The 72,089-nt window shown below is 32.1% G+C and overlaps 3 protein-coding genes across 3 annotated transcripts; 2 read left to right on the top strand and 1 right to left on the bottom strand.

Moving 5' to 3' along the window:
* Positions 1-32,329: 32,329 nt before the first annotated feature.
* LOC134697904 (uncharacterized) lies at positions 32,330-33,157 on the top strand. The gene has a single exon (XM_063560191.1). It carries the CDS (start codon positions 32,330-32,332, stop codon positions 33,155-33,157), a length of 828 nt encoding a protein of 275 aa, XP_063416261.1.
* A 6,126-nt stretch (positions 33,158-39,283) lies between these two features.
* On the top strand, positions 39,284-39,895 carry LOC134697903 (uncharacterized). The gene has a single exon (XM_063560190.1). The coding sequence runs from the start codon at positions 39,284-39,286 to the stop codon at positions 39,893-39,895; it is 612 nt and encodes a 203-aa protein (XP_063416260.1).
* A 2,492-nt stretch (positions 39,896-42,387) lies between these two features.
* Positions 42,388-46,805, bottom strand: LOC134696495 (uncharacterized). Its single transcript, XM_063558326.1, has 4 exons — positions 46,657-46,805; positions 45,146-45,212; positions 44,458-44,528; positions 42,388-43,354 (listed from the first exon to the last, which is right to left on the bottom strand). Exon 4 carries the CDS (start codon positions 43,340-43,342, stop codon positions 42,902-42,904), a length of 441 nt encoding a protein of 146 aa, XP_063414396.1. The 5' UTR covers positions 43,343-43,354; positions 44,458-44,528; positions 45,146-45,212; positions 46,657-46,805; the 3' UTR covers positions 42,388-42,901.
* Between the last annotated feature and the right edge of the window lie 25,284 nt (positions 46,806-72,089).

Here is a 72,089-nt window from a genome sequence, read left to right as displayed (position 1 = left end):
GACAAGTTGACACCATCAAATCATTTAGGGAAGTTGCCAGAGTACAAATTCTATATTTACAGATTTCACCTCTTATAATAGGGTAGAAAGAGTTGACAAATCTTAAAAAATTTGGTATGAACAAAGCTTAATGTATTATAACACTGCTTACAAAGTTTCATGACAATAGAATGTATATTATAGACATTAAGTTAAGTTCTATACTCATCTTTGCGTGTAAAATTTTGATGTTAAAATTGAAAAAAATCAACTATCAACATTTGGGGCTTTAAAAATTAAAATATTGCAAAAAAATACTTTTTAAATGCCTTAATATATAACTTATCATGTACTTAAAGCAATAGAGTACTCATTTGATTTATCAGACTTTGCATAATTATTCAAAGTCAAATTTATATGAGCCTGCGCCTAAAAATTTAGGTTTTTCAATGAAGGGGGGCCTTACATGAAGATGTAATATTTTCCAGCAATTTTAAATTTGTGAAGCTTTTTGGTTATAAATAATCCTTACATATGTATTCAAAGTACTTTAAATGGAAAGAAAAGTTTCAAATAACATATCATATTAGTTTAAAAGGGTCTGAGGCCAAGTAAGACAGGAAAAAATTTAGGGTCAATTTAGGCTGTGCCACATATTTACATTAAAAAATGCATATTGAGGCTATAAGAAATAAAAAATTGTGTCTTTTTTATCATTTCTATACTCATGTGACATGATACAACAAATCTTAGCACAAAAAGCCTCTTGCAATTAACCTTTCTTACAAGCAGTATAGGCTGAAACAAAGATTTTTGCCTTTTTAGGGAAAAACTTGCATGCAATTTATTCTCAACAGTCTTATATTTAAACCACTTGCTATCCTACAGAAGAAAAGAAATATATTATGTGAAATGGAACAGGTACAATAGACATTGTAAAGTGCATTTGATACAAATTTAGTGAGGTCTCTAATATGGACATCAAATTTTATATACCAAGCTGCCCACTATTGACTTTATCCAAACAAGGCGTTAGACAAGGGTCATTTATACAACACATTTTGCACATTTTATCTGAGATAAACTTCTTTTCTGTAGATTCAGAGTTCATAAATAAGTTAAAGAAGCAGATAAAGGCATAGAAAGACAAATATTGACACATAAAAACCTGTCAGATAGAGAGTCAGGATGCCATATATGCATCAATATTGAAAAAGTTATAAAATGCCTATTTTGACCATAAAATGCCAAAATTGGTCGTTTTTGCAGAAATTCTATAAAATAAAAGTTTAAATCCTTTAGTTTCATGCTATTTGACAAGTTGACACCATCAAATCATTTAGGGAAGTTGCCAGAGTACAAATTCTATATTTACAGATTTCACCTCTTATAATAGGGTAGAAAGAGTTGACAAATCTTAAAAAAACTTGGTATGAACAAAGCTTAATGTATTATAACACTGCTTACAAAGTTTCATGACAATAGAATGTATATTATAGACATTAAGTTAAGTTCTATACTCATCTTTGCGTGTAAAATTTTGACGTTAAAATTGAAAAATTTCAACTATCAACATTTGGGGCTTTAAAAATTAAAATATTGCAAAAAAATACTTTTTAAATGCCTTAATATATAACTTATCATGTACTAAAAGCAATAGAGTACTCATTTGATTTATCAGACTTTGCATAATTATTCAAAAGTCAAATTTATATGAGCCTGCGCCTAAAAATTTAGGTTTTTCAATGAAGGGGGGCCTTACATGAAGATGTAATATTTTCCAGCAATTTTAAATTTGTGAAGCTTTTTGGTTATAAATAATCCTTACATATGTATTCAAAGTACTTTAAATGGAAAGAAAAGTTACAAATAACATATCATATTAGTTTAAAAGGGTCTGAGGCCAAGTAAGACAGGAAAAAATTTAGGGTCAATTTAGGCTGTGCCACATATTTACATTAAAAAATGCATATTGAGGCTATAAGAAATAAAAAATTGTGTCTTTTTTATCATTTCTATACTCATGTGACATGATACAACAAATCTGAGCACAAAAAGCCTCTTGCAATTAACCTTTCTTACAAGCAGTATGGGCTGAAACAAAGATTTTTGCCTTTTTAGGGAAAAACTTGCATGCAATTTATTCTCAACAGTCTTATATTTAAACCACTTGCTATCCTACAGAAGAAAAGAAATATATTATGTGAAATGGAACAGGTACAATTGACATTGTAAAGTGCATTTGATACAAATTTAGTGAGGTCTCTAATATGGACATCAAATTTTATATACCAAGCTGCCCACTATTGACTTTATCCAAACAAGGCGTTAGACAAGGGTCATTTATACAACACATTTTGCACATTTTGTCTGAGATAAACTTCTTTTCTGTAGATTCAGAGTTCATAAATAAGTTAAAGAAGCAGATAAAGGCATAGAAAGACAAATATTGACACATAAAAACCTGTCAGATAGAGAGTCAGGATGCCATATATGCATCAATATTGAAAAAGTTATAAAATGCCTATTTTGACCATAAAATGCCAAAATTGGTCGTTTTTGCAGAAATTCTATAAAATAAAAGTTTAAATCCTTTAGTTTCATGCTATTTGACAAGTTGACACCATCAAATCATTTAGGGAAGTTGCCAGAGTACAAATTCTATATTTACAGATTTCACCTCTTATAATAGGCTAGAAAGAGTTGACAAATCTTAAAAAAACTTGGTATGAACAAAGCTTAATGTATTATAACACTGCTTACAAAGTTTCATGACAATAGAATGTATATTATAGACATTAAGTTAAGTTCTATACTCATCTTTGTGTGTAAAATTTTGACGTTAAAATTGAAAGTTCAACTATCAACATTTGGGGCTTTAAAAATTAAAATATTGCAAAAAAATACTTTTTAAATGCCTTAATATATAACTTATCATGTACTAAAAGCAATAGAGTACTCATTTGATTTATCAGACTTTGCATAATTATTCAAAAGTCAAATTTATATGAGCCTGCGCCTAAAAATTTAGGTTTTTCAATGAAGGGGGGCCTTACATGAAGATGTAATATTTTCCAGCAATTTTAAATTTGTGAAGCTTTTTGGTTATAAATAATCCTTACATATGTATTCAAAGTACTTTAAATGGAAAGAAAAGTTACAAATAACATATCATATTAGTTTAAAAGGGTCTGAGGCCAAGTAAGACCCGAAAAAATTTAGGGTCAATTTAGGCTGTGCCACATATTTACATTAAAAAATGCATATTGAGGCTATAGGAAATAAAAAAATGTGTCTTTTTTATCATTTCTATACTCATGTGACATGATACAACAAATCTGAGCACAAAAAGCCTCTTGCAATTAACTTTTCTTACAAGCAGTATGGGCTGAAACAAAGATTTTTGCCTTTTTAGGGAAAAACTTGCATGCAATTTATTCTCAACAGTCTTATATTTAAACCACTTGCTATCCTACAGAAGAAAAGAAATATATTATGTGAAATGGAACAGGTACAATAGACATTGTAAAGTGCATTTGATACAAATTTAGTGAGGTCTCTAATATGGACATCAAATTTTATATACCAAGCTGCCCACTATTGACTTTATCCAAACAAGGCGTTAGACAAGGGTCATTTATACAACACATTTTGCACATTTTATCTGAGATAAACTTCTTTTCTATAGATTCAGAGTTCATAAATAAGTTAAAGAAGCAGATAAAGGCATAGAAAGACAAATATTGACACATAAAAACCTGTCAGATAGAGAGTCAGGATGCCATATATGCATCAATATTGAAAAAGTTATAAAATGCCTATTTTGACCATAAAATGCCAAAATTGGTCGTTTTTGCAGAAATTCTATAAAATAAAAGTTTAAATCCTTTAGTTTCATGCTATTTGACAAGTTGACACCATCAAATCATTTAGGGAAGTTGCCAGAGTACAAATTCTATATTTACAGATTTCACCTCTTATAATAGGGTAGAAAGAGTTGACAAATCTTAAAAAAACTTGGTATGAACAAAGCTTAATGTATTATAACACTGCTTACAAAGTTTCATGACAATAGAATGTATATTATAGACATTAAGTTAAGTTCTATACTCATCTTTGTGTGTAAAATTTTGACGTTAAAATTGAAATTTCAACTATCAACATTTGGGGCTTTAAAAATTAAAATATTGCAAAAAAATACTTTTTAAATGCCTTAATATATAACTTATCATGTACTAAAAGCAATAGAGTACTCATTTGATTTATCAGACTTTGCATAATTATTCAAAAGTCAAATTTATATGAGCCTGCGCCTAAAAATTTAGGTTTTTCAATGAAGGGGGGCCTTACATGAAGATGTAATATTTTCCAGCAATTTTAAATTTGTGAAGCTTTTTGGTTATAAATAATCCTTACATATGTATTCAAAGTACTTTAAATGGAAAGAAAAGTTACAAATAACATATCATATTAGTTTAAAAGGGTCTGAGGCCAAGTAAGACAGGAAAAAATTTAGGGTCAATTTAGGCTGTGCCACATATTTACATTACAAAATGCATATTGAGGCTATAAGAAATAAAAAAATTGTGTCTTTTTTATCATTTCTATAGTCATCTGACATGATACAACAAATCTGAGCACAAAAAGCCTCTTGCAATTAACCTTTCTTACAAGCAGTATGGGCTGAAACAAAGATTTTTGCCTTTTTAGGGAAAAACTTGCATGCAATTTATTCTCAACAGTCTTATATTTAAACCACTTGCTATCCTACAGAAGAAAAGAAATATATTATGTGAAATGGAACAGGTACAATAGACATTGTAAAGTGCATTTGATACAAATTTAGTGAGGTCTCTAATATGGACATCAAATTTTATATACCAAGCTGCCCACTATTGACTTTATCCAAACAAGGCGTTAGACAAGGGTCATTTATACAACACATTTTGCACATTTTATCTGAGATAAACTTCTTTTCTGTAGATTCAGAGTTCATAAATAAGTTAAAGAAGCAGATAAAGGCATAGAAAGACAAATATTGACACATAAAAACCTGTCAGATAGAGAGTCAGGATGCCATATATGCATCAATATTGAAAAAGTTATAAAATGCCTATTTTGACCATAAAATGCCAAAATTGGTCGTTTTTGCAGAAATTCTATAAAATAAAAGTTTAAATCCTTTAGTTTCATGCTATTTGACAAGTTGACACCATCAAATCATTTAGGGAAGTTGCCAGAGTACAAATTCTATATTTACAGATTTCACCTAATAGGGTAGAAAGAGTTGACAAATCTTAAAAAAACTTGGTATGAACAAAGCTTAATGTATTATAACACTGCTTACAAAGTTTCATGACAATAGAATGTATATTATAGACATTAAGTTAAGTTCTATACTCATCTTTGCGTGTAAAATTTTGACGTTAAAATTGAAAATTTTTAACTATCAACATTTGGGGCTTTAAAAATTAAAATATTGCAAAAAAATACTTTTTAAATGCCTTAATATATAACTTATCATGTACTAAAAGCAATGGAGTACTCATTTGATTTATCAGACTTTGCATAATTATTCAAAAGTCAAATTTATATGAGCCTGCGCCTAAAAATTTAGGTTTTTCAATGAAGGGGGGCCTTACATGAAGATGTAATATTTTCCAGCAATTTTAAATTTGTGAAGCTTTTTGGTTATAAATAATCCTTACATATGTATTCAAAGTACTTTAAATGGAAAGAAAAGTTACAAATAACATATCATATTAGTTTAAAAGGGTCTGAGGCCAAGTAAGACAGGAACAAATTTAGGGTCAATTTAGGCTGTGCCACATATTTACATTAAAAAATGCATATTGAGGCTATAAGAAATAAAAAATTGTGTCTTTTTTATCATTTCTATACTCATGTGACATGATACAACAAATCTGAGCACAAAAAGCCTCTTGCAATTAACTTTTCTTACAAGCAGTATGGGCTGAAACAAAGATTTTTGCCTTTTTAGGGAAAAACTTGCATGCAATTTATTCTCAACAGTCTTATATTTAAACCACTTGCTATCCTACAGAAGAAAAGAAATATATTATGTGAAATGGAACAGGTACAATAGACATTGTAAAGTGCATTTGATACAAATTTAGTGAGGTCTCTAATATGGACATCAAATTTTATATACCAAGCTGCCCACTATTGACTTTATCCAAACAAGGCGTTAGACAAGGGTCATTTATACAACACATTTTGCACATTTTATCTGAGATAAACTTCTTTTCTGTAGATTCAGAGTTCATAAATAAGTTAAAGAAGCAGATAAAGGCATAGAAAGACAAATATTGACACATAAAAACCTGTCAGATAGAGAGTCAGGATGCCATATATGAAAAATATTGAAAAAGTTATAAAATGCCTATTTTGACCATAAAATGCCAAAATTGGTCGTTTTTGCAGAAATTCTATAAAATAAAAGTTTAAATCCTTTAGTTTCATGCTATTTGACAAGTTGACACCATCAAATCATTTAGGGAAGTTGCCAGAGTACAAATTCTATATTTACAGATTTCACCTAATAGGGTAGAAAGAGTTGACAAATCTTAAAAAAACTTGGTATGAACAAAGCTTAATGTAATATAACACTGCTTACAAAGTTTCATGACAATAGAATGTATATTATAGACATTAAGTTAAGTTCTATACTCATCTTTGTGTGTAAAATTTTGACGTTAAAATTGAAATTTCAACTATCAACATTTGGGGCTTTAAAAATTAAAATATTGCAAAAAAATACTTTTTAAATGCCTTAATATATAACTTATCATGTACTAAAAGCAATAGAGTACTCATTTGATTTATCAGACTTTGCATAATTATTCAAAAGTCAAATTTATATGAGCCTGCGCCTAAAAATTTAGGTTTTTCAATGAAGGGGGGCCTTACATGAAGATGTAATATTTTCCAGCAATTTTAAATTTGTGAAGCTTTTTGGTTATAAATAATCCTTACATATGTATTCAAAGTACTTTAAATGGAAAGAAAAGTTACAAATAACATATCATATTAGTTTAAAAGGGTCTGAGGCCAAGTAAGACAGGAAAAAAATTAGGGTCAATTTAGGCTGTGCCACATATTTACATTAAAAAATGCATATTGAGGCTATAAGAAATAAAAAAATGTGTCTTTTTTATCATTTCTATAGTCATCTGACATGATACAACAAATCTGAGCACAAAAAGCCTCTTGCAATTAACCTTTCTTACAAGCAGTATGGGCTGAAACAAAGATTTTTGCCTTTTTAGGGAAAAACTTGCATGCAATTTATTCTCAACAGTCTTATATTTAAACCACTTGCTATCCTACAGAAGAAAAGAAATATATTATGTGAAATGGAACAGGTACAATAGACATTGTAAAGTGCATTTGATACAAATTTAGTGAGGTCTCTAATATGGACATCAAATTTTATATACCAAGCTGCCCACTATTGACTTTATCCAAACAAGGCGTTAGACAAGGGTCATTTATACAACACATTTTGCACATTTTATCTGAGATAAACTTCTTTTCTGTAGATTCAGAGTTCATAAATAAGTTAAAGAAGCAGATAAAGGCATAGAAAGACAAATATTGACACATAAAAACCTGTCAGATAGAGAGTCAGGATGCCATATATGCATCAATATTGAAAAAGTTATAAAATGCCTATTTTGACCATAAAATGCCAAAATTGGTCGTTTTTGCAGAAATTCTATAAATAAAAGTTTAAATCCTTTAGTTTCATGCTATTTGACAAGTTGACACCATCAAATCATTTAGGGAAGTTGCCAGAGTACAAATTCTATATTTACAGATTTCACCTCTTATAATAGGGTAGAAAGAGTTGACAAATCTTAAAAAAAACTTGGTATGAACAAAGCTTAATGTATTATAACACTGCTTACAAAGTTTCATGACAATAGAATGTATATTATAGACATTAAGTTAAGTTCTATACTCATCTTTGCGTGTAAAATTTTGACGTTAAAATTGAAAAATTTCAACTATCAACATTTGGGGCTTTAAAAATTAAAATATTGCAAAAAAATACTTTTTAAATGCCTTAATATATAACTTATCATGTACTAAAAGCAATAGAGTACTCATTTGATTTATCAGACTTTGCATAATTATTCAAAAGTCAAATTTATATGAGCCTGCGCCTAAAAATTTTGGTTTTTCAATGAAGGGGGGCCTTACATGAAGATGTAATATTTTCCAGCAATTTTAAATTTGTGAAGCTTTTTGGTTATAAATAATCCTTACATAGGTATTCAAAGTACTTTAAATGGAAAGAAAAGTTACAAATAACATATCATATTAGTTTAAAAGGGTCTGAGGCCAAGTAAGACAGGAAAAAATTTAGGGTCAATTTAGGCTGTGCCACATATTTACATTAAAAAATGCATATTGAGGCTATAAGAAATAAAAAATTGTGTCTTTTATATCATTTCTATACTCATGTGACATGATACAACAAATCTGAGCACAAAAAGCCTCTTGCAATTAACTTTTCTTTCAAGCAGTATGGGCTGAAACAAAGATTTTTGCATTTTTAGGGAAAAACTTGCATGCAATTTATTCTCAACAGTCTTATATTTAAACCACTTGCTATCCTACAGAAGAAAAGAAATATATTATGTGAAATGGAACAGGTACAATAGACATTGTAAAGTGCATTTGATACAAATTTAGTGAGGTCTCTAATATGGACATCAAATTTTATATACCAAGCTGCCCACTATTGACTTTATCCAAACAAGGCGTTAGACAAGGGTCATTTATACAACACATTTTGCACATTTTATCTGAGATAAACTTCTTTTCTGTAGATTCAGAGTTCATAAATAAGTTAAAGAAGCAGATAAAGGCATAGAAAGACAAATATTGACACATAAAAACCTGTCAGATAGAGAGTCAGGATGCCATATATGCATCAATATTGAAAAAGTTATAAAATGCCTATTTTGACCATAAAATGCCAAAATTGGTCGTTTTTGCAGAAATTCTATAAAATAAAAGTTTAAATCCTTTAGTTTCATGCTATTTGACAAGTTGACACCATCAAATCATTTAGGGAAGTTGCCAGAGTACAAATTCTATATTTACAGATTTCACCTCTTATAATAGGGTAGAAAGAGTTGACAAATCTTAAAAAAACTTGGTATGAACAAAGCTTAATGTATTATAACACTGCTTACAAAGTTTCATGACAATAGAATGTATATTATAGACATTAAGTTAAGTTCTATACTCATCTTTGCGTGTAAAATTTTGACGTTAAAATTGAAAAATTTCAACTATCAACATTTGGGGCTTTAAAAATTAAAATATTGCAAAAAAATACTTTTTAAATGCCTTAATATATAACTTATCATGTACTAAAAGCAATAGAGTACTCATTTGATTTATCAGACTTTGCATAATTATTCAAAAGTCAAATTTATATGAGCCTGCGCCTAAAAATTTAGGTTTTTCAATGATGGGGGCCTTACATGAAGATGTAATATTTTCCAGCAATTTTAAATTTGTGAAGCTTTTTTGTTATAAATAATCCTTACATATGTATTCAAAGTACTTTAAATGGAAAGAAAAGTTACAAATAACATATCATATTAGTTTAAAAGGGTCTAAGGCCAAGAAAGACAGGAAAAAATTTAGGGTCAATTTAGGCTGTGCCACATATTTACATTAAAAAATGCATATTGAGGCTATAAGAAATAAAAAATTGTGTCTTTTTTATCATTTCTATACTCATGTGACATGATACAACAAATCAGAGCACAAAAAGCCTCTTGCAATTAACCTTTCTTACAAGCAGTATGGGCTGAAACAAAGATTTTTGCTTTTTTAGGGAAAAACTTGCATGCAATTTATTTTCAACAGTCTTATATTTAAACCACTTGCTATCCTACAGAAGAAAAGAAATATATTATGTGAAATAGAACAGGTACAATAGACATTGTAAAGTGCATTTGATACAAATTTAGTGAGGTCTCTAATATGGACATCAAATTTTATATACCAAGCTGCCCACTATTGACTTTATCCAAACAAGGCGTTAGACAAGGGTCATTTATACAACACATTTTGCACATTTTATCTGAGATAAACTTCTTTTCTGTAGATTCAGAGTTCATAAATAAGTTAAAGAAGCAGATAAAGGCATAGAAAGACAAATATTGACACATAAAAACCTGTCAGATAGAGAGTCAGGATGCCATATATGCATCAATATTGAAAAAGTTATAAAATGCCTATTTTGACCATAAAATGCCAAAATTGGTCGTTTTTGCAGAAATTCTATAAAATAAAAGTTTAAATCCTTTAGTTTCATGCTATTTGACAAGTTGACACCATCAAATCATTTAGGGAAGTTGCCAGAGTACAAATTCTATATTTACAGATTTCACCTCTTATAATAGGGTAGAAAGAGTTGACAAATCTTAAAAAAACTTGGTATGAACAAAGCTTAATGTATTATAACACTGCTTACAAAGTTTCATGACAATAGAATGTATATTATAGACATTAAGTTAAGTTCTATACTCATCTTTGCGTGTAAAATTTTGACGTTAAAATTGAAAAATTTCAACTATCAACATTTGGGGCTTTAAAAATTAAAATATTGCAAAAAAATACTTTTTAAATGCCTTAATATATAACTTATCATGTACTAAAAGCAATAGAGTACTCATTTGATTTATCAGACTTTGCATAATTATTCAAAAGTCAAATTTATATGAGCCTGCGCCTAAAAATTTAGGTTTTTCAATGATGGGGGCCTTACATGAAGATGTAATATTTTCCAGCAATTTTAAATTTGTGAAGCTTTTTTGTTATAAATAATCCTTACATATGTATTCAAAGTACTTTAAATGGAAAGAAAAGTTACAAATAACATATCATATTAGTTTAAAAGGGTCTAAGGCCAAGAAAGACAGGAAAAAATTTAGGGTCAATTTAGGCTGTGCCACATATTTACATTAAAAAATGCATATTGAGGCTATAAGAAATAAAAAATTGTGTCTTTTTTATCATTTCTATACTCATGTGACATGATACAACAAATCAGAGCACAAAAAGCCTCTTGCAATTAACCTTTCTTACAAGCAGTATGGGCTGAAACAAAGATTTTTGCTTTTTTAGGGAAAAACTTGCATGCAATTTATTTTCAACAGTCTTATATTTAAACCACTTGCTATCCTACAGAAGAAAAGAAATATATTATGTGAAATAGAACAGGTACAATAGACATTGTAAAGTGCATTTGATACAAATTTAGTGAGGTCTCTAATATGGACATCAAATTTTATATACCAAGCTGCCCACTATTGACTTTATCCAAACAAGGCGTTAGACAAGGGTCATTTATACAACACATTTTGCACATTTTATCTGAGATAAACTTCTTTTCTGTAGATTCAGAGTTCATAAATAAGTTAAAGAAGCAGATAAGGCATAGAAAGACAAATATTGACACATAAAAACCTGTCAGATAGAGAGTCAGGATGCCATATATGCATCAATATTGAAAAAGTTATAAAATGCCTATTTTGACCATAAAATGCCAAAATTGGTCGTTTTTGCAGAAATTCTATAAAATAAAAGTTTAAATCCTTTAGTTTCATGCTATTTGACAAGTTGACACCATCAAATCATTTAGGGAAGTTGCCAGAGTACAAATTCTATATTTACAGATTTCACCTCTTAGGGTAGAAAGAGTTGACAAATCTTAAAAAAACTTGGTATGAACAAAGCTTAATGTATTATAACACTGCTCACAAAGTTTCATGACAATAGAATGTATATTATAGACATTACGTTAAGTTCTATACTCATCTTTGCGTGTAAAATTTTGACGTTAAAATTGAAAAATTTCAACTATCAACATTTGGGGCTTTAAAAATTAAAATATTGCAAAAAAATACTTTTTAAATGCCTTAATATATAACTTATCATGTACTAAAAGCAATAGAGTACTCATTTGATTTATCAGACTTTGCATAATTATTCAAAAGTCAAATTTATATGAGCCTGCGCCTAAAAATTTAGGTTTTTCAATGAAGGGGGGCCTTACATGAAGATGTAATATTTTCCAGCAATTTTAAATTTGTGAAGCTTTTTGGTTATAAATAATCCTTACATATGTATTCAAAGTACTTTAAATGGAAAGAAAAGTTACAAATAACATATCATATTAGTTTAAAAGGGTCTGAGGCCAAGTAAGACAGGAAAAAATTTAGGGTCAATTTAGGCGCTGTGCCACATATTTACATTAAAAAATGCATATTGAGGCTATAAGAAATAAAAAATTGTGTCTTTTTTATCATTTATATACTCATGTGACATGATACAACAAATCTGAGCACAAAAAGCCTCTTGCAATTAACTTTTCTTACAAGCAGTATGGGCTGAAACAAAGATTTTTGCCTTTTTAGGGAAAAACTTGCATGCAATTTATTCTCAACAGTCTTATATTTAAACCACTTGCTATCCTACAGAAGAAAAGAAATATATTATGTGAAATGGAACAGGTACAATAGACATTGTAAAGTGCATTTGATACAAATTTAGTGAGGTCTCTAATATGGACATCAAATTTTATATACCAAGCTGCCCACTATTGACTTTATCCAAACAAGGCGTTAGACAAGGGTCATTTATACAACACATTTTGCACATTTTATCTGAGATAAACTTCTTTTCTGTAGATTCAGAGTTCATAAATAAGTTAAAGAAGCAGATAAAGGCATAGAAAGACAAATATTGACACATAAAAACCTGTCAGATAGAGAGTCAGGATGCCATATATGCATCAATATTGAAAAAGTTATAAAATGCCTATTTTGACCATAAAATGCCAAAATTGGTCGTTTTTGCAGAAATTCTATAAAATAAAAGTTTAAATCCTTTAGTTTCATGCTATTTGACAAGTTGACACCATCAAATCATTTAGGGAAGTTGCCAGAGTACAAATTCTATAATTACAGATTTCACCTCTTATAATAGGGTAGAAAGAGTTGACAAATCTTAAAAAAACTTGGTATGAACAAAGCTTAATGTATTATAACACTGCTTACAAAGTTTCATGACAATAGAATGTATATTATAGACATTAAGTTAAGTTCTATACTCATCTTTGCGTGTAAAATTTTGACGTGAAAATTGAAAAATTTCAACTATCAACATTTGGGGCTTTAAAAATTAAAATATTGCAAAAAAATACTTTTTAAATGCCTTAATATATAACTTATCATGTACTTAAAGCAATAGAGTACTCATTTGATTTATCAGACTTTGCATAATTATTCAAAAGTCAAATTTATATGAGCCTGCGCCTAAAAATTTAGGTTTTTCAATGAAGGGGGGCCTTACATGAAGATGTAATATTTTCCAGCAATTTTAAATTTGTGAAGCTTTTTGGTTATAAATAATCCTTACATATGTATTCAAAGTACTTTAAATGGAAAGAAAAGTTACAAATAACATATCATATTAGTTTAAAAGGGTCTGAGGCCAAGTAAGACAGGAAAAAATTTAGGGTCAATTTAGGCTGTGCCACATATTTACATTAAAAAATGCATATTGAGGCTATAAGAAATAAAAAATTGTGTCTTTTTTATCATTTCTATACTCATGTCACATGATACAACAAATCTGAGCACAAAAAGCCTCTTGCAATTAACTTTTCTTACAAGCAGTATGGGCTGAAACAAAGATTTTTGCCTTTTTAGGGAAAAACTTGCATGCAATTTATTCTCAACAGTCTTATATTTAAACCACTTGCTATCCTACAGAAGAAAAGAAATATATTATGTGAAATGGAACAGGTACAATAGACATTGTAAAGTGCATTTGATACAAATTTAGTGAGGTCTCTAATATGGACATCAAATTTTATATACCAAGCTGCCCACTATTGACTTTATCCAAACAAGGCGTTAGACAAGGGTCATTTATACAACACATTTTGCACATTTTATCTGAGATAAACTTCTTTTCTGTAGATTCAGAGTTCATAAATAAGTTAAAGAAGCAGATAAAGGCATAGAAAGACAAATATTGACACATAAAAACCTGTCAGATAGAGAGTCAGGATGCCATATATGCATCAATATTGAAAAAGTTATAAAATGCCTATTTTGACCATAAAATGCCAAAATTGGTCGTTTTTGCAGAAATTCTATAAAATAAAAGTTTAAATCCTTTAGTTTCATGCTATTTGACAAGTTGACACCATCAAATCATTTAGGGAAGTTGCCAGAGTACAAATTCTATATTTACAGATTTCACCTAATTGGGTAGAAAGAGTTGACAAATCTTAAAAAAACTTGGTATGAACAAAGCTTAATGTATTATAACACTGCTTACAAAGTTTCATGACAATAGAATGTATATTATAGACATTAAGTTAAGTTCTATACTCATCTTTGCGTGTAAAATTTTGACGTTAAAATTGAAAAATTTCAACTATCAACATTTGGGGCTTTAAAAATTAAAATATTGCAAAAAAATACTTTTTAAATGCCTTAATATATAACTTATCATGTACTAAAAGCAATAGAGTACTCATTTGATTTATCAGACTTTGCATAATTATTCAAAAGTCAAATTTATATGAGCCTGCGCCTAAAAATTTAGGTTTTTCAATGAAGGGGAGCCTTACATGAAGATGTAATATTTTCCAGAAATTTTAAATTTGTGAAGCTTTTTGGTTATAAATAATCCTTACATATGTATTCAAAGTACTTTAAATGGAAAGAAAAGTTACAAATAACATATCATATTAGTTTAAAAGGGTCTGAGGCCAAGTAAGACAGGAACAAATTTAGGGTCAATTTAGGCTGTGCCACATATTTACATTAAAAAATGCATATTGAGGCTATAAGAAATAAAAAATTGTGTCTTTTTTATCATTTCTATACTCATGTGACATGATACAACAAATCTGAGCACAAAAAGCCTCTTGCAATTAACTTTTCTTACAAGCAGTATGGGCTGAAACAAAGATTTTTGCCTTTTTAGGGAAAAACTTGCATGCAATTTATTCTCAACAGTCTTATATTTAAACCACTTGCTATCCTACAGAAGAAAAGAAATATATTATGTGAAATGGAACAGGTACAATAGACATTGTTAAGTGCATTTGATACAAATTTAGTGAGGTCTCTAATATGGACATCAAATTTTATATACCAAGCTGCCCACTATTGACTTTATCCAAACAAGGCGTTAGACAAGGGTCATTTATACAACACATTTTGCACATTTTATTTGAGATAAACTTCTTTTCTGTAGATTCAGAGTTCATAAATAAGTTAAAGAAGCAGATAAAGGCATAGAAAGACAAATATTGACACATAAAAACCTGTCAGATAGAGAGTCAGGATGCCATATATGCATCAATATTGAAAAAGTTATAAAATGCCTATTTTGACCATAAAATGCCAAAATTGGTCGTTTTTGCAGAAATTCTATAAAATAAAAGTTTAAATCCTTTAGTTTCATGCTATTTGACAAGTTGACACCATCAAATCATTTAGGGAAGTTGCCAGAGTACAAATTCTATATTTACAGATTTCACCTCTTAGGGTAGAAAGAGTTGACAAATCTTAAAAAACTTGGTATGAACAAAGCTTAATGTATTATAACACTGCTCACAAAGTTTCATGACAATAGAATGTATATTATAGACATTACGTTAAGTTCTATACTCATCTTTGCGTGTAAAATTTTGACGTTAAAATTGAAAAATTTCAACTATCAACATTTGGGGCTTTAAAAATTAAAATATTGCAAAAAAATACTTTTTAAATGCCTCAATATATAACTTATCATGTACTAAAAGCAATAGAGTACTCATTTGATTTATCAGACTTTGCATAATTATTCAAAAGTCAAATTTATATGAGCCTGCGCCTAAAAATTTAGGTTTTTCAATGAAGGGGGGCCTTACATGAAGATGTAATATTTTCCAGCAATTTTAAATTTGTGAAGCTTTTTGGTTATAAATAATCCTTACATATGTATTCAAAGTACTTTAAATGGAAAGAAAAGTTACAAATAACATATCATATTAGTTTAAAAGGGTCTGAGGCCAAGTAAGACAGGAAAAAATTTAGGGTCAATTTAGGCTGTGCCACATATTTACATTAAAAAGGCATATTGAGGCTATAAGAAATAAAAAATTGTGTCTTTTATATCATTTCTATACTCATGTGACATGATACAACAAATCTGAGCACAAAAAGCCTCTTGCAATTAACTTTTCTTACAAGCAGTATGGGCTGAAACAAAGATTTTTGCCTTTTTAGGGAAAAACTTGCATGCAATTTATTCTCAACAGTCTTATATTTAAACCACTTGCTATCCTACAGAAGAAAAGAAATATATTATGTGAAATGGAACAGGTACAATAGACATTGTAAAGTGCATTTGATACAAATTTAGTGAGGTCTCTAATATGGACATCAAATTTTATATACCAAGCTGCCCACTATTGACTTTATCCAAACAAGGCGTTAGACAAGGGTCATTTATACAACACATTTTGCACATTTTATCTGAGATAAACTTCTTTTCTGTAGATTCAGAGTTCATAAATAAGTTAAAGAAGCAGATAAAGGCATAGAAAGACAAATATTGACACATAAAAACCTGTCAGATAGAGAGTCAGGATGCCATATATGCATCAATATTGAAAAAGTTATAAAATGCCTATTTTGACCATAAAATGCCAAAATTGGTCGTTTTTGCAGAAATTCTATAAAATAAAAGTTTAAATCCTTTAGTTTCATGCTATTTGACAAGTTGACACCATCAAATCATTTAGGGAAGTTGCCAGAGTACAAATTCTATATTTACAGATTTCACCTCTTAGGGTAGAAAGAGTTGACAAATCTTAAAAAACTTGGTATGAACAAAGCTTAATGTATTATAACACTGCTCACAAAGTTTCATGACAATAGAATGTATATTATAGACATTACGTTAAGTTCTATACTCATCTTTGCGTGTAAAATTTTGACGTTAAAATTGAAAAATTTCAACTATCAACATTTGGGGCTTTAAAAATTAAAATATTGCAAAAAAATACTTTTTAAATGCCTCAATATATAACTTATCATGTACTAAAAGCAATAGAGTACTCATTTGATTTATCAGACTTTGCATAATTATTCAAAAGTCAAATTTATATGAGCCTGCGCCTAAAAATTTAGGTTTTTCAATGAAGGGGGGCCTTACATGAAGATGTAATATTTTCCAGCAATTTTAAATTTGTGAAGCTTTTTGGTTATAAATAATCCTTACATATGTATTCAAAGTACTTTAAATGGAAAGAAAAGTTACAAATAACATATCATATTAGTTTAAAAGGGTCTGAGGCCAAGTAAGACAGGAAAAAATTTAGGGTCAATTTAGGCTGTGCCACATATTTACATTAAAAAGGCATATTGAGGCTATAAGAAATAAAAAATTGTGTCTTTTATATCATTTCTATACTCATGTGACATGATACAACAAATCTGAGCACAAAAAGCCTCTTGCAATTAACTTTTCTTACAAGCAGTATGGGCTGAAACAAAGATTTTTGCCTTTTTAGGGAAAAACTTGCATGCAATTTATTCTCAACAGTCTTATATTTAAACCACTTGCTATCCTACAGAAGAAAAGAAATATATTATGTGAAATGGAACAGGTACAATAGACATTGTAAAGTGCATTTGATACAAATTTAGTGAGGTCTCTAATATGGACATCAAATTTTATATACCAAGCTGCCCACTATTGACTTTATCCAAACAAGGCGTTAGACAAGGGTCATTTATACAACACATTTTGCACATTTTATCTGAGATAAACTTCTTTTCTGTAGATTCAGAGTTCATAAATAAGTTAAAGAAGCAGATAAAGGCATAGAAAGACAAATATTGACACATAAAAACCTGTCAGATAGAGAGTCAGGATGCCATATATGCATCAATATTGAAAAAGTTATAAAATGCCTATTTTGACCATAAAATGCCAAAATTGGTCGTTTTTGCAGAAATTCTATAAAATAAAAGTTTAAATCCTTTAGTTTCATGCTATTTGACAAGTTGACACCATCAAATCATTTAGGGAAGTTGCCAGAGTACAAATTCTATATTTACAGATTTCACCTCTTAGGGTAGAAAGAGTTGACAAATCTTAAAAAAACTTGGTATGAACAAAGCTTAATGTATTATAACACTGCTTACAAAGTTTCATGACAATAGAATGTATATTATAGACATTACGTTAAGTTCTATACTCATCTTTGCGTGTAAAATTTTGACGTTAAAATTGAAAAATTTCAACTATCAACATTTGGGGCTTTAAAAATTAAAATATTGCAAAAAAATACTTTTTAAATGCCTTAATATATAACTTATCATGTACTAAAAGCAATAGAGTACTCATTTGATTTATCAGACTTTGCATAATTATTCAAAAGTCAAATTTATATGAGCCTGCGCCTAAAAATTTAGGTTTTTCAATGAAGGGGGGCCTTACATGAAGATGTAATATTTTCCAGCAATTTTAAATTTGTGAAGCTTTTTGGTTATAAATAATCCTTACATATGTATTCAAAGTACTTTAAATGGAAAGAAAAGTTACAAATAACATATCATATTAGTTTAAAAGGGTCTGAGGCCAAGTAAGACAGGAAAAAATTTAGGGTCAATTTAGGCGCTGTGTCACATATTTACATTAAAAAATGCATATTGAGGCTATAAGAAATAAAAAATTGTGTCTTTTTTATCATTTATATACTCATGTGACATGATACAACAAATCTGAGCACAAAAAGCCTCTTGCAATTAACTTTTCTTACAAGCAGTATGGGCTGAAACAAAGATTTTTGCCTTTTTAGGGAAAAACTTGCATGCAATTTATTCTCAACAGTCTTATATTTAAACCACTTGCTATCCTACAGAAGAAAAGAAATATATTATGTGAAATGGAACAGGTACAATAGACATTGTAAAGTGCATTTGATACAAATTTAGTGAGGTCTCTAATATGGACATCAAATTTTATATACCAAGCTGCCCACTATTGACTTTATCCAAACAAGGCGTTAGACAAGGGTCATTTATACAACACATTTTCCACATTTTATCTGAGATAAACTTCTTTTCTGTAGATTCAGAGTTCATAGATAAGTTAAAGAAGCAGATAAAGGCATAGAAAGACAAATATTGACACATAAAAACCTGTCAGATAGAGAGTCAGGATGCCATATATGCATCAATATTGAAAAAGTTATAAAATGCCTATTTTGACCATAAAATGCCAAAATTGGTCGTTTTTGCAGAAATTCTATAAAATAAAAGTTTAAATCCTTTAGTTTCATGCTATTTGACAAGTTGACACCATCAAATCATTTAGGGAAGTTGCCAGAGTACAAATTCTATAATTACAGATTTCACCTCTTATAATAGGGTAGAAAGAGTTGACAAATCTTAAAAAAACTTGGTATGAACAAAGCTTAATGTATTATAACACTGCTTACAAAGTTTCATGACAATAGAATGTATATTATAGACATTAAGTTAAGTTCTATACTCATCTTTGCGTGTAAAATTTTGACGTGAAAATTGAAAAATTTCAACTATCAACATTTGGGGCTTTAAAAATTAAAATATTGCAAAAAAATACTTTTTAAATGCCTTAATATATAACTTATCATGTACTAAAAGCAATAGAGTACTCATTTGATTTATCAGACTTTGCATAATTATTCAAAAGTCAAATTTATATGAGCCTGCGCCTAAAAATTTAGGTTTTTCAATGAAGGGGGGCCTTACATGAAGATGTAATATTTTCCAGCAATTTTAAATTTGTGAAGCTTTTTGGTTATAAATAATCCTTACATATGTATTCAAAGTACTTTAAATGGAAAGAAAAGTTACAAATAACATATCATATTAGTTTAAAAGGGTCTGAGGCCAAGTAAGACAGGAAAAAATTTAGGGTCAATTTAGGCTGTGCCACATATTTACATTAAAAAGGCATATTGAGGCTATAAGAAATAAAAAATTGTGTCTTTTATATCATTTCTATACTCATGTGACATGATACAACAAATCTGAGCACAAAAAGCCTCTTGCAATTAACTTTTCTTACAAGCAGTATGGGCTGAAACAAAGATTTTTGCCTTTTTAGGGAAAAACTTGCATGCAATTTATTCTCAACAGTCTTATATTTAAACCACTTGCTATCCTACAGAAGAAAAGAAATATATTATGTGAAATGGAACAGGTACAATAGACATTGTAAAGTGCATTTGATACAAATTTAGTGAGGTCTCTAATATGGACATCAAATTTTATATACCAAGCTGCCCACTATTGACTTTATCCAAACAAGGCGTTAGACAAGGGTCATTTATACAACACATTTTGCACATTTTATCTGAGATAAACTTCTTTTCTGTAGATTCAGAGTTCATAAATAAGTTAAAGAAGCAGATAAAGGCATAGAAAGACAAATATTGACACATAAAAACCTGTCAGATAGAGAGTCAGGATGCCATATATGCATCAATATTGAAAAAGTTATAAAATGCCTATTTTGACCATAAAATGCCAAAATTGGTCGTTTTTGCAGAAATTCTATAAAATAAAAGTTTAAATCCTTTAGTTTCATGCTATTTGACAAGTTGACACCATCAAATCATTTAGGGAAGTTGCCAGAGTACAAATTCTATATTTACAGATTTCACCTCTTAGGGTAGAAAGAGTTGACAAATCTTAAAAAAACTTGGTATGAACAAAGCTTAATGTATTATAACACTGCTTACAAAGTTTCATGACAATAGAATGTATATTATAGACATTACGTTAAGTTCTATACTCATCTTTGCGTGTAAAATTTTGACGTTAAAATTGAAAAATTTCAACTATCAACATTTGGGGCTTTAAAAATTAAAATATTGCAAAAAAATACTTTTTAAATGCCTTAATATATAACTTATCATGTACTAAAAGCAATAGAGTACTCATTTGATTTATCAGACTTTGCATAATTATTCAAAAGTCAAATTTATATGAGCCTGCGCCTAAAAATTTAGGTTTTTCAATGAAGGGGGGCCTTACATGAAGATGTAATATTTTCCAGCAATTTTAAATTTGTGAAGCTTTTTGGTTATAAATAATCCTTACATATGTATTCAAAGTACTTTAAATGGAAAGAAAAGTTACAAATAACATATCATATTAGTTTAAAAGGGTCTGAGGCCAAGTAAGACAGGAAAAAATTTAGGGTCAATTTAGGCGCTGTGTCACATATTTACATTAAAAAATGCATATTGAGGCTATAAGAAATAAAAAATTGTGTCTTTTTTATCATTTATATACTCATGTGACATGATACAACAAATCTGAGCACAAAAAGCCTCTTGCAATTAACTTTTCTTACAAGCAGTATGGGCTGAAACAAAGATTTTTGCCTTTTTAGGGAAAAACTTGCATGCAATTTATTCTCAACAGTCTTATATTTAAACCACTTGCTATCCTACAGAAGAAAAGAAATATATTATGTGAAATGGAACAGGTACAATAGACATTGTAAAGTGCATTTGATACAAATTTAGTGAGGTCTCTAATATGGACATCAAATTTTATATACCAAGCTGCCCACTATTGACTTTATCCAAACAAGGCGTTAGACAAGGGTCATTTATACAACACATTTTCCACATTTTATCTGAGATAAACTTCTTTTCTGTAGATTCAGAGTTCATAAATAAGTTAAAGAAGCAGATAAAGGCATAGAAAGACAAATATTGACACATAAAAACCTGTCAGATAGAGAGTCAGGATGCCATATATGCATCAATATTGAAAAAGTTATAAAATGCCTATTTTGACCATAAAATGCCAAAATTGGTCGTTTTTGCAGAAATTCTATAAAATAAAAGTTTAAATCCTTTAGTTTCATGCTATTTGACAAGTTGACACCATCAAATCATTTAGGGAAGTTGCCAGAGTACAAATTCTATAATTACAGATTTCACCTCTTATAATAGGGTAGAAAGAGTTGACAAATCTTAAAAAAACTTGGTATGAACAAAGCTTAATGTATTATAACACTGCTTACAAAGTTTCATGACAATAGAATGTATATTATAGACATTAAGTTAAGTTCTATACTCATCTTTGCGTGTAAAATTTTGACGTGAAAATTGAAAAATTTCAACTATCAACATTTGGGGCTTTAAAAATTAAAATATTGCAAAAAAATACTTTTTAAATGCCTTAATATATAACTTATCATGTACTAAAAGCAATAGAGTACTCATTTGATTTATCAGACTTTGCATAATTATTCAAAAGTCAAATTTATATGAGCCTGCGCCTAAAAATTTAGGTTTTTCAATGAAGGGGGGCCTTACATGAAGATGTAATATTTTCCAGCAATTTTAAATTTGTGAAGCTTTTTGGTTATAAATAATCCTTACATATGTATTCAAAGTACTTTAAATGGAAAGAAAAGTTACAAATAACATATCATATTAGTTTAAAAGGGTCTGAGGCCAAGTAAGACAGGAAAAAATTTAGGGTCAATTTAGGCTGTGCCACATATTTACATTAAAAAGGCATATTGAGGCTATAAGAAATAAAAAATTGTGTCTTTTATATCATTTCTATACTCATGTGACATGATACAACAAATCTGAGCACAAAAAGCCTCTTGCAATTAACTTTTCTTACAAGCAGTATGGGCTGAAACAAAGATTTTTGCCTTTTTAGGGAAAAACTTGCATGCAATTTATTCTCAACAGTCTTATATTTAAACCACTTGCTATCCTACAGAAGAAAAGAAATATATTATGTGAAATGGAACAGGTACAATAGACATTGTAAAGTGCATTTGATACAAATTTAGCGAGGTCTCTAATATGGACATCAAATTTTATATACCAAGCTGCCCACTATTGACTTTATCCAAACAAGGCGTTAGACAAGGGTCATTTATACAACACATTTTCCACATTTTATCTGAGATAAACTTCTTTTCTGTAGATTCAGAGTTCATAAATAAGTTAAAGAAGCAGATAAAGGCATAGAAAGACAAATATTGACACATAAAAACCTGTCAGATAGAGAGTCAGGATGCCATATATGCATCAATATTGAAAAAGTTATAAAATGCCTATTTTGACCATAAAATGCCAAAATTGGTCGTTTTTGCAGAAATTCTATAAAATAAAAGTTTAAATCCTTTAGTTTCATGCTATTTGACAAGTTGACACCATCAAATCATTTAGGGAAGTTGCCAGAGTACAAATTCTATAATTACAGATTTCACCTCTTATAATAGGGTAGAAAGAGTTGACAAATCTTAAAAAAACTTGGTATGAACAAAGCTTAATGTATTATAACACTGCTTACAAAGTTTCATGACAATAGAATGTATATTATAGACATTAAGTTAAGTTCTATACTCATCTTTGCGTGTAAAATTTTGACGTGAAAATTGAAAAATTTCAACTATCAACATTTGGGGCTTTAAAAATTAAAATATTGCAAAAAAATACTTTTTAAATGCCTTAATATATAACTTATCATGTACTAAAAGCAATAGAGTACTCATTTGATTTATCAGACTTTGCATAATTATTCAAAAGTCAAATTTATATGAGCCTGCGCCTAAAAATTTAGGTTTTTCAATGAAGGGGGGCCTTACATGAAGATGTAATATTTTCCAGCAATTTTAAATTTGTGAAGCTTTTTGGTTATAAATAATCCTTACATATGTATTCAAAGTACTTTAAATGGAAAGAAAAGTTACAAATAACATATCATATTAGTTTAAAAGGGTCTGAGGCCAAGTAAGACAGGAAAAAATTTAGGGTCAATTTAGGCTGTGCCACATATTTACATTAAAAAGGCATATTGAGGCTATAAGAAATAAAAAATTGTGTCTTTTATATCATTTCTATACTCATGTGACATGATACAACAAATCTGAGCACAAAAAGCCTCTTGCAATTAACTTTTCTTACAAGCAGTATGGGCTGAAACAAAGATTTTTGCCTTTTTAGGGAAAAACTTGCATGCAATTTATTCTCAACAGTCTTATATTTAAACCACTTGCTATCCTACAGAAGAAAAGAAATATATTATGTGAAATGGAACAGGTACAATAGACATTGTAAAGTGCATTTGATACAAATTTAGTGAGGTCTCTAATATGGACATCAAATTTTATATACCAAGCTGCCCACTATTGACTTTATCCAAACAAGGCGTTAGACAAGGGTCATTTATACAACACATTTTGCACATTTTATCTGAGATAAACTTCTTTTCTGTAGATTCAGAGTTCATAAATAAGTTAAAGAAGCAGATAAAGGCATAGAAAGACAAATATTGACACATAAAAACCTGTCAGATAGAGAGTCAGGATGCCATATATGCATCAATATTGAAAAAGTTATAAAATGCCTATTTTGACCATAAAATGCCAAAATTGGTCGTTTTTGCAGAAATTCTATAAAATAAAAGTTTAAATCCTTTAGTTTCATGCTATTTGACAAGTTGACACCATCAAATCATTTAGGGAAGTTGCCAGAGTACAAATTCTATAATTACAGATTTCACCTCTTATAATAGGGTAGAAAGAGTTGACAAATCTTAAAAAAACTTGGTATGAACAAAGCTTAATGTATTATAACACTGCTTACAAAGTTTCATGACAATAGAATGTATATTATAGACATTAAGTTAAGTTCTATACTCATCTTTGCGTGTAAAATTTTGACGTGAAAATTGAAAAATTTCAACTATCAACATTTGGGGCTTTAAAAATTAAAATATTGCAAAAAAATACTTTTTAAATGCCTTAATATATAACTTATCATGTACTAAAAGCAATAGAGTACTCATTTGATTTATCAGACTTTGCATAATTATTCAAAAGTCAAATTTATATGAGCCTGCGCCTAAAAATTTAGGTTTTTCAATGAAGGGGGGCCTTACATGAAGATGTAATATTTTCCAGCAATTTTAAATTTGTGAAGCTTTTTGGTTATAAATAATCCTTACATATGTATTCAAAGTACTTTAAATGGAAAGAAAAGTTACAAATAACATATCATATTAGTTTAAAAGGGTCTGAGGCCAAGTAAGACAGGAAAAAATTTAGGGTCAATTTAGGCTGTGCCACATATTTACATTAAAAAATGCATATTGAGGCTATAAGAAATAAAAAATTGTGTCTTTTTTTATCATTTCTATACTCATGTGACATGATACAACAAATCTGAGCACAAAAAGCCTCTTGCAATTAACTTTTCTTCCAAGCAGTATGGGCTGAAACAAAGATTTTTGCCTTTTTAGGGAAAAACTTGCATGCAATTTATTCTCAACAGTCTTATATTTAAACCACTTGCTATCCTACAGAAGAAAAGAAATATATTATGTGAAATGGAACAGGTACAATAGACATTGTAAAGTGCATTTGATACAAATTTAGTGAGGTCTCTAATATGGACATCAAATTTTATATACCAAGCTGCCCACTATTGACTTTATCCAAACAAGGCGTTAGACAAGGGTCATTTATACAACACATTTTCCACATTTTATCTGAGATAAACTTCTTTTCTGTAGATTCAGAGTTCATAAATAAGTTAAAGAAGCAGATAAAGGCATAGAAAGACAAATATTGACACATAAAAACCTGTCAGATAGAGAGTCAGGATGCCATATATGCATCAATATTGAAAAAGTTATAAAATGCCTATTTTGACCATAAAATGCCAAAATTGGTCGTTTTTGCAGAAATTCTATAAAATAAAAGTTTAAATCCTTTAGTTTCATGCTATTTGACAAGTTGACACCATCAAATCATTTAGGGAAGTTGCCAGAGTACAAATTCTATATTTACAGATTTCATCTCTTAGGGTAGAAAGAGTTGACAAATCTTAAAAAAAACTTGGTATGAACAAAGCTTAATGTATTATAACACTGCTTACAAAGTTTCATGACAAAATAATGTATATTATAGACATTACGTTAAGTTCTATACTCATCTTTGCGTGTAAAATTTTGACGTTAAAATTGAAAAATTTCAACTATCAACATTTGGGGCTTTAAAAATTAAAATATTGCAAAAAAATACTTTTTAAATGCCTTAATATATAACTTATCATGCACTAAAAGCAATAGAGTACTCATTTGATTTATCAGACTTTGCATAATTATTCAAAAGTCAAATTTATATGAGCATGCGCCTAAAAATTTAGGTTTTTCAATGAAGGGGAACCTTACATGAAGATGTAATATTTTCCAGCAATTTTAAATTTGTGAAGCTTTTTGGTTATAAATAATCCTTACATATGTATTCAAAGTACTTTAAATGGAAAGAAAAGTTACAAATAACAACGGTGGTCTCGGACCTACTGGTCCGTATGTTATTTTATGTTTATTATTGCCATTTGCGTAGTTTCTTCTGTAACCTATTTCTACAACTGACTCTGGCTTCTTTTAAATCGAGTTTTCTCATTGTGGTTATTTATTCCTCATTTGCTAAAGGAATAGGGGCCGGTTGAGATATCAAAAGTCATGAGTATACATCCATCGCCTGTCTCAAAGCAGAAACCTTTATCCTTTGGTAATCTCATGTGCTTTTTTTCAATTTAAGTTCAAAAGTGCATTTTAGTGTTTAGTGTAGCAACCATTTCACTGAACTATTATACATTATTGTTTAGTGACCAAAAGAGGCCCGCCTCTATGTGCGGAATTTTCTTTCTGCATAGAGGACTCATCATTTTGGATTCATCAGGGTTCCTGTACTCAACCGACTTGTTAGGTACTGAGACATGACTGTGACACCATCTGAACAAAAACTGTGAATAAAATCAGAAGCAATTTTAAAACAACACATGGTGTTGGGGCTAAGAATACCACCAGCTTTTCATTTAAAGTAATGACAAGACAGAAACATGCGTCCAACGGGTATATCCAATACACTACAATTACTTAAACAACTTTGAAAATCGTACATATTAAGTGTTTTTTATTTTTTTATTTAGTATAGCTTGCTATCCGTAAAGATATTTTTATTGTGGAGATGCCTGGATAGATTTGCCAGTAACCATACTTCTTCGATTGTGTCCTCAATATGCATGTAGTATTTGCAACTGAACATTTACATTAAAAGAGGGACGAAAGACACCAAAGGGACAGTCAAACTCGTAAATCTAAAACAAACTGACAACGCCATGGCTAAAAATGAAAAAGACAAACAGAAAAACAATAGTACACATGACACAACATGGAAAACCAAAGAATAAACAACACGAACCCCACCAAAAACTAGGGGTGATCTCAGGTGCTCCGGAAGGGTAAGCAGATCCTGCTCCACATGCGGCACCCGTCGTGTTGCTTATGTGATTACAAATCCGGTAAATAGTCTAATTCGGTAGGTCAAATTCATGAAAGGGAAGGGGATTGTAGTTACGACGTAAGGAACATATCCGATATCATTTGTGAAACGGTTATTCCATAACGGTCAACCAACTCGTGATGGCGTCCGTAAAATTTACGAAGGGATGATTTCAACTTCACCATTTGGAACTCTTGGTTTAATAGCTTCCTTGTGAGCAGTAACCCTCTATCAAGAAAATCATGATAGGAAATGCAAGCACGGGAATATCGTATCAATTGGGAGATATATACCCCGTATGCAGGTGCTGCTGGAATGTTGCTACTTAGAAATGGAAAGTTCACAATGGGAAAGCTGAAATCATCTCTTTTGTCGTAAAGTTTTGTCTTCAACCGACCCTCTTTGTCAATTTCTAGATGTAAGTCAAGATATGAAGCCGACATTAACTTTCACCAATAAATTCTTCAACAAAATTTGATAATAACTGAAATTTTATGGAACTAAACACTAGATGTAACTAGATGTAACTAAAGACAGTATTGTTCACCTAGGTCTATGTGCATCTCTGACAACAGACACATCAACACGTTAGGCTAGAATATCATTCGTAACTAAAACTTAAAAAAAAAATCATTATTGCTGATAATTTTAGAGATTAAAAGGACAAATCATTTTGCTTTTGTTTTATTTCTCTTCCTATAAATATTTTCGTGTGCATGGCTTTGATGGGCGCCAACTCTTAAATTAGAATATGGTGAGCTTGTTAAAATGTTTATACATGTATTAAAAAGTTTTATCAAGAAAATGTAATAGAAATGTCGACAATAACAATAATAGAGATATTCTATGCTGAAAATAGATATAAATATAATTAGTGGTATGAGTGCTAATATTACAGTTGATTTGGCAATGGAGAAAAAATGTTCCTATCCATCAAAAATTTTAAAACTTTACACACTCTGTGTTCTCTTTGATTTTTTATTTATAAAAAACTATCTCCATTTCCAAGTTGTGGTCCCTTACGCGGAATTTTGTTGAAATTTGAAGACTATTAAAAATTTAATAGGTCAAAGAATAGCCTTCAGGGACATTAGTTTCTGACAAAAAGTCTTTCATGATAATCCTATAGGATAAAAAAATCCTATCGGATTTAACACTTTGTTTGAAAATCCTACAGGATTTTCTTTCTCCATAGAGGACTCATCATTTTGGACTCATCAGGGTTCCTGTACTCAACCGCTTTACAAATTGCTCCAGTTGCAGAACCGGGCGAGCCATATCAAATTATTTTTGTATTGTGTTATTTATCCCCAGAGGTACATTTTTGCCAAATTTGATGATTCTACGACAAAAATAAGTGTGGTTCCAATTTGCACTTATAAGAAGTGCAAATTAATCCAAGAACATGTTATTAGCAATTTTTAGGTTATCATTTAGTTCAATTGTGCATTGTCTAGCATATTCAGTTTCATTTCCGATTACTGAATCTTCTGCTAAATTTGCCGAACAATGTCCCGCATGATTTGGACACAATACCTCAATGCCTTTATTTCTTAACTTTGATGCAACTTGGCAATACCTATTACCAGTATATACACTAACAATTTGTTTTAATTTAGTGTTATTCTCAACCATTGTTTGTACAACTTGGGTTCCAGCTTGGAACGCAGTGACATCACTATTATATATTGGGTTGTTGTATCGCCCATCTGTTTCAACATTTACTAAGAAAGGGTTAGCATAACCGACCATTTCATTTTCAGCGACAAGACTTTCCCTTATATCTTTCATGTCTTGTCGGTTAACATTTTCAATAACTAATCCAACTTTATTGTCCAGCTTTTGCATACCTGATAACTTTGCGGGAATAACATTACATTTGAGAGTGATATCTCGAAAACTCTTGTTTGAAATAGTTGTAGTCATTAAGCCTGCCTGTATGCCCATATTAATGGTTGCAGCCTTTCTACCAGGTGCAGGGGAATTAACCTCATAAAAACGTTTGTGAAATTGACCAACAAAACCACATTTTACACATTTTAATCTGTCAAAATCTAGGTCACCATCACAACTATTATACTCAAATGCATGTTTTTTAATTGCAGAATTCCACATGACACTCACTAGAGATGGAACATAGTGTTTATATGTATGATTATCAGGATCGGGGACTGTTGGATCCAAATATTCATCAATCTGTTTAGGAAATTTGGGACGCGGCCGCAGCAGCATAGGAGGACAGGCAGATTGCTCAACATCATGAACTTCAAGGACTTTAGAACTTTTATGTGAAACTCTAGACTGAAAACAGTATATGGGAGCCGAATAAAAGGTTCAGGTTCAATTTTAGGTTCAAACTTTAATTTCTTACCCTTGGCAGGTGGGATGTGTCCTTTCTGAAAGCCAAATTTTTTAGATAGAGCCTTCCTCTTTCGAGCCATTTTCTTGCAACAGATTTGCCTAAACTACACTTAAAGCTTAGATTTTTAGCTATGAAAGCTATTAAAATACATTATTATAATTTGATATGCATTTGGAAACAGGAAATTGGATACATTTGACTATTTATAGCTATTTTTGACACCCCCTGTGAAAGTTGTAAATCCAAAGATATTATACCTGCTGATAAAGATGTGACCTGGGGACATAAATCAATAAGATTTCTACAATATGTTGAATAAAATTACTGTTAAGATGTTGAATTTTGTTTTTTGTTGCCTTTTGCCAAAGTTTAGAGTCTGAACACCTATTTATTTCATTAAAAAAGACAAATTTCAATTTTTTTTCTCAAAAAATTCAAATTTAACTTGAAATAAAATTCAATTGATATTTTGTTTGGCATAAGTAATTAGAGGTTTAAGAACTGCAACAAATGCTTAGAGACTTTGTGTGAAGAAATTTTAGATTTAAAGTCTTTTATTACTTCAAGAAATGGTTTTCCTTTGCACTACACAAACCAAGAATTAAGATAAAAATTTACTGTAACAGTTGTGGCTAAGGGATGATACTATGACTATTTTTCAAAAATTTCAATAACCGCTCATCGAAATAAAAAAAAATCTTGGAATTTTACTCATAACTCCTATATAAAGATAAAAACAGAGTTTAATCAATTTTGAAGGGAAAAAAATGTCTCTTTAGGTGTCATACCACCAATTACTCCCTCAAATTTAGAACGTATGGGATAATAGGTCTACTCGGACAAAAAATAGTGCATTTGATGTCATCGTTCACCTAAACTAACCAACAAATTTGCAGAAATGAAACTTTTGTTAAAAGAGAAATATATTAAGACAATTTTGAGCTAAAATTTACCTGTCTATGAGTTTGCATTAAAAATTGAGGATAAATGCGCTCCATAGTATACTAATTTAAGATTTCCAGAAAACCAGGGGTTATTTTAGTGGTACCTCCTTTGGAAACCTCTCTTCTTTCTTATATGATTTTGAATGTATGCTGAAAATTGGCATGCAGAAAGGTGACATCTGTACGATTCAGGATATACCTAGTTTATATGAAGTTAAACTTAAGGTAAAATATTTAGAGAGCTATGAAATTTGCAAAATTTGGTTGAACAGATAGGGACTTTTAATTGGTGGTATGACACCTTTTTTGTCGTTTTTCTCCAAAAATAACTAAACCTGAATAATCATAAGAAAGGATGACAAATGCGACTATGCATGTTACCTATAGAACACAGAGGCATGATGATTAATTTATCGTGGAGGGAAGAGAAGCGACAAACAAAATGAGGTCTTCTCGTTTAATAGTATAGATGAAGGAATATCATGTTTTTTTTTTTTTTTACCTCAAATAGTGTCTCAGATTCACTTGTTTCTATGGTAACCATTATTTAACTGCCAAAAACGTATTTTTTCCTCTCAAATGATCATTATTGTTTGTCGTATGATCTTTTAAGACTAGAATGTTTATTTTAAAAGGAAAATTCGCGATTTTTTACTTATGGTTTAAATATGTTCATTATGACATAATATATATATTCACAAAGTTTTATCGATATATATGCAGTAATAAAGGAGAAATTCAATAATTAATGAAAACATATTAACTACTTCCTGTAGGTCGTGACGTTTTCTCCTGGTTTTTGCATGCCGGGATTTAAAATATAATCATTAAAAGTCTTGTTTATTAATCATATTTTAACGTAAACGTAAGCGCGCCAATAACTTATGCTTGATCTAATAACCATCCGATAATAAGAAGATAAAACGCACAGACGTGTAATTGTACACATTCATGAGATAAATTTCCTATGTTAAACTTATATATTCGATTTATTTTTGTAGACAACACAAAAAATTATAAATTTATTTTTAATTAATGCATTTTCGGACTGATAAGGTGAACAAATTTAAGTATAATAATCTGTAAAAACAATATTTTGGTGTACTATTATTCACCTTTTTCTATCTCTTCTCTGACGAGGTTTATACGATGTGTGTATTCACGGTTCTGTGGCAAAACTCGTAGATGGCTTGGTGAAAGGTAAATTGTTATTTGCGCTTAATCGGTATTAACCACGCCTCTAGGGCACACCTTGCCAGGTGTGACTGTTGATAAACGTATGTAGAGGTAACCAAGCAGCTGCGAAAAATTTGCTCTCCCGAAAATTACGAAAATAAGTATTAAAACTGCTAAGCGAAGATCCAGAAAAGTGGCAGAAGGAACTTAAAGTAAGTATTTATCAATTGGATTGTTTTTGTGACATTTATTCCTATTCCTATCGAGATAAATTGAAATTATTTTTTAATCCAACAACGTCGCCATCGAACGCCGCCATTTTCCTATTGTTCTATCGAGTTTTCTTAGCAACGTAAGACAATTTGCTTTAATTTTGAAAAAAATCCCGCAATATCTAGAGTTATAACGTCAAAACAAAATGATGGAGTCCAATGCTGGTAATCAGAATATGGAAGAAGATATTGTTGAACTTCTTACTAAAATTGACCATCGATTAAGTGTTATTGAAGGAAGAACAGATAAAATAGAAAGCATTGATAGAAAACTTAGCGAGCTTACAAGAAAAGTAACAAGCATTGAAAAAGAAGTTGATAATGTAAAAAAACGAACCAATACATTAGAAAAAGATGCAGGGGAATTTAAAAAAGAACTAACGGAGGCTAAGAGAGATATCTATGAAATTAAAGATGCCTGTAACGCCGCTAACAAAGTAAATGTGTCCGATTTGCAGGAGAAAATTATAGACCTGCAATGCAGGTCAATGCAAAATAACCTTGTTTTTAGTGGGATTGAGGAGAAACCCGAGGAAGATACCAAAATCGTCATTCAGAACTTCATTTCGAACGAACTTTCAATTAAAAAAGATATACAGTTTGGAAATATCCATAGGTTTGGTAGAGCAGACAAAAATAAGGGAAAACCAAGGCTTATTGTAGCAAAATTCGTATATTTTGCTGACCTACGAAAAGTTTTAGAAGCAGGGCCAAAGTTAAAAGAAAAACCTCAGTTTGGGATGAACTTACAATTTCCAATCGAAATTGAAGAACGGAGAAGAAAATTATATCCTGTCATGAAAGAAGCGAAAAGAAATGGGAAAAGAGTTAGTTTGATACGGGACAAATTAATTATTGAAGGTAAAGTTTATAATTCCAAAACCATAACAGAGGAAAGCCAGACATCCCCAAAGGAAAATAATGATACTGAAAGTAGGCCGAACAAGAGATTTAGAACTGGCTCATCGTCATAGGAAATCGCCGGAGGTACAAATTTTAATACAAAAACTTTGAATCATAAACAGTGTATGCTAAATTGCAGTGAATTTAAAATTAGAAATTTAAAAATATTATGTTTAAATGTATGTGGAATTAAGACAAGAATGAAATATCCCGAATTTATTGACCTTATAACCAAATACGATATTATATGTTTTCAAGAAACCAAAACCGACAACTGCGACCACCTATCCCTACCTGGCTATACTTTCAAAATGAAAAACAGATTCAGCTTATCAAATAGAAGATCAGGCGGCCTAATAATTTCCTATAAAGATGAGATTTCAAAATATGTCCGACTTATAGAAAATGAGAGTAATTTTGTCATGTGGATTAATATTTCATCCCAATACACTAAATTAGACGACGATGTTATTCTTGGTTCGGTTTACATTCCACCTGAAAATACACGATACAGTTCCTCCGATTCTTTTCGGGAAATTGAAAATGATATTTTAGAATATTCTTCTCGATATAAATATGTATGCTTAGCCGGTGATTTTAACAGCAGAACATCGATAGACCTAGATCATGTATCAAATGAACACAACGATTTTGACGATATTCTCATCGATTCATCCATTTTTGAAGAAAATAGTCTGCACATATCTGACAACCTCACATGTCCTACTACTAGGGAAAATATGGATAAAACGAAAAATAATTACGGTAATTTACTCCTAGATTTATGTAGATACACTGGTGTATATATTGTGAACGGAAGAATAGGTGATAACATTACCGGTAAACTAACAAGCAAAAATGCAGCTACCGTCGATTATTTTTAGCAACCCCAGACCTCCTTAATATTATTTCAAACTCTGATGTGCTACATTTTAGTAATTTATATTCTGACGCCCACTGTCCTTTGGACATTTCTATAAACATCAACACTACTACATGTACCTGTATTGCATGTAACCCTCGAACGGATATCCAACCAAAAAAAGAACAGATTAAGAAGTGGAATTTAGCCCAAGCGGATGAATTTAATGAATACTTGGATCTTGCAAAAATTGAAACTATTGATAATGCTTTGGATCTACTGACACATGCCCATGTTAACTTGAATAATATTAATGATACTGTAAAGAATATTGGTGATATATTTGTCAACGCAGCAAAACAAACGTTTGGAACTTACAATCCAAAAATTGATAAATCTGATAAAAGAACCTACAATGCGCAAAAAGAGAAATCGAATAAACCATGGTTTGACAACGAATGCAGGCAAAAAAGAAAAAAGACGAGGCGCACTCAAAGATTATACAGACTGTGTAAATCCGAAGAAAATAAAAGAATTAAAAACCAAAGCGAAAAAGAATATAAAAAGACCTTAAACAAATGTATTAAAAAATATAGGATCGAAATGAGAAATAAAATGAAAAATATGAAAACAAAAAACCCAAAGGAATATTGGAAATTACTGAATGGTGGACATAAACAAAAACAACCAAATATACCTATACAAATCTTATATGACTTCTTTAAGGAATTAAACGAGACAACAAGCAACGATGCAAATGGAAACACACAACAAAATGATCATGATGATACCGATGTAAAGAAAGAGTCGAACGAAATTATTAATGATGTAATTACAGCAGAAGAGATATTGAAATGTATAAAGAAGCTTAAAAACAATAAAGCTAGTGGCGATGACCTTATTATTAATGAATACATAAAATCAACAGCTGATAAAATGATAAATATATATGTGAAATTGTTTAATTTAATTTTTAATACTGGAATTATACCGGAAAGCTGGCTCCTTGGAAATATAAATCCGATGTACAAAAATAAAGGAGATGTGGAGGATCCGAATAACTTTAGACCAATAACGATCTTGAGCTGTTTTGGGAAATTATTCACGTCTGTCTTAAATGAAAGATTATCCACTTTTATTGAAACTTTTTCTATACTTCATAATAATCAGAGCGGATTTAGGAAAAATTACTCCACCACTGATAATTTATTCATATTACATTGTCTTTTTGAAATGATGAAAAACCGGAGAAAAAAACTTCTTTTCGGGAAATTGAAAATGATATTTTAGAATATTCTTCTCGATATAAATATGTATGCTTAGCCGGTGATTTTAACAGCAGAACATCGATAGACCTAGATCATGTATCAAATGAACACAACGATTTTGACGATATTCTCATCGATTCATCCATTTTTGAAGAAAATAGTCTGCACATATCTGACAACCTCACATGTCCTACTACTAGGGAAAATATGGATAAAACGAAAAATAATTACGGTAATTTACTCCTAGATTTATGTAGATACACTGGTGTATATATTGTGAACGGAAGAATAGGTGATAACATTACCGGTAAACTAACAAGCAAAAATGCAGCTACCGTCGATTATTTTTAGCAACCCCAGACCTCCTTAATATTATTTCAAACTCTGATGTGCTACATTTTAGTAATTTATATTCTGACGCCCACTGTCCTTTGGACATTTCTATAAACATCAACACTACTACATGTACCTGTATTGCATGTAACCCTCGAACGGATATCCAACCAAAAAAAGAACAGATTAAGAAGTGGAATTTAGCCCAAGCGGATGAATTTAATGAATACTTGGATCTTGCAAAAATTGAAACTATTGATAATGCTTTGGATCTACTGACACATGCCCATGTTAACTTGAATAATATTAATGATACTGTAAAGAATATTGGTGATATATTTGTCAACGCAGCAAAACAAACGTTTGGAACTTACAATCCAAAAATTGATAAATCTGATAAAAGAACCTACAATGCGCAAAAAGAGAAATCGAATAAACCATGGTTTGACAACGAATGCAGGCAAAAAAGAAAAAAGACGAGGCGCACTCAAAGATTATACAGACTGTGTAAATCCGAAGAAAATAAAAGAATTAAAAACCAAAGCGAAAAAGAATATAAAAAGACCTTAAACAAATGTATTAAAAAATATAGGATCGAAATGAGAAATAAAATGAAAAATATGAAAACAAAAAACCCAAAGGAATATTGGAAATTACTGAATGGTGGACATAAACAAAAACAACCAAATATACCTATACAAATCTTATATGACTTCTTTAAGGAATTAAACGAGACAACAAGCAACGATGCAAATGGAAACACACAACAAAATGATCATGATGATACCGATGTAAAGAAAGAGTCGAACGAAATTATTAATGATGTAATTACAGCAGAAGAGATATTGAAATGTATAAAGAAGCTTAAAAACAATAAAGCTAGTGGCGATGACCTTATTATTAATGAATACATAAAATCAACAGCTGATAAAATGATAAATATATATGTGAAATTGTTTAATTTAATTTTTAATACTGGAATTATACCGGAAAGCTGGCTCCTTGGAAATATAAATCCGATGTACAAAAATAAAGGAGATGTGGAGGATCCGAATAACTTTAGACCAATAACGATCTTGAGCTGTTTTGGGAAATTATTCACGTCTGTCTTAAATGAAAGATTATCCACTTTTATTGAAACTTTTTCTATACTTCATAATAATCAGAGCGGATTTAGGAAAAATTACTCCACCACTGATAATTTATTCATATTACATTGTCTTTTTGAAATGATGAAAAACCGGAGAAAAAAACTGTTCTGCGCTTTCATCGACTTCGCAAAGGCATTCGATACTGTCTGGAGAAATGGACTCTGGTATAAAATGAACTTGAATGACATCAATGGTAAAATGTATAATGTGATAGTAAATATGTACAATGGCATCAAATCACGGATAACATATAACAATGAAACTTCAATATTTTTCTCTTGCAATATAGGCGTTAGACAGGGTGAAAACCTATCACCACTATTATTTTCTTTATATATAAATGATTTAACAGATTATTTGAATAGCAAAAATATTAATGGCTTATCGTCCATATCTGAATGTTTGGAAAATGATCTAAATGTGTATCTAAAATTATTTATACTACTTTATGCTGATGACACCGTCCTTATGTCAGAGAATAAAGACGATCTTCAAAACCAATTAGATATATTTAGTGAATATTGTGATATTTGGAAATTACAAGTAAATGTGGCAAAAACAAAAGTTATGATATTTTCAAAGGGAAGACCACAGAGTAACGTACATTTCTTGTATAAAGGAAACCATCTAGACATAGTTATTTGGGTATAAATCTTGCCAGGACCGGAACATTTACAAAAGCAAAGAAAAAAATTGCAGAAAAAGCAACGAAAGCCATGTATGGTGTTATACAAAAAAGCCGTTTATTTAACCTTTCAATAAAATGCCAAATTGATCTGTTCGACAAAATAGTTAAACCTATCCTTCTGTATGGATGTGAAGTCTGGGGATCTGAGAAAAATGATGTCATCGAACAAGTTCACCTGAAATTTTTAAAACATATTTTGCGCTTGAAAAAATCAACACCAAGCATAATTGTGTATGGTGAAACGGGTAGATACCCACTTGACATTAGCATAAAATGCCGAACTATTTCGTTCTGGTGCAAACTTTGTTCAGACGAAAACAAACTGTCTTCATTAATTTACAAGACTGCATATTACCAACACTGTGTGAAAAATCAAAGCATTAAATGGATCAAGTATGTTCAAAATATCCTTAACACGAGCGGGTTTTCAAATATTTTTCTACAACAAAATGGACATTTCTCAAAGTGGCTGAATCAGAGCATCAAAATGAGGCTAATCGACCAATACAAGCAGACGTGGTACTCTTCAATACAAGACTCACCAAAATGCATAAACTATCGACTGATAAAAAAAACATTGGAGTTTGAGAACTACTTGAATATTCTTGAAGATAAACATTTGTTTACATTATGTAAATTCAGAGCAGGTAACCATTCGTTACCTATAGAAAAGGGAAGATGGCAAAACATTGCCCGAAATGAAAGAACATGTTCGTTGTGTAGTTCCGGTGAGATAGGCGACGAATTTCATTATTTATTTTGCTGTACGCATTTGAAGAACGAAAGACAAGTATTTCTACAAATCAAGTTTTCAAATAATCCAAATACAATTTCATTTTGCTCATTATTTAATAGTAAAAAACAATCTGTCTTAAGGAAACTGTGTTTATTTATTAAGTGTATTAATAAAAAAGTTTGTCCCTCCATGTAAATGTAATCGCATAAGCATCTTATCGATCATTTTTCCTTCTTATATCATTAATTATACATGTTACTTTTAAAACATGTATGTCATCATATTAACTGTATTTGTTACCTTAACTATTGTGTCTGTATTTATATTGTATGTTTCTCTGTAAACTTGTATCTAGTTTTTAGAGAATAAAGTATCTATCTATCTATCTATCTATTCGGATCAGTGGATTATGTATATAACAAGGGAGCATTTAATAAACACATTTAAAATACATATTCCAGTTGGTAACAAATAAAAATAGATTGCCGTGGAATTATTTAATTATATTTGGTGCTATTATTTATTTGAATTCAAATAAGTTAATTTACTAAGAAATAAACAATTTTCGGTTAAAGACGGGAAACTTAATTTATGTGTCAGAATAAAATGATATACATTTCTTGTCCTTGATTTATGTCTCATAAAAAGATGAACCTAGAAAAAACTTTACCAAAGCATTTTGATTGTCTTTATTAGGCAAAAAATGTACGAGAACACTTACATTTAGACTTTTGAAAGCCATTTATTAATAAATAAATGAAACTATCTGAAAATAACTCCACCGAAGCGGAATATAATATGTACGAATAAAGAAAAAATACTTTTGTTTTTAAATCTTTGCACATTTATGATTAATTATTGCTATCTATTGTTCATTTAATTACTTAATCAGTACCTGAAATATGTCTACCGCTTGGCATTTAATCTCGGTGTGGTAGGAAGGGATTATTACATATAGGTTTTATTATTTGGATGAGGATTTGCGCTTGCCCATAAAAACACATTAATTAGTTAACAAACATTCGAGACCAAAGGATAGTAACTTTGATGATTCAATTAACTTTTACTCACATATATTTTTCTTTTGACTTGTGCGTGCTTGTTTTTATAGGACAGTGTATATATGGTCCAAAAATTAATCATAAACTCATAACTAAAAATGTCTTGTTCGGAGAATGATAGTACTAACAGTGGTTCCAGTCCGTCAAGAGAGGCAGATTTTGACGAGTATGGTCAATTTGGGTACGCTCTAGAGCCAGAGTATACTGAAGAAGAGCTCCATGAAATGGAAGCTGCAGAAAGTTCCAGAAATCAAGATATCCTTAGCAACCCTCGACAGTTTAACACAGATTGGTGTCCGTGTACTAAATGCATAGTTATGCCGTTATTGACGGAATGTCTTTGTTGCCACGATTTTTCTCTCCTTGATGGTAATATTGAATTGGGTGAATGCATTAGTGACAATATCGATTTCAGAACAGTTTGTCTGAACCCGGTTGTTCTTGAAACCAGCTATATAAGTTTTTTGAGGTACAAGCGCCATAGAGGGAGAGCTCCAGACGTACATTTTGTACTAACGCACAGCCAAAGCGGACTAATGGCTTATCGTCAGTTTGTTTGTTGGGTCAGAAAAGGGCAACCACTTGGCAAGAGAAAAAGAGTGACTATTCCAGCTTGTGTTGTTAACATTATCAGGGAAGCATTTCCGTCACAAGATGGTGTTTATGAAGGCTTCAAAGAATGTGAAAGTGACACGTCTGATTCAGAATAGTTGTAAAATATACATATGCTAGATTTGAGGCTGAATATTCTTTTTTAAATGTATCGATAAAATATATGTATGACTGCTTTAATTCTTTCATGTTCACATTTAGTTGAATTAAACAATATACTTTTACTTTTGTTCACTGTTGAAGGCCATACCGTGATTTTTATATCTGCTTTAGTCCACTTCATTTGGGTGCGTGTCTCCCAAGTAAACAAACCACAACTTCTTATTCTATCAAATGACTGATCTTTTTGCGAAAGTTTGATATGCAAAGTACAAAGTTATAAATGGGTGTCTTGCAATATCGAAGTGATAATCTATTTGTCAGATCTCTATCTTTTGACCGAATCAAACCCTCATGGTATATTCTGCATTTGTATAGACCGAAGTGTACTAAATGCTATTCATATTATACATGTTAAATGAATGAACAAATATTAAACCTGTCTTTTTATTGTTTTCCGCCCATGTCTGCTCATCTCCAGAAATAAAGTTTGTCGCACGAAAAAATGGTAATAATTACAGAGTAAAAATTTAGAGAACTTATTTTCCATGTTTTCTGGTATTGTACGAAAGAGAATTGACCTAACAAAAGAATTGCTATCTTAGGCTGTTAGTAACACATGTAGAGCAGTGGGTCGTTGTTGGACGTATAAATCTTAGAAAGTGTATCATCTATTAAATTTGCAGGTCACTGAAAGGGGAAGTCCGATACGGAAATAGGTGTTGAGGATGATGTTTTTTTATCCAGTGACACATATTACACGCATATTCTTGAACGTTTGATACATCATTTACTCTCAAATTGCAAAAACGAAAACTTCCACTTGTATTTATAGTATTTGTAATTTTATCCATCTGACGAGTTAAGCCTTTTTGAACTGGTTTGTATAGTTCGTTCTTATGTTGTACTGTTACACCGCTGTACAAGGTTATGGAAGGATTGGGATCCAACTGACATGTTTAACATTATCTATGTATGTGCCTGTTCCAAATCGGTGGTCTGTAATTCAGTGGTTGTCGTTTGTTAATGTGTTACCTATTTGTATTTCGTTCATAAATTTATTTCGTTTAAAAGAAATTAGGCATTTTTTTTTTAATTTCGTTTGAATTGTTTTATATTGTCAATAAGCTGACTTTGGGGTAGAGCTATGCTTGTATTGGATGGTCGTACGGTGATCTATAGTTATTAGTTTCTGTGTCATTTTGGTCTCGTGTAGAGAGTTGTCTCCTTGTCTATCATATACCACATCTTCTTTTTTTTTTATATAATCGAAAACATAGATGTATAATTGCTTTTAGTATCTGATTGAGACTAAAAAAGTGTAATATCTTTATACAGATTTATTCTTATTTACACAATAAAAACAGGCGGAATAACATTACACAATAACAGACCATGACATAAGCGGTATAATATAATGAACTTTGTATATAAAACAATAATGATAAATCCATTTAAACTATACAGAAACTTAAAAAGAAAATATTAACAAAATATTCCGCTCTCTCTCTTCTTCTGTCTTTCTGTCTCTCTCTCTCATTGTCTCTGAAATATCATTATGCAGAGATATTATAAGAAAATCTGATATCCAATCGAAAACCAGCCAGGCTCTCTCTCTCTCTCTCTCTCTCTCTCTCTCTCTATAGAAATTGTAAAACTTCAATACAAAAAATAATCAACATATGAAGTGTAGGTAAGTGTCCGATATACAAATTCAATTTAGGAGAAACGTGATCTGTGGTCGTCCACCAAGTCCTCTTTACACGGTGCAGGGTCCTTACTTATGTTTGCTGGCAAGGAGAGCGACTTCAGCTGATGTGTCGTTTTCTTCTTGATTCCCTCCATTTGACTTGTGACTGCGCACTGAAGAATATCTGATTTAAAGCCGTAGTCTTTTTTTTCATAAACTTTACGTGCAGTCCATCTGCCGGTGCTTTTTGGACATCTCGTAGAAAAGGATAGCTCCCCGTTAGTATTCGTCTTCTGTCGCCGTCCAATGTTCAGGTTGTTGTCTACAACTGCAAGCTGTGTTCGGGCCACCATAGAGGCATATTCAAATTCTAGTCGTTTCGGACAATACTTTAGCATCATGGAGTGGTAAGTCTCTAAGGCCCCAGTGTGACAGAAAGATCAAGATGACTTATGTCCCGAATGATAAGTTTGTCTGTAAGGACTTTTTCCAACGCTGCATAAGATTGGCTGTCTTTGTTTAACCATTTCTTCTTTCTTAGTGCATCTTCAGTCAGTGGGGGATGTCCACATTTAGTGATGATCTTTCCTGGAAAGGAGTGTCTGTTTGAGATATGGAACAGCAGGCTTTTCCAAGTCTCTTCCATCTTGTCTGGGTTACCGTCAGCCTGCCTGGAGCACCACCAAATGTGGTTGCAGATGGATGGTATCCATGGCTTGATTTCGGCAAGAAGTTTTTTCGGCTTGATTGCTAGGATTTTTTTCTTTATGGACTTTGACATATGCCAAACATCAAACTGGTGGGCTTTGTCGCTGTGGTCTGTTTACATTGCCCGGCGAATCTGTACATGTCTGTCTGTTACAATCACTCCGACATTTAGATTTGCTGCTTCTATGCCATCTAGGGACCGCTGGAAGCCTATCAACTCCATCTTGTTGGATGATGTTGTTTCTGAAACTTGAACTAAGTTGAAATCGGGAATAACTCCCGTCTTTGTGTCCATGAAGGTATACGTGCAATACTTGGCTGAAAAGCCGGGACTGTCGCAGCGTCCATCTCCACCAAGTATGAGCTGCTTACCCTGTAGTTGCTGGAGAATAACGTCTCTTTGCATGTGGTAAAATTGGTCAATTGCTGGGATGGTTATGTGCTTCTGTATACTGTAGAATTGGGTAGGTCCAATGAACTTCAGCGAAAGGATATCTGCAAAATGGGATATTCTTGTGAATGTTTCACCGGACAGGACTATTGCTGTTGCCACCATCAAATTACCAGCTGGTTTGCTGGTTACTAAAGGCTGGGATTCCCAAAATGTCTAATGACCTTCCATGCAGAGGAATTTTACTTTCAATGATGTCCCATTGTAGGTTATCATGGATTCGTCCGCAGAAACTGCAACTCCACATTCTGAGCATACGACTCGTGTAAACAATGACCTAATGGAGCTCTCAAAAGCCAAACACTTTGGTTCTGTGCTGATTTGTTGTGAGGAGTCGGAAGAGGTGGACTGATTGGACTCATGGGATTTATCACTTGGTATATAAGAGTAGTCACTGTCAGGCTTCTCGGGACTAGGTGGTGGCGAAGGCTTAGACTCATCAGATGCATTCGGGTCTTTCTGGGGGGAACTGATAAAAGCTGTATCCAGTGGTTGTGTCAATAAGGTCGTCTGAAAGTAGTTGTGGTCTGTCGATGATGTACTGAGATCTGTCTGAAGTTGTTGTGGTGATAAAGTCTGAACCCCGTCGTCAACCATTATGGGTTTTAACTAAAAAAAAAATGGGGGAATTAAATTGACCATTTAAATTTAGATTGTACAGTTGAGTATAGATTCAGGGTTCAGTGACGAAGGAGTTTACAAATGAGGGTTGGGGCGGATGAAGTAATTAAAATCCTGAATTCGAGATTAAAGTTTCTCTAAACATTGCGAATCTAGAATAGTCTAACAGTCAGTTGTGATCTTTCTTTTAAATTTTTCCTTTGTCCAAAAATTGCGAAAGGGGGATACAATTAAATTTTTGTAACAAGCTCCTTCCACACTGGGATAATGATTTGTTTGTACATTTTTGTATATAACTGTCTTTAAATTACTAAACAATAATGAAATACTGGGATACTGGATTTCTTATAGGATTAAAGCCAAGTGTTCCATTTAGAAATAACTAAAATGAGTTTCGTGTAGATAATAAAACATCCTGTATACTGTACATATAAACATGACAACGATCAGCCATGAGTCAATCTTAACTCAGACGGATTTACATATAAACTATTGGATATGAAAGAACATGAAACTCATTGATTTTACTGAAATCTCATACAATAATTTGAAATGTAGGTCACTGAGACTTAATTGTTCTTGTCGGAACAGTGAAACACTAACATAGTCTAATATTATCAGAGTTTGCTGTTCTTTGTTGTCCTTTCTAACTTGGTAGTGAAATAAAATAAAGAGAGTAAGGGTGCATGTATGTATGTGCCTGTCCCAAGCCAGGAGCCTGTAATTCAGTGGTTGTCGTTTGTTTATGTGTTACATATTTGGTGTTTTTTTTCGAATAAATAAGGCCATTGGTTTTTCTCGTTTGAATTGTTTTACATTGTCATTTCTGGGTTTTTTTTAACTGACTATGCGGTATGGGGTTTGCTCATTGTAATTGTAGAAGGCCGTACGGTGACCTATATTTGTTAATGTCTGTGCCATTTATGTCTTCTGTGGAGAGTTGTGTCATTGGCAATCATACCACATCTTCCTTTTTAATTATATATATAGAAGAGTTATAAGTATGAATAAAGACCAGCTACTGATTATAGTGTCCCTATCCTTACTCAATATCTATGATATATTTGCTAGTGTTAATAAAGAATGCTTACCAATCCCCTTACATTTCCCTCTTCAGCTTTCAGAATATGCTTTTTCTTTTTTAGTGGAATGTTGCAGTCTTCTGAAATAAATTTGTCTGTATTTAGAAATAGAATAAAACACATTTGAGAATTTCCTAAAAAGATTACACTAAAGTCTTCTAAACAATAATAAAAGATGAGCTTTTCATTAAGGGGTTGGGTGCATTTTTAGACTAATTTTATTAGAACTGACACCGGAACAATATCGAACAGCAAAATAAAGGACACGAAGATTAACTTTTCAAAGTGTATTGACTATTGGTCTCAGATCTTATACTTTTTCATACTAAGGAGTCTAGATTCGCACTCATTATCTGCGAAGTAAGGGTTAGTATTCATTGAACGGACAAGGTGCAGTGGCAAATATTTCAATGATATCTTTGATACAAAATTGCTTTTTTCTATAGTTGCAATCAAACTTCGTCGATATCATTTCTTTTTTTTTTTCAGGGGGGACCCCGAGCTGACAACATGCATATGAAAAGCGGAACTGCATTTTTTTTAATCAAAATAAAGAGGTTGTCGGTTATGTATAGGAATATATCGCAAAGTTATAATTTTAATACAGCAAGTGAAAATGGAGGGACCAAAAGGACGAGTCGCAGTCCACAGGGAATGATCTTATCTGATATTTCAATATTTGAAAGATTATGCTTACCTTTACTTTCTATCAAAACTGATTTCGGTTGGTTATCTATGATCCCATTGTTGTTTGGTACATGTATCTGAACGAAAATAATGAACTGTATAAGGAAATGCAATCGTATGTTCGTAGTTGCGCTGAAAAATCTATGGGCCAGGTTCGTTCTTATTTTCAGCTTCAATATATATATACCAATCCCCTTACATTTCCCTCTTCAGCATTCAGAATATGCTTTTTCTTTTTTAGTGGAATGTTGCAGTCTTCTGAAATAAATTTGTCTGTATTTAGAAATGCAGTGCAGGCGATTTGGTGTCACGATATCACAGTAGCATGGGTTCGAATCCCGGCGAGGGAAGAACCAAAAATTTGGGAAAGCAAATTTACAGATCTAACATTGTTGGGTTGATGTTTAGACGAGTTGTATATACATTATGTACACAGCCATGTATCACCATCATTGATGGCGATCCGATGGATACATCTGTTGTAGGGTTGTCACTGACTCAGGCGTACTTATGAATATAATTATTTTCTGTGACTGTATCTTACATTAATTTGTAGCTAGGATCCTTTACTATAGATAATTTAGCTGATCTGTAACAATAACATCTTCATGCCTTATATATCATGTACTGTAGTACGCCGCTAGATTAAAACTGACGTGGAAAGGTAACATATGGCCACCGAAAGCTCTTTTTTAGAGAGCCCAGGTGGTCGTGTGGTCTAGCGGGACGGCTGCAGTGCAGGCGATTTGGTGTCACGATATCACAGTAGCATGGGTTCGAATCCCGGCGAGGGAAGAACCAAAAATTTGCGAAAGCAAATTTACAGATCTAACATTGTTGGGTTGATGTTTAGACGAGTTGTATATACATTATGTACACAGCCATGTATCACAATCATTGATGGCGATCCGATGGATACATCTGTTGTAGGGTTGTCACTGACTCAGACGTACTTATGAATATAATTATTTTCTGTGACTGTATCTTACATTAATTTGTAGGATCCTTTACTATAGATAATTTAGCTGATCTGTAACAATAACATCTTCATGCCTTATATATCATGTACTGTAGTACGCCGCTAGGTTAAAACTGACGTGGAAAGGTAACATATGGCCACCGAAAGCTCTTTTTTTAGAGAGCCCAGGTGGTCGTGTGGTCTAGCGGGACGGCTGCAGTGCAGGCGATTTGGTGTCACGATATCACAGTAGCATGGGTTCGAATCCCGGCGAGGGAAGAACCAAAAATTTGCGAAAGCAAATTTCCAGATCTAACATTGTTGGGTTGATGTTTAGACGAGTTATATATATATATATATATAAAACAAATATTTCCGAAAGATGTGTCAACACGCACTCAACTAGAATATATATTTTTGCAGTAAACGAATTATGGAAACACAAATTCTTTAAATTACCCTTTGTTAAATTTTGGATTTTAAAATACATTTATTTGAACATTTATCAGCAATAACTATTAAAAATATCATAAGTACTAAAAGAGAAGCCTCAGTTGTTTTACCTCGTTCAACACTCTTTTTCTTATTTGTTGGTTGCTGTATACTCTGCAGTTTTGGTCAAAAGCAAACACTGTAGGTACTGCGTCTGACTTTAGTCTTCTGAGCTTAGATGTGAAGCCTAGCAACCTGCCCTGAAATAAAAAGAATGAACTTTAGTGGCGGGTTTCAGTGGCGGATCCAGAAATTTTCATAAGTGGGGGCCCACTGACTGACCTAAGAGGGGGTCCGCTCGAGTCACGCCAGTCACGCTTCAATGATTCCCTATATAAGCAATCATTTCCCCCCCCCCCCCCCAAAAAAAAAAATAGGGGGCGCCCCCCCCCCCCCCCCCTAAATCCGCCTCTGGATTTGCCTGGAGCAATGTTCCGGACCAGTTCGAGGTCGCTGAAAACATTTCTACATGTTATAGAAGAGTGAAAATCAAGTCATAGCTTAATTTGACTTCCGAAGATCGGAGGAAAGTGTGTGTGTGGTAGGGGCAATTCAACATTTTCGTAGAAGGGTGTGCAGCTGTGATATTGATCATTTTCATATAATTTGAATAACACAAAATTATTCTGAATAATTTACAGGATAACTTATCAAGTAACGTAAAATTAATATTCTGAAAATCTGTATTTTACTGTTAATTTGAACAAAATAATTTGATTGATAGCCATGGTTGAAAAACTAAAAAAAATTGTTCGCACAATACAAGTTAATTTGTTGATCCCTTACCAACTGTGAGGGTATAACGGGATGTTCTGATTAAAAAAAACGGGGCAAAAGATTATAGAAAACGGAAGATAAGGTGCTGAAATATTAATAAAAGTAAAATTGAAAAAAAAAGTGTACACTAACAGGGGGATTAGGCCTATACATATTCTTAATTACTCTTAAATTTTGGCCTATACTGTACAATTTCTAAACAACTCTTTAATTGTGGCATATGCTGTACGGACAGAAAGTCAAAAGACAAAAAGTCACAAATTTGATAGGACAAAAAGTCACATATCGTTTCTTTGTAATTATTCAATTTATAAAAGAAAGATCTTAAAATATATTCTTCTTGTTGGAAAATATGCTTATTTATGTAGCATGAACATAATATCAAAAAAATTTTTTTTGCGAATTTTGTCTTTAAGCAAGGTTTGATGATTTTTATTTTTTTTCACTTTCCACCTGAAGCTCTATGCTTATTGGTACAGCCTCTAAACTTTTTATAGAAAAAACACTAACGCTATAGGTATAAAGATATTGACAAATATAATACCGACTCTTATTCAAATGAACATAGAGCATGACATATACTAATTATTTCTTAAATTTAATATCTTTTACCGTATGTTCCTTGTTGTAGACTTCATATGTTCATTATTGTAGACCAATCAATTAAAACTAAACTTTGCAGTTCATATTTTGACAATTTTTTAGAAATATCAGATGTGATTTTTTTAAGTTTTAAAACGAGGTAAAAACATGCCATGGCTTATCTCTTTAAATCCATTTTCCAAATGATAGTTTAAGATTTGATCCGGTAATTCCGCAGAAGCAGATCGGAATCATTTATGACGTAGCTAGTAATAGTTCTAATCGTTACCATGTTCATTGACCATAACGACGATGAAAGCACATCATATAATGACGTTTCGACATAATATAAGGGAAAATGCACATCATATAAGGATATTTGCACATCATTTAAGTATATTTGCACATCATATAAGTATATTTGTACATCATTTAAGTATATTTGCACATCATATACTGAGGATATTTGCACATCATATAAAAATGTTTGCACATCATATATGAATGTTTGTATATCATATAACTATATTTGCACATCATGTAAGTACACCGTGTATCATCAGTACACCGGATATAGGTACTAACCAAGCGGGCATGATCGATTTTGACCTTACAAGGTAACGAAGATCTTTGTTTTGCTTTATCAATATTCAATTTACATTTCTCAAAATTTGAAATTCCTGCTCCCAAATAATTTTTGCATCGATATTTTCCTATTCATAAAACAACTTTGATATTCAAAGAAGAACAATTAACATGTTCATGCGCAAATAGTTGTGAACGTCAACACCCATTTTCAATTTCGATACAGTTGTTGAAACATTTACATGTTTTATCTGAAAGAACCCTAATACAGGGCAACAGTTATAGTTACCAATCATAAACCTACCTGTGATTACTCATTCATTGAAACTGTTTGGGTAATAAACGAGTATATAAAAAAAGTTTTTTGTGTGCGGTGTACAACAACTTAACTATGCACCGTACATAAGAATTTATTTGGTCAGCTAAACACCGTACACAACGCTTCATTTAGGGATAAAATATCGAATAATAACATATGTATGAAAGATTTCAATGCCAATTACTAGTATTGAAACAGCTATACTTATTACACACACACATTGACCTCCTATCAGAAAAAGAGTTGCAATGAATATAGAATTATATCGGATGAGACGAGGGCCAACTTCTTTTACAAGTATTTGCACATGCTTTTAGTAATCCCTCTTGTTTTGGGAAAATAATGAGACATCTCTAATCATCAACCTACGACCAAATAATTTCTTAAAACAGCTATTATGTTTAGATTGAAGTACACATTGATATTATGTGAACAAAACAAAGATTTTTCGTTTCCGTGTAATATCAAAATCGCTCACGTCCGCTTGGTTAGTACCTATATCCGCTGTATATGCACATTATATAAGTATGGTTGGAAATCATATAAGGACGTTTGGATATCATATAATGATACTTGCACATAATATATGGGATATTTGCACATCATCATGATCATATAATGACAAGTGCACATCATCATGATCATATAATGACAAGTGCACATCATATAATGACAGGTGCACATAATATAATGACAAGTGCACATCATATAATGACAGGTGCACATAATATAATGACAAGTGCACATCATATAATGACAGGTGCACATAATATAATGACAAGTGCACATCATATAATGACAGGTACACATAATATAATGACAAGTGCACATCATATAAAGTTAAATGCACATCATAAAATTTAAATGGTCAAAACAAGACAGTGTTGGCGTTCCATAGAAAACTCATTGACCTTTTTGCCTAGCATCATTTCGGTGTGCATGTTTCTTATTTAATATTTCACCTAATAACATGGTAAGACTAAGTTTCAAGAAAATCAAGGAATGCGTGCAGACCGGTCTAACCTTTTCGAAATGTTTCGTGGGTATTGCTCCTAACCTGCAATCGAAAGTTTCAATTTTTTCCTCTGATTTATTTCTGCTGGTGGATGTTTCGTCCCCGAGGGTATCACCAGCCCAGTAGTCAGCACTTCGGTGTTGACATGAATATCAATTATGTGGTCATTTTTATAAATTTCCTGTTTACAAAACTTTGAATTTTTCGAAAAACTAAGGATTTTCTTATCCCAGGCATAGATTACCTTAGCCGTATTTGGCACAACTTTTTGGAATTTTTGATCCTCAATGCTCTTCAACTTTGTATTTGTTTGGTTTATTACTATTTTGATATGAGCGTTACTGATGAGTCTTATGATGACGAAACGCGCGTCTGGCGTACTAAATTATAATCCTGGTACCTTTGATAACAATTTACACCACTGGGTCGATGCCTCTGCTGGTGGACGTTTCGCACCCGAGGGTATCACCAGCCCAGTAGTCAGCACTTCGGTGTTGACATGAATATCAATTATGTGGTCATTTTTATAAATTTCCTGTTTACAAAACTTTGAATTTTTCGACAAACTAAGGATTTTCTTATCCCAGGCATAGATTATCTTAGCCGTATTTGGCACAACTTTTTGGAATTTTTGATCCTCAATGCTCTTCAACTTTGTATTTGTTTGGTTTATTACTATTTTGATATGAGCGTCACTGATGAGTCTTTGGTAGACGAAACGCGCGTCTGGCGTACTAAATTATAATCCTGTTACCTCTGATAACAATTTACACCACTGGGTCGATGCCTCTGCTGGTGGACGTTTCGTCCCCGAGGGTATCACCAGCCCAGTAGTCAGCACTTCGGTGTTGACATGAATATCAATTATGTGGTCATTTAAAAAAATTTCCTGTTTACAAAACTTTGAATTTTTCGAAAAACTAAGGATTTTCTTATCCCAGGCATAGATTACCTTAGCCGCATTTGGCACCACTTTTTGGAATTTTTGATCCTCAATGCTCTTCAACTTTGTATTTGTTTGGTTTATAAATATTTTGATATGAGCGTCACTGATGAGTCTTATGTAGACGAAACGCGCGTCTGGCGTACTAAATTATAATCCTGGTACCTTTGATAACAATTTACACCACTGGGTCGATGCCTCTGCTGGTTGACGTTTCGTCCCCGAGGGTATTACCAGCCCAGTAGTCAGCACTTCGGTGTTGACATGAATATCAATTATGTGGTCATTTTTATAAATTTCCTGTTTACAAAACTTTGAATTTTTCGACAAACTAAGGATTTTCTTACTCAGGCATAGATTACCTTAGCCGTATTTGGCACAACTTTTTGGAATTTTTGATCCTCAATGCTCTTCAACTTTGTATTTGTTTGGTTTATTACTATTTTGATATGATCGTCACTGATGAGTCTTATGTAGACGAAACGCGCGTCTGGCGTACTAAATTATAATCCTGGTACCTTTGATAACAATTTACACCACTGGGTCGATGCCTCTGCTGGTGGACGTTTCGTCCCCGAGGGTATCACCAGCCCAGTAGTCAGCACTTCGGTGTTGACATGAATATCAATTATGTGGTCATTTTTATAAATTTCCTGTTTACAAAACTTTGAAATTTTCGAAAAACTAAGGACTTTCTTATCCCAGGCATAGATCACCTTAGCCGTATTTGGCACAACTTTTTGGAATTTTTGATCCTCAATGCTCTTTAACTTTGTATTTGTTTGGTTTATTACTATTTTGATATGAGCGTCACTGATGAGTCTTATGTTGACGAAACGCGTGTATGGCGTACTAAATTATAATCCTGGTACCTTTGATAACAATTTACACCACTGGGTCGATGCCTCTGCTGGTGGACGTTTCGTCCCCGAGGTTATCACCAGCCAAGTAGTCTGCACTTCGGTGTTGACATGAATATCAATTATGTGGTCATTTTTATAAATTTCCTGTTTACAAAACTTGGAATTTTTCGAAAAACTAAGGATTTTCTTATCCAAGGCATAGATTACCTAAGCCGTATTTAGCACAACTTTTTGGAATTTTCTATCCTCAATGCTCTTCAACTTTGTATTTGTTTGGTTTATTACTATTTCCATATGAGCGTCACTGATGAGTCTTATGTAGACGAAACGCGCGTCTGGCGTACTAAATGATAATCCTGTTACCTTTGATAACAATTTACACCACTGGGTCGATGCCTCTGCTGATGGACGTTTCGTCCCCGAGGGTATCACCAGCCCAGTAGTCAGCACTTCGGTGTTGACATGAATATCAATTATGTGGTCATTTTTATAAATTTCCTGTTTACAAAACTTTGAATTTTTCGAAAAACTAAGGATTTTCTTATCCCAGGCATAGATTACCTTAGCCGTATTTGGCATAACTTTTTGGAATTTTGTATCCTCAATGCTCTTCAACTTTGTATTTGTTTGGTTTATTACTATTTTGATATGAGCGTCACTGATGAGTCTTTGGTAGACGAAACGCGCGTCTGGCGTACTAAATTATAATCCTGGTACCTTTGATAACAATTTACACCACTGGGTCGATGCCTCTGCTGGTGGACGTTTCGTCCCCGAGGGTATCACCAGCCCAGTAGTCAGCACTTCGGTGTTGACATGAATATCAATTATGTGGTCATTTTTATAAATGTCCTGTTTACAAAACTTTGAAATTTTCGAAAAACTAAGGATTTTCTTATCCCAGGCATAGATTACCTTAGCCGTATTTGACACAACTTTTTGGAGTTTTTGATCCTCAATGCTCTTTAACTTTGTATTTGTTTGGTTTATTACTATTTTGATATGAGCGTCACTGATGAGTCTTATGTAGACAAAACGCGTTTCTGGCGTACTAAATTATAATCCTGGTACCTTTGATAACAATTTACAACACTTGGTCGATGCCTCTGCTGGTGGACGTTTCGTCCCCGAGGGTATCACCAGCCCAGTAGTCAGCACTTCGGTGTTGACATGAATATCAATTATGTGGTCATTTTTATAAATTTCCTGTTTACAAAACTTTGAATTTTTCGAAAAACTAAGGATTTTCTTATCCCAGACATAGATTACCTTAGCCGTATTTGGAACAATTTTTTGGAATTTTTGATCCTCAATGCTCTTCAACTTTGTATTTGTTTGGTTTATTACTATTTTGATATGAGCGTCACTGATGAGTCTTTGGTAGACGAAACGCGCGTCTGGCGTACTAAATTATAATCCTGGTACCTTTGATAACAATTTACAACACTTGGCCGATGCCTCTGCTGGTGGACGTTTCGTCCCCGAGGGTATCACCAGCCCAGTAGTCAGCACTTCGGTGTTGACATGAATATCAATTATGTGGTCATTTTTATAAATTTCCTGTTTACAAAACTTTGAATTTTTCGAAAAACTAAGGATTTTCTTATCCCAGGCATAGATAACCTTAGCCGTATTTGGCACAACTTTTTGGAATTTTTGATCCTCAATGCTTTTCAACTTTGTATTTGTTTGGTTTATTACTATTTTGATATGCGCGTCACTAATGAGTCTTATGTAGACGAAACGCGCGTCTGGCGTACTAAATTATAATCCTGGTACCTTTGATAACAATTTACACCACTGGGTCGATGCCTCTGCTGGTGGACGTTTCGTTCCCGATGGTATCACCAGCCCAGTAGTCAGTAGTCAGCACTTCGGTGTTGACATGAATATCAATTATGTGGTCATTTTTATAAATTTCCTGTTTACAAAAAAAATGATTTTTTCGAAAAACTAAGGATTTTCTTATCCCAGGCATAGATTACCTTAGCCGCATTTGGCACCACTTTTTGGAATTTTTGATCCTCAATGCTCTTCAACTTTGTATTTGTTTGGTTTATAAATATTTTGATATGAGCGTGACTGATGAGTCTTATGTAGACGAAACGCGCGTCTGGCGTACTAAATTATAATCCTGGTACCTTTGATAACAATTTACACCACTGGGTCGATGCCTCTGCTGGTGGACGTTTCGTCCCCGAGGGTATTACCAGCCCAGTAGTCAGCACGTCGGTGTTGACATGAATATCAATTATGTGGTCATTTTTATAAATTTCCTGTTTACAAAACTTTGAATTTTTTGAAAAACTAAGGATTTTCTTATCCAAGGCAAAGATTACCTTAGCCGTATTTGGCACAACTTTTTGGAATTTTTGATCCTCAATGCTCTTCAACTTTGTATTTGTTTGGTTTATTACTATTTTGATATGAGCGTCACTGATGAGTCTTATGTAGACGAAACGCGCGTCTGGCGTACTAAATTATAATCCTGGTACCTTTGATAACAATTTACACCACTGGGTCGATGCCTCTGCTGGTGGACATTTCGTCCCCGAGGGTATTACCAGCCCAGTAGTCAGCACTTCGGTGTTGACATGAATATCAATTATGTGGTCATTTTTATAAATTTCCTGTTTACAAAACTTTGAATTTTTTGAAAAACTAAGGATTTTCTTATCCAAGGCAAAGATTACCTTAGCCGTATTTGGCACAACTTTTTGGAATTTTTGATCCTCAATGCTCTTCAACTTTGTATTTGTTTGGTTTATTACTATTTTGATATGAGCGTCACTGATGAGTCTTTGGTAGACGAAACGCGCGTCTGGCGTACTAAATTATAATCCTGGTACCTTTGATAACAATTTACACCACTGGGTCGATGCCTCTGCTGGTAGACGTTTCGTCCCCGAGGTTATCACCAGCCCAGTAGTCAGCATTTCGGTGTTGACATGAATATCAATTATGTGGTCATTTTTATAAATTTCCTGTTTACAAAACTTTGAAATTTTCGAAAAACTAAGGACTTTCTTATCCCAGGCATAGATCACCTTAGCCGTATTTGGCACAACTTTTTGGAATTTTTGATCCTCAATGCTCTTTAACTATGTATTTGTTTGGTTTATTACTATTTTGATATGAGCGTCACTGATGAGTCTTATGTTGACGAAACGCGTGTATGGCGTACTAAATTATAATCCTGGTACCTTTGATAACAATTTACACCACTGGGTCGATGCCTCTGCTGGTGGACGTTTCGTCCCCGAGGTTATCACCAGCCAAGTAGTCTGCACTTCGGTGTTGACATGAATATCAATTATGTGGTCATTTTTATAAATTTCCTGTTTACAAAACTTTGAATTTTTCGAAAAAATAAGGATTTTCTTATCCCAGGCATAGATTACCTTAGCCGTATTTAGCACAACTTTTTGGAATTTTCTATCCTCAATGCTCTTCAACTTTGTATTTGTTTGGTTTATTACTATTTCCATATGAGCGTCACTGATGAGTCTTATGTAGACGAAACGCGCGTCTGGCGTACTAAATTATAATCCTGGTACCTTTGATAACAATTTACACCACTGGGTCGATGCCTCTGCTGGTGGACGTTTCGTTCCCGATGGTATCACCAGCCCAGTAGTCAGTAGTCAGCACTTCGGTGTTGACATGAATATCAATTATGTGGTCATTTTTATAAATTTCCTGTTTACAAAAAAATTGAATTTTTCGAAAAACTAAGGATTTTCTTACCCCAGGCATAGATTACCTTAGCCGTATTTGGCACATCTTTTTGGAATTTTTGATCCTCAATGCTCTTCAACTTTGTATTTGTTTGGTTTATTACTATTTTGATATGAGCGTCACTGATGAGTCTTATGTAGACGAAACGCGCGTCTGGCGTACTAAATTATAATCCTGGTACCTTTGATAACAATTTACACCACTGGGTCGATGCCTCTGCTGGTGGACGTTTCGTTCCCGATGGTATCACCAGCCCAGTAGTCAGTAGTCAGCACTTCGGTGTTGACATGAATATCAATTATGTGGTCATTTTTATAAATTTCCTGTTTACAAAAAAATTGAATTTTTCGAAAAACTAAGGATTTTCTTACCCCAGGCATAGATTACCTTAGCCGTATTTGGCACATCTTTTTGGAATTTTTGATCCTCAATGCTCTTCAACTTTGTATTTGTTTGGTTTATTACTATTTTGATATGAGCGTCACTGATGAGTCTTATGTAGACGAAACGCGCGTCTGGCGTACTAAATTATAATCCTGGTACCTTTGATAACAATTTACACCACTGGGTCGATGCCTCTGCTGGTGGACGTTTCGTCCCCGAGGGTATCACCAGCCCAGTAGTCAGCACGTCGGTGTTGACATGAATATCAATTATGTGGTCATTTTTATAAATTTCCTGTTTACAAAAAAATTGAATTTTTCGAAAAAACTAAGGATTTTCTTACCCCAGGCATAGATTACCTTAGCCGTATTTGGCACATCTTTTTGGAATTTTTGATCCTCAATGCTCTTTAACTTTGTATTTGTTTGGTTTATTAAGTTCTGTTCTGTTTATAAATTAAGCATACACGAGAAATTTATACACTTACAATTTGAACTTTTTGGTTAAATCAATACACTAACTGATTTATCGGGATCAGAAAAATAGATTCTCATTTTAACATTTAACTTACATATATGTATCTAAATACTTCAGTCCTGCAACAACCCTTTTGTCTATATCAGTTCGAGTAGAGTTCGTCAATATTAACTTTATCATGATTGAACTTTTACTTTAACAAACTGAACACATACATTAGAGTAAGTTTATTGTACAAAAGAATTAACAGAACCACTGTTTCATGTGATATTTGATATTACTAAAATGTTTTATAGAGTTAGACTGTAACAAATAAAGATTGTTTCATAATGTTTTTTATTTCCTTCAAATTCTTCTTTTTCTCTATGCATATCATATTTTTCCAATGTTATCAAGGTAATGTTCGTGAACATCATTAATCTCTTTGAGAACGAGTTTGTAAGCACAATCAAAATACATCCTGCTTATAAGTATGTCGTTCTTTTCTTTTTCGTAATGCAAAATACCACGTTCTGGTGGATTTTCAACTCTGTTTAAACAGAAGTCAAATGACATCAAAAACACCGACTCCAAAAGTTTTGCGTGCATTGCATACACTGTTGGAACAAGATCTACTTTCAAAGTTAACCTATCTCCGGGTTTATTTTCAAAGAAGAACTTTATAACCCCACCACGTTCAAGCATATGTGTCCGAAATCTTCTACGGTAAGAAACTCCAGTGAATCCTATATAGATTGGAAACTCTTCGCCATCTTCGCATTCTTCGTAGATCAAATACAAGCCTTTCAATGCACGTGGAATATTTTGTACTGAATTTTTATACACTTGTAAACCCTGATAGGTCTTCAAAAAAATAGCTGGATTGCTTCTGATCTTAGGTCCCCTTGGAAGTCGAAAAGCCGAAAAAATTAAATCTCTGTTCCTCTCTGCTGATAAGGGATTCTGTTGGAGTTTGTTTTTGTCTATCATTGCCATGAATCTGTCCCGGGCATCTTGGTCCTCTTTTTTCCCCTGTTCATCTATCTCTGCCATATTTTCCGTGGCATTTTCATCAAAAGGTTCCATTATTGAATGTAGTAGATCTGAAACATATTAAAAAAAATATTCTTGTATATCTACCAAATGCTTTTTCACACGAGCCCAAAATTTGAGAAGCCCAATAAATTATCAAATGTTATGTTTATCTTTTTAATACTGGTTAATGAAATCATTACAGTGTGTACTGACTGTTCATTGTCGCGTATGATACGATTTTGACACGCCTACATAGCTAAGACGTTACGCACAGTGTTTGGTTTAATAATGGTAACGTTACTCGACGTAGTTTTCAATTATTTTCAAACGACTTCTGTACAACACGTCAAAGCTTTGCACCATTTTTAATACAGCTGGCATTTTCATGATTACCTAATCATTTAAAAAATAGACTGTTTACATGACTGATTGTATATTTTTGACAAATAAACTTATTTCCTCAAAATCTTAACTTAATGAAAGTGTACATTTCAAATATTTGTCACTGCCCAAGAATCTCAATTGTTGCAAAATGCTTAACCTCTATGATGCTCAGGATTCCGTTATCACAAGTATCTGGGCATATACATCGCGTGGAAACAGTCAGTACCAAAGCTGTTTATGGGTTTAAGAGTATTAATGTTATCGACCCGCCTTCAGCTGTAGTTTTCGAACTACAATTAGAGAATAATTTAGAGTCTTTTTAACCGCACTATCAACATTCCAAATACATGTATGTGTCTTTCAAGAAGATTATAAATAAAAAAAATAATCCTCGTTCGGGTCAATGGCAGCAACAGCTACTATATATCTTCTCTTTGCTTGATCTATAATTTCAATTTCATCGTCAGATTTTGGAATGAAAACGGCAGTTTGGAATTTTTCATTTTATCTAAAATTAAAAAGTGCTCTACAGTCCTTGTATTCGAATGAGTATTTTTCACATTTGTCTGTTTGTCGCGATCGGATGCGTGGAAATGGCTGTTGGTGTATACAACAAAAATTCGTACTAGCAGACACATACATGTTACTAGGTTCCAAAGTCGAAAGATTCGATATAATAGAAAACTAATTATTTATCAAAAGCTTCGACGCCTTTAAGATCAGCACATGGTTTACAAAACTTGGATGGAAGTCAAAAAATTTCAGTCAATTATATTACGTTACATAGACGTTCCGTGCAAAAAACGTTCAAGTTGGACGTGGTTACATTTTGGGGAGACACGGACAACTTGATAGAAACTGATGAACAATTTAGTGTTTCCTTAACATTGAAGGCTAATACGTTTCTTTAAAAAAAATCACATTTCAGGAGTATCATTTGTTTCATAGTTCATTTGTCTATCACAAGTTTAAAATACCCTTAATTATCATGGTACTGAAAAAATCTTGAACAATGGCTCTAACATTTAAGGGAGACACGGAAAATACTTTAAAAAAAATAAAATGAGAGAAGTTATGTTAGAAATAAAAATGATTTCGTAAAATTCAATAAAATCACATTTTAATGTAGAGGTGTCGAAAATTATAATATCGAAGTGGTTGCTTTCATTTTTGGTATACTTAAATTTTCAAATCTTACAGCTCTATGGAAATTCGAATATGGCCGCTAAATTGCGAACTGACATGATATGTATTGTGACTGTTTCACATCATGAATATGATCATATTATATCCCACCTGTACACATTTCATCGAATTCCATTCAGTAGTTAGTATTTTTTTCTTTGGATTGTTAGTTATTGTTTTTACGTCTTACACGGCAAAAATGGCATTATGAACACGGAATTTTTGCTTAATTATGTAATAATATATACAATTAAGTTTATTAAAATCAGGTTTTATTTAATTTCGATTCAAATGATGAATCAACCCAAGTAATTATTTAATAAAACGCAGAATTGATTTGTTTTTGTCCTACTTATGCATCAAGAAATGGTCAAATGAAAAATAGACCAAATACCGTGCGTAACGTCTAATGAATATGCATGAATATAGATAAGAACAGTCCATGTAGCCAAAGACGAAGAGTTGTAGATTTGTAGCATAACTGTATAGATGTAGTTTATAGAATCGAAAACTAGATCAGTTACATTGTATATAGTGATAATCATTATAAAGCCAATCGAGTTAAACCACGGATCTATCATGGTGGAAGACATAAATTATATTTATTAATATTGTGACTTTGATTGTAAATGTTTCCATGAACTTTAAACGCAAACATACTTTTCTAGTTAATTTTTTTACTGGATATTAGGATGGTATTCAGTCCCAAGTCCAAAAATGTGCAAATTGTCGCGCTACAATATTCCAGTTTGGTATACTAGGATGTGTGGGAATCGGCGCTTCATACAAAATATGTATAACCTTTTCTGTATGTGTACATTGGTACGCTATAATTTGAAATGTAATTGACATGAGAAGTCCAGGGTCCGTTGAAATTAATAACACCGCTGAATCTACATTTTTTTTTATCACAATCAAGATGATTTTGATAATACTACTCTAATTCAAGATTTGAACTCGTTTGCCAAAATGGAAAAACTTGCGAACTGCTCAACATTTTCGGGTTATCCAAGCATCAACAAATAACCAATACGAGTCGGGTCTATAAATTCGAGGTATAAACAAGCCAACTATACCGATTCCAAACCAGATAACCTATGTACTTTTGATAATTTTAAATATATGAATGTTTGTTGTGATAATGTTGATATTGCAGCTTTGATTGACACTGGAAGATCAATTTACATTATGTCCGCTCCACTATATAAATCTTTACCAAGGCATGTTAAATCCGATATCAGTAGGTTCACTGAACCCATTTAATTAGCAAATGGACAATTAATATTTGTGGAAGGAACTTCTTCTGTAACAATAAAAACAAATCAAGGTTTGCATGAGGTCAAAGTGTACGTTCTTAGCACGACATCACATCCGTTAATTTGAGGTATGGAATATTTGAAATCTAGTAATATTACATTGAAGATCAGTCAATTTAACACAGCCAGTAAATATCATCATGTGAAATGTAATAAAAGGCTATGTATTCAGCCAAATTCTGAAATTTTTGTTCGGGCAAATGTGCCGAAATATTTATCTGTTGGTCTTCAAGGTATATGTACAAACAATGTGTTTTCGTTAGGAAAAGGAATCTTCTTGCAAAAGCGTTAGTCACTATGTCAATTGATAAAACTATTCCTTTGAAGATAAAGAACCCTACAAATACAACAATTGCAGTCTCTAAAGGGTCAATCTTGGCGAACTTTGAAATATTGAATGCTGACTTTAGTGTTTTAACTGAAGACATTAAATGTCCCCCTGTAGTTCAAAATGTACAGATTGGATCCAATCATCAGATTATTTCAACTGGTAAAAACAATGAATTTTCCGATGAAACTAAAACAGTGTTTTTGTCGAATTTTAGTATCCCGAACCATTAAATCCGGAGCAAACACATACTTATCTGACTGTTTATATGAAAACAAAGACATTTTCGTAACTAAAGAAAATCCTGATCTTGGGTTCTCAACTTATATACAACATAAAATAAATCTTAAACCTGATGTTGAACCAAAACACCAACAACCTTATCGACTCCCGCCACATAAAAGAGAAGTTTTGAGGCACCATTTAGATGAACTAATTAAACAAGGAATCATAGCACCGATTAGCGAGGACGAAAATGAGCCTATCACAAGTCCAATAGTCTTGGTGACTAAACGAAAAAGACAAAATGAAGCTTTTCAAAATGAAAAGGATGCAGCCCTATCACAATATAGATTTTGTTGCGATTTTAGATATTAAAATTAATGTACCGAACAGTTTAAATATTTTATTCCTAATCTACAAGGACTTACAGAGTCATTTTCACAATTTGTTCCAAACTATACATCTTAACCGATTCTTCACGCTACACCGCATTTAGTAAATGTTTTGGTACATATAATTTTTTGCGTTAACCGATGGGACTTTCGTCATCACCAGCATTTTTCCAATTACTCATGGAAAAAGTGTTGCATGGACTAAAATTAAAGTCATGTCTTTGTTTCCTTGACGATGTTTTGATATGCTCGGAGACATTTGAGCAACATATTACTGACTTACAAGAAGTTTTTGATAGATTTCGTTCTGCAGGTTTAAAGTTAGGGCCAAAGAAGTGATCATTTGCTCAGTCGTCATGTATCTTTTTATGCCATTCTAGTCTCGAAAATTTATTCCAAATTTCAGTGCAAAAATATCACCATTAACTATAGATTACTGAAAAAGGGTCAGTTTTTCGTTTTGAATGTTGAACAACAATCGTCATTTAATGATTTGAAATATGCGTTACTGAACTCGAAAATATTCGAATTCCCCAATTATGATTCGACATTTAGACTTGCTGTAGACACATCTTCGCGTGAAGTTGGTTACATGTTATATCAAATGCATTCTTATGTAAACGTTGAAGAACAACCAAGAGTTATACGTTTGGGTCCAAAGTAGATGGCAACAGTCATATGAACCGACAAAACTCGAACTTGTGGGCATGGTAGTAGGTATACTAGAACGTGCTGATTATTTATGTGGAAATAAATTTGTTGTTGAATGGGACCATCAAGCTCTGAGACCTATTTTCCAAAAACAATTCAAGGGTGCAATTTATGAACGATGGATGGCTAATTTACAACAATTCAATTTCGACTTGCAAAATAAACCAGCCGAACAAATGCAAGTAGCAGATGCATTGTCGCGATGTACAAGACAAAATGATGAACCCGTCATCAGTCCAGATGAATATGATCTATTCTTTCCTTATGTCACAGAACGAACTGGGTAAATCAAATTGCCGTCCTGTAGAAATTTAGCTGATTTTCTTCATAATTCTAAATCCGAATCCGCAACGGTCATAAATGTAAATAATATAAATAATACAGATATTTTCTCTGAATGTCCAAATGATGTTGATACAGACGATGTTGAGACAAAAATATACAAAAAGAAGAAAACTAAACTAAACAAAAAAGTATGAAACTGTAAATGTTTCCCAACTTCACAACAATGACTTTTTATATGATAAATCAACTGACCAGTGCAGTGACAAACCATTAGACATTTTTGATATTTCCACGGTGTATGATATGTCAAGTGACAATAATTTCTTTAAACCTACTCAAAATATTATGAATAATGAACATCATGACAATTTGGGTGAATGTATTTTAATTCCAATTTTTAAGAATGGAAATCCTGACGATCCTGGAAACTACAGAGGTATTTCGTTGGTGTCGCATTTAGGAAAACTATTTAGGTCGTTGATTAATTCAAGACTTATAACATGGTGCCAGATTAACAACACTCTGACAGATGCACAATTTGGATTCCGTCCTGGATACAGCACTTCTGATGCCATCTTCTGTCTTCATTCCCTGATTTCTAAGTAATTGAGAAAAGGTAAACGCGTATATTGCTATGTCATTGATTATATTAAAGCCTTTGAAGTGTTTTTCATGTGAAATTGTGGTTGAGATTAGTTAGATGTGGCGTTACTGGTAAAAATGGTAAACTTCTTACTGTTATTAAATCTATGTATTCTAAATTGGAAACTTGTATAAAGTGTAATGGAAAAATTTCAGATTTTTTTTTATTGTAATACTGGCTTGATGCAAAAGGAATCTGTATCCCCTTTATTATACTCGTTATATGTCAATGATATGGAGGTAGAACTTATCAGTAATGGCTGTCAGTCTTATGAATTGAAATCCTTAAATTTATTTTAACTTATGAACGCAGATGACACTGTTTTATTCAGTGAGAACAAAGATGATCTGCAAAATATGATAAATGCTGTAAATTCTTCAGCAGAGGAATATGGTTTATACATTATTATGTATAAAACTTCGTGTTTAGAAATAGAGGTAGTGTAAAAAGTCAAGAAAACTGGTTTTTGAATAACAACCAAATAGATATATGTGACCGTTTTGTATATTTGGGTATTCTTTTTAATTATAATGGCATTTTTTTACATACACAAAAATATTAGCTAATCAATGAAGAAAAGCTGTTTTTGCTTTATGTAGTAAAATTGTAGATGAATATTATAACTGTGAAACGTTACTGTCCTTATTTGATACCTATGTATCATCTAGTATACGTAATTATAGCTGTGAAGTGTGGGGTAATCATGAAGCTGATGATATAGAGAAAGTACATTTATATATTTTTAAACGAATTCTAAAGGTTAGAAAAAGTGCTGTTAATAACATGGTTTACTGTGAATTGCGACGTTATCCAATGTATTATGAAAGACAAAGAAGACTGATTCAATTTTGGTTCAAATTATTAAATACTGATAACTGTATACTTAAAGCATGTTATGAAGATATGTTGGAGAGTTCATTTAAAAAACCCAATGACAAATCGAATTGGGCTTGTTCAGTCAAAGATATTTTATGTAGTTATGGTTTTCATGATGTATGGCTAAAACAAAGCGTAAATAATGTTGATATATGCATACACGAGTTAAAACAAAGAATGAAAGATACCTTTATTGCTGATGTAAATGCTTTTTTTTTAATAATTCATCAAAATTAATTTATAGATATATATGACACAGATATACTGCAATTTTGTTTAGATAGACCTGCTAATCAAATTTATAAACCTTTTATATGTAAATATCGTATCTCCGCCCATAGCCTCAATATAGAAACAGGCAGATATGACTAAGTAGATAGAGAAAATAGATTATGTACTATGTGCACTAACAATATTGTAGAAGATGAACACCATGTTATTCTAGAATGTAATAGATATAGTGATGTAAGAAAACTATACATTAAGAAATATTATTGGCAATATCCATCCACTTTTAAACTTATACAGTTGTTATCAGTTCACAATGTGATAGAACCTAATAATTTAGGTAAATTTTTGTTTAATATTGAAAAAATTCGTAATATGTAGTTATATTATTTATTTATCATACGAATTTATTGTCATTCTCCGCCATACATGTATTGTGTATAATTATTGTATTTATATTTCACTGATGCATTAAAAAAAATATTGTAAAATTGTATATTCTATAAGCTGTATTGCTTCTGAATAAAGTATTATTATTAAAAAAAAAAAAATCGAGTTACACCCCAAAATATTAAAGATTTGCAAAGGAAAGATCTTGATTTATAACCTATGATTATTTACTTGGAAGAAAATAAAATTCCTAATTTACAGAAAGAAGTTAGGAAATTATTATTACAAGCGGCTGATTATCTTTTAATAAATGGCGTATTATTTCATAGCTCCGTAAAGAAGAAATCCCGTAGAGCAATTAATGTAGACAATTTTCAACTTGATTAATGAGAAATTTAGGGTTACACATGTGTCATGATTCACCTCTCGGAGGTCTTTATGGAATAAAACAAATATAATCGATAGAGTACATGAACATTATTTTTTTCGAGGTTATCTACAATAGTATCAGAATATGTCAGAACCTGCCACGATTGCCAAATACGTAAAACCTCAAGTGTACACACTAAAGCAGGTATAATTTTCTTCCCGACACCATGGGAAGTAGACCTATGTGAACCATTTCCACTTTCATCTGCAGAACATTCACATATATTCACGGCTGTTGACATGTTTAGTAAACTTATATTTGCTATACCTTTACATAATTGTAATGCTCCGTCTGTGTGTCATGCACTTTTTCAATTATTTTCGTCTTATGGTGTTTGCCATACTTTATTGAGTGACCAAGAGGGTCAGAATTTATTTCAAAAGGTACAAAAGAACTATGTAAAATGTTGGAAGTTTCCCAAGAGTTTACACCAAGTTTTGCGCATTATTGTTTAGGTACATGTGAACGTTCACATCGAACATTAGAAGAACGAATGACTCCATAGGTATATAAGGAAGGGTCGACCTTTGAATGATATTTTACCAGCTGTAATATGTTCAATGAATTCCTGCACAAATGCGTATATGGTAAAAGACCCCAATTTCCTCATGATTTAGATTTAAGAGATATATTCCAAAAGATATACACGTTTACCTTAAACAAATGCAACAAAATTGAACACAATAAGAAAAGAAGTCCAAATAAACGTTGAAAAGGCAAATACTAAAATGGTTGAAAGAGTTAATAAAACAACATCACCTTTAAAATTGTCAGTTTGGGACTATGTGTACTTGCACGACGAGCCTACTGGACAGGGACGAGCATTACAGGCTACATTTTCTGGACCTTTTATTGTGAATAATATACCAAGTCCTCATTTAATCAAAATTAGAGATCCTGAAAACAAGAGAAGACTTCGAATGCCTGTACACAAATATAGATTTAAAATGGCATATATTCGTGCCCCGTAACCACAGCCGTATTTGCAACACGTTAGTGAAAGCCAAATTCAAATACTACTGTCGATTATTCTACTTCGTCATATTCTGAACAAGTCCCCGTGCGTCAGTCAACTTGTTAATTCAGATTCCAAATTAGGAACAGAATCAATATCATCAGACGACAATCGATATCATAAAATCAAGCAAGCAAAATCGATAACAATCAATAAAAATATCTTGTACAAATTGTCGGCGAACCAGCACAAAATTCTATATGGGTAGAGGAGTCAAGTTTATCACCTAAAGCAAAGAAGATAGTTCAAAATAGACCACCTCAAATGATACTGTGAGTCTATTTTTGTGTGTCAATTTGTTTCGCCACAACCAATCAACATTGTTTCAATCGTTTTATACAGATCTGTGTGTGAGAATTGCCTCGCCACAGATAGTCAAGATGAATTTTATACTTGTGTGTTAGAATTGCCTCGCAACAAGATTCTGAAATTGAGTGTGTGAAAATTGTCTCGCCACTCTCTTTAAATGTAACAAAATACCAAACCCCATTTACCTTAGATCTAATGTAAATGGAAGAATATTTGTAGGACAATATTAAATAACTGCGACATTTTTATGATATGTTTAAGAATTGATTTACATTGAACTGTTAGTTACATTAGCTGGTACATTTGTTTGTTATATTGTTTTTTTTCCTTGTGCATGCTATTTGTATAGGGCTTCACGTGACTGCATTTATAGAAGTAGTGTATTTGTTGCTGTTGATCCTTAAATCGTGCTGATAAATTTATTTGTAAACGTTTTTATTGTTATTTGAGTGTCTAATTGTATTAAGAATATTGGGTGAAATCAAATGAAAAAGAGGTATAAAGAGTAAGAGTGGCAAAAAATTGGTGACCGGGATTTTGTAAGAGGGGCAAAAAATTGGCGGACTGGATTTTGTAAGAGAGGCCAAAACTGATGGCCGGGATTTTGTAAGAGAGGCCAAAAATTGGTGGACGGGATTTTGTAAGAGAGGCCAAAAACTGATGGCCGTGATTTTGTAAGAAAGGCCTAAAAAAATGGTGGCCGGGATTTTGTTAGAGGGGCCAAAAATTGGTGTCCGGGATTTGTTAATTGTTTGAACGTTGAACAAGAGATGTATACGTAATTGCGCAAAAGATGCTCAACTTCCCAATTATCAATTTCCCATTTCTCAGCAGTAACATAACCTCTGCCCCTTCGTATGGTGTTTATATATCACAATTGATACGTTATTCTCGTGCTTCTTCACACTATACGGACTTCATATACAGAAGTGTGCTCCTTACACTGAAACTGCTTCAACAAAGTTTTGAGGAGGACAGATTAAAATTGACACTCCGTAAATTTTATGGACACCATCACGAATTAGTTGATCCATAAGATGTGTATCTGACCAAACTAGCTAAGGACATTTTTACCACATGGAAGATTGTGGTTTGTCATTACGTCGTCTAATCTTTTAATTACAGAACGTGACTTATTCCCGATTGTGACTGTTTTGCTGAGTGTGAATTCGCATTACTATATGACGTGTTACGGTACTTATCTATCCCAAATTCATGTGTTTAATTTGATGTTATATTTGTAATTCTCATCGGATTTTGTCAAATTTGTTGACGTCTTTTCTATTATATTTATGTGTTATGGTAAAGAAAATTAATCACCGCCTTCATTTATTAGATTTGATTTTGTTCAACGTAATCTGTACGATGTTTTACATTTGAAGTTAGATTCAAAACAAAACCTCAGAAACTTACAAAACCTTTAAATAGACTTATTAAGAAGGGATATAATTACGATACTGTTGTCAAGTCATTGAAGATTGCATATTTTGGCGTTAATATTGAGTCACTGATAAGGTCTCTGCGTCGGAACTAAACACATGTATTTTAAAAACAGTTGTTGGCATGACACGGGTTATGTTCTTCTCATATATGTTATGATGGTATGATATTAAACCCCTAACGGGAAGGATTGTGCCTGATGTTCATATGATAAAATCATAATCCTTCTGTCAGTTTAATTGAAGTCTGGAGCTGGCATGTCAGTTAACTGCTAGCAGTCTGTTGTTATTTATGTATTATTGTCATTTTGTTTATTTTCTTTGGTTACATCTTCTGACATCAGACTCGGACTTCTCTTGAACTGAATTTTAATGTGCATATTGTTATGCGTTTTCTTTTCTACATTGGTTAGAGGTATAGGGGGAGGGTTGAGATCTCACAAACATGTTTAACCCGGCCGTATTTTTGCACCTGTCCCACTTCAGGAGCCTCTGGCCTTTGTTAGTCTTGAATTATTTTAATTTTAGTTTCTTGTGTACAATTTGGAAATTAGTATGGCGTTCATTATCACTGACTAGTATATATTTGTTTAGGGGCCAGCTGAAGGACGCCTGCGGGTGCGGGAATTTCTCGCTACATTGAAGACCTGTTGGTGACCTTCTGCTGTTTTATTTGGTCGGGTTGTTGTCTCTTTGACACATTCCCCATTTCCATTCTCAATTTTATATATATAATATAGTTAATTGCTATGAATAAGTATTGCAATGTGCATTCTGGTTAAATGTAATATCAGTACTTAGTTCTATTATAATCTTAAATCAATCCTAATTCTATCTTTTTTTTGAGATATAGTTTTTCAAATGTGACGTATTTTTGTGCTTTTTCAGAAATTCAAATGTGACGTAATTTTTGTGCCTTTTCACCACTTCGCATGTGACGTCATTTTTATGACTTTTTGCGTTGAGGCCTGGACTAAGTCGGGTGTATCTATATTTTCTGTGTTGGTCTTTGTGTTGGGTATTCGGGTTTTGTTTTCTGTAATTAGTTAAGACATCAGTTTTATCATGTATATCTTTTATATTCATTTGATAAAATTTACTGTTTGCAATAGCATAAATTGTTCTAAATAATAAGGATGTTCTTATCACAAGCAGAAAACCCTAGCCGTATTTGGCACAACCTTTTCAACTTTTGATCCTCAGTGCTGTACAACTTTGTACCTTTTTTTGACTTTGGAACTTTTATATCTGGTGTCACTGGTAAGTCTTGTGTGGACGAGGCGCGTTTTTGGCGTATTGAATTTTAAACCGGATGCCTTTTGTTATCTACTATTCATGTGTGTCTTTGCCTAATACGTTTTCCTATTTATTTGTATTGTAGTCCTGTAATTTTATGTTGTCATTTTAATGTTATAATCAACATTGCCATTAAAGTGCGAGGTTTGGCATGCCACAAAACCAGGTTCAACCCACCATTTTTTTCTTTAAAAATGTCCTGTACCAAGTCAGGAAAATGGCCATTGTTATATCATAGTTCGTTTAAGTGTGTGTAACATTTTTACGTTGTGTTTCCGTTGTGTCGTTTGTTTTTTCTTATATTTGAGTGTGAATTCACACTACTATAAGACGTGTTACGGTACTTTTCTATCCCAAATTCATGTATTTAGTTTTGATGTTATATTTGTTATTCTCATCGAATTTTGTCTAATGCTAAGTCCGTTTCTGTGTGTGTTACATTTTAATGTTGTGTCGTTGTTCTCCTCTTCTATTTAATGCGTTTACCTCAGTTTTAGTTTGTTAACCCGATTTTGTTTTTTGTCCATAGATTTATGAGTTTTGAACAGCGGTATACTACTGTTGCCTTTATTTATGCTAGAAATAACTATTTTTTCATATATATATATGTATTTTGATTGAATGTTGTAAGAATCTTTAATACTCGGGGCCTGGGAATTAATGGACAGTTGTGTGAGTGTGTGAGATAAACTAGTAATTATTATTTGAAATATATTACAGCTAATTTCCTAATGCATGTAAAGCAAAACTTTGGTTGGCTTGCCTGCTTTGCTTGTATAATTGTTTATACAAGCTTTGTAAATAAGATTGACATCTTTAAACAGTATATATAGGCATAATTTTACCTGTATTTATAATATTTGAATTTAATTGGGTGTTATCCTAATGATTATACAATATAAAAACAAAGCAAGCAAGCTAACTTAAGTCTTGCTCTACATGCTTTAGAAAATTAGCTGTAAGAGTCACGAGTCTCTGCTAGTGTCATCACTTTGAAACATGTACAATGTTTATTTTTTAAAGCTAAATTTTTATGCATCTCAAGTGTTCACTTGAGCAAAGTTGACAGTTGTAATCTGTCGTGCTCTTAGAATTATCCGTAAAATAAACAAGTGAGAGTTTAATGGTCAAGATTTTACGACCTATGGTATCGAACATCTGTGTCTGGGATTTCACAGAGAGATATTTATGATGTTGTGGTTTTTACATAATGAGTTCTAATGAGCTTTAATGGTTAGATTAGTTGATTCGCAACACTATAAAATTCATGCACACTTGTCATTTTGACAAATCAGATAAACAGAATTTAAATACACTGGTAACCGGTTTGACTGTATATCTTGATAGAGCATCTATATATAAGAAACATACCATTTTTATTAGTTTCAAGATTTTCCGACAATCTCAACTCAGTTCAAATAGATCATGGGGTTACATACAAATTGTTTCTATAACTTGAAAACGACTATTGATAGAGAAAATCTGATCTACCCTTTGAACAATCAGACTAAAACTGTCAAACGATTTCTTATAGGGTTTACTGTTCGTTAATGAAAACGCGTTTGTTTATTTTCAAATACCAAAAATAGTCAGCAGAACACGATCTTCCAATATCATGACCTACCTAAGTAGAGGTCCGGCTGCTTTTCGGAGTTATTGGCCTTAAAGGTTCCTTTCTACCAACTGTTTGCGTGTTTTCTTATTATCATGAAAACTGTAATGAATAAAGATAAGGGGACGACCATTTGGTATTCTGGGGCGGGGGGGGGGGGGGGGGAGGAAGATTTTGAAAATAAATAACTCAGCCTTGATAATCTCAAAACTAAATGGTTTATTCTGTGGTAGTTTGAAAATAAATTACCTGACTTGCAATGTATTAAAAATAGATAACTCAGCAGGTCTTATCGAAAGTATGAGTTGGCACAAGTTTCTTCATAAATTCGTCTTTTCCCCCAAAAAAATCGGGAAACACTTCCCAATTTTTTAATAACAAAAGTATAAATGTTATTTAAATATACTTGAAATGTCTGAAAATTGGGTAAAGTTTCATTTAACTTAAGGTATATTGTCTCAGGAAACCTTACCCCACTTTTATTTTAACAGGTCCGTAACTACATTGAGACAAATGCCTCATGTAGGAAATTTCAAAACCAAACGCTTGTCTCCATATCAAATTGTGTTCAAGGCCAGTGCCTTGCAAGAAGCAAGTTTTGTTTTCCCTCAGAGGTAGCCTTGATTTTTCAATGTTTCTTATCTATTTGTCTTTTGTTCATTGATTGCCCTTCTGTATTCTGTCAGTGTTGCATTCCTTTTGTAATCTAGTAGTTTTGTTATGAACTAAATAAGTTAAAAAAATAAATAACAGCAGCCTTAACAATGTGAATTCCATTTTTGCTTTATCATGCACATTGGTCTTTTGATGTTGTCCCTAGAAACTTAAGTCTTACACTGAATTTATAGATTTTGCTTTGAGACCAAAATATTGTCAAAAAATTATTAAAATAAAACATGCATTTTTAGATTAAATAATGAACTGGGGAATACCGCTCTGCTCGGCTAAATATGGTTGTCAATACTTTTAAAAGATGCTATTTACAACAAAACATTAATACTATGTATGTATATATATGCAATGCATGTATATGCAGTTGGGAATATAAAAGATTCATTTCTGCAAATCATTGATGATTAATTCTGATTAAATGGTACATAATGATATGACTATACATATATTATTTATAATAAACAAATCATTTGAAAATTGCATGTTTTCGAATATTATAAATTTAGTTGTAAAAAATGAATAATCAGTCCCTTGCTTTAATGAAAATGAAAAATATTGCTTCAATAGTGCAGAAAACGAATAATCTGACCTCTTAGTTTACAAAAATATATAACCGATCAAAAACCAATCCTCCTGATAAGAGAGTTATTGTCCTTGAATGACAACCATTACCCATTTTGTTATATTTTTTTTATAAAAACTTTAATAAGTGAAGATAAAAAATGTGCAATCAAATTTACAGCATATCGAAAACAAAAACTGAAGTTAATCGTAGTAATGAAAGGCAACTAAGTTATCAACTTGTCACTTTTACCTTTAAAAAGTATCCGATATATCCTTCGCCTTTTTTCACCCAAAACAAAATATATGAATTAAGTTTTTTCTTATCCTACATTGAACTTTTGATGTCGTCCCTTACCTTTAAAAAGTATCCGATATATCCTTCTCCTTGTTTCACCCAAAACAAAATATATGCTATACTTGTGAATCCGGTTGCATTTATACTAACCCTGCTTAGGTGACATACCTTTAAATTGCATACTTCTGTATTTCATTGGCTTATTGTATATGCAT

This window comes from Mytilus trossulus, chromosome 14, assembly GCF_036588685.1.
Source record: "Mytilus trossulus isolate FHL-02 chromosome 14, PNRI_Mtr1.1.1.hap1, whole genome shotgun sequence".
Lineage (NCBI taxonomy): Eukaryota > Metazoa > Mollusca > Bivalvia > Mytilida > Mytilidae > Mytilus > Mytilus trossulus.
Note: the sequence above shows the minus strand (reverse complement) of the source record. Positions and strands in the feature narration are given on the sequence as shown.

Excerpts from the sequence above, each read along its gene's own strand:
- LOC134697904 (XM_063560191.1), top strand. The coding sequence starts at position 32,330 with ATGATGGAGTCCAATGCTGGTAATCAGAATATGGAAGAAGATATTGTT.
- LOC134697903 (XM_063560190.1), top strand. The coding sequence starts at position 39,284 with ATGTCTTGTTCGGAGAATGATAGTACTAACAGTGGTTCCAGTCCGTCA.
- LOC134696495 (XM_063558326.1), bottom strand. The coding sequence starts at position 43,342 with ATGGTTGACGACGGGGTTCAGACTTTATCACCACAACAACTTCAGACA.